This window comes from Zingiber officinale, chromosome 7B (genome assembly GCF_018446385.1).
Source record: "Zingiber officinale cultivar Zhangliang chromosome 7B, Zo_v1.1, whole genome shotgun sequence".
Classification (NCBI taxonomy): Eukaryota; Viridiplantae; Streptophyta; class Magnoliopsida; order Zingiberales; family Zingiberaceae; genus Zingiber; species Zingiber officinale.
In genome coordinates this window covers 2,017,899-2,078,846 of record NC_055999.1, presented here as the reverse complement: position 1 = coordinate 2,078,846, position 60,948 = coordinate 2,017,899, and the positions used below count along the sequence as shown (strand labels likewise).

The window sequence follows — 60,948 nt, the reverse complement described above, 5'->3', positions numbered from 1 at the left end:
GTAACGTAAGATTTGTTATTTGATTTTGGATGATTTAACTATTCTTTACGTCTTTTGGGATTTTTTTTAATGCTATGTATTTTGTGTGTTTTTTGGATGATTTATTTATTGTCAATCAACTTTTAACCACACGAGACGAGAGCCGCAGGATTTCGGCATATCAGTTATAATAAAACACCGTATGCAATGACACCCGATGCGAGCCGTGACGCGAGCACTCACGTCAACTTGAGTTTTCGGAATCGTGAACCGTTTATTCATCTGCTTGACAAGTTGAGAAACGCGTTTTATAAAACATTTTCCCGGTTCGGTTCGACTTCAGTCTACAAGTTGGAGCGCGGTCTACGTAACATTCCAAGACGATTTCCCATTTCGACGGTTCACGCTCTTGCGCGTTTCTGTTCGCTGTCTATAAATACACAGGCAAGGCGAAGGCTGGTGTTTTGATCTCGCAAGGTTTTCGCAGCACGGTTTTCTCTTCGCGCGCGGCCATGGGGAGACGTAAGTCGGCTTTCTCACTAATCTTAAGCCTTTTCTTTCCTTTTGAGTTAGATTGTCATATTTTGCCTGCCTTGGCAATGGAATAAGGTCGAACGATTTTGCTGTCTATTGAACAAGATCGAAGGATTTTCAAAGTCCAGCGTTTCCTTTTTGTTGAAATGATGCATTTTCCCTAAATTACTTTTGCTACCTTCACAATTAACTTTCTGGCCACCATGATTCGGACATATGCGTTTCGTGGTCTTGTCTTCTTCGTAAAGGCATATTCTGTTGATTATTATTAATTATGCACTTATCACTACATCTTTATTGGCCATGAAAAATAAGAGATGGCTCATAGATTCCTAGTTTCTCATTCTGAAATGGATTGGCATAACCAATTTACTACTTTATAGTTTGCTTGGATTCATATAATGGAAGATGGATTACCTCGGGTAAAAGTCCAATATTGTGGTAACTGTGCAACAAATGTTCAGAGGAACAGGATTGTTTACATTATTAATATTACTGGCGCTTTAGTACATTAGTTTATCTTTATGAAGCAACTAGCGCAAGTTTAGATGGGTGCTTCAGTTCCTTGTATTCCTGAATTTTAAGAACACCGGGGTTCTTTTCTAATATCTTAACTGTTCTGAAAAAAAAATTAGTTTTTTTTTTTTTGACAAATTATGCTCTAACATGTTTGGTAGTTGATGCACTAGCATGCCTTCCTAGTGAAGATTAGAATTAAGCGTGTTTTAGGGAGGAAATTGCTTTTTTGAGTACAAATGAGCGTGTTCCCATCAATAGTTAGCGTTTGATAAGTTCGAGTAAGACTAGGTGTGCGTGGATATTGTTGCATTGAATTAGAATCTTAAATCTAATTTGCTGAATCATCAGGGAGGGGCAAAAGAATTGATCAGCTTACTAGATTCCGAGATCTAAATAGACAGGAAGTTAAATGGTTAGGGGTTTTAAACAAAATATAGAAACAATACCTAAGTAGTTATTTGCTAGCACATATCTTAACTGAACAGCTCTGAAATGAATGCATTAGTTGCTTGCTAATTGGTAGAGTTGGTAATGGTCGATCTGCCCCAAACCCGATTCAATCCAAAATATGACTGAGATAAAATCTAAAAGTGATACAACACGACTTGAATACATAATAGGTTGACACGAATTGAGCTGTTTATGAATCCAGTGCATTTCATAGAACATTAATAACTTTAGTTAATTTTATACATATTTTTTAAAATAATATATTATAATGTTTTATTGATCCAAATGACTTGATTTGTATAGAATATGATCAATATGACACTTATAAATTCTCACTCTTATTTATTGATCCAAATTCTCATTCAATGTAACAGTGCAAATGAATGAGAAGTGCCTTGTTACATGCATGATATGGTATAAATGTAGTGAATTAGCCATGGTATTGGTGTGTGAATATGTGGTCAGTTTTCAGTAGTACATGTAGATAGATCAATGTTCTCCTTATTCTAAAAGAATTTATTTTTGGGTGCTCTTGTTAAAAAAACTACACTTTCTCTTACTGAAAAATAGGAATATCTGTATGACTGATTGGATTGCTGTCCATACAGGTCCTGCAAGATGTTACCGCCAGATTAAAAATAAGCCATATCCAAAGTCAAGATTCTGCCGTGGTGTTCCAGATCCTAAGATTAGGATCTATGATGTGGGGATGAAGAAGAAAGGCGTTGATGAATTCCCTTTCTGTGTTCACTTGGTTAGCTGGGAGAAGGAGAATGTATCTAGTGAGGCACTAGAAGCCGCACGCATCGCATGCAACAAGTATATGACAAAGTTTGCAGGGAAGGATGCTTTTCATTTAAGAGTCAGAGTTCATCCCTTCCATGTTCTGCGAATCAATAAGATGCTATCCTGTGCTGGAGCTGATAGGCTCCAGACAGGGATGAGGGGTGCCTTTGGAAAACCACAGGGGACATGTGCCAGGGTGAACATTGGGCAGGTTCTTCTATCCGTTCGTTGCAAGGATGGCAATAGCCAGCATGCACAAGAAGCACTACGACGAGCTAAGTTCAAGTTCCCCGGACGCCAAAAGATAATTGTCAGTGGCAAATGGTATGCATAGAATTGAAATTAAATACTCTCCCTTATAACTAAATCTGGCACGATGATATATGGACTCAGTATGTTGTATTGACATTCTTAATTCATGTTATATCAGGGGTTTTACCAAGTTTAGCCGGGCTGATTATATGAAGTGGAAAAGTGAAAACAGAATCGTCCCAGATGGTGTCAATGCTAAGGTATTTTCTATTTCTTTACCTACACTAGTAACTATATGCAGCGTCATTGCTATCTGATGTCTCATCTGAAATAAAACTCGTCTCTTCATTGTCTGGTTGATGCAGCTACTTGGATGGCACGGTCCACTTGCTGGTCGGGAACCTGGAAAAGCTCTACTGCAGCCGTCAGCTGCTAAAGCTTCTTAGAATATATCTATTGTTCGGTATATGTCTACTATAAAAACAAAAAGTCTGATTGGGACTGTTAAATAAAATTGAAATGGCCTTGAGTTTTGATCCAATCATGTATATTGGAAGGTATAGTCTTGGGACAATATTTCTATGAGGGGAAACTATCTTAGAATTCCAGCTCCTTGTCCTTGTATTGTACAATCAATTTTAGATATACAGATATCCCTTTACGTTTCTTTACGGAACCCACAATTCTCCATGCGTATCTGGATGTGTGTACGGAAGCAGACTTTTTACCTTCTTTTTTGCCTTTTTCAAATAAAAAGTTATTATTGTCTTTGAAAATTCAACGAGCTTATTTTTGTCAGCCGTTTAAATCAATGAGAGTAGTAGTTGGTGCCAGATCCTGAGAATCCAGCCACATTTTAGTTTCAGCTCTGACCATGCTCGAAGCAAAGATTCCAGCTTTGACTCTGATGTATTGTTTAATATTTGAATGGCTGCAGAAATCGTCCTCTAGAAGATGATGGCTTTCAAATTTCAATGAATATCCAGAGTAATTATCCCGCGAGGGGAATTAATAAGGTAATTTTGATCAATTATATAATTTATTTTTATTTTTTAATATAAATTAAATCAAATCATCGTAAAAGATAAAGATTATATAAATTATTTTAAAATTTGCAATTGATTTAAGCAAATTTAATCAAATAAAAAATATTATTAGATAAGATCGATGTGGTAATCATGGCCTTCTTAATAATTACACAATGATTTTAGTTGCATCCACGGGATTAATTGAGTTGGTAAACAGTAGGTTATTATTACATGAAGTTTTGAGGTTGAATCTTAGAATTAGTGGAGCGTAATCCATAGGTTGTAATCCATGTAACCTATGTAAACTCAATTCACCCGTCACTTATTTTATCATCATGATTTATCTTCTCTGTGTTGATATATATATATATCAACACAGAGAAGATAAATCATGATGCTAAAATAAGTGACGGGTGAATTGAGTTTATATATATATATATATATATATATATATGATACGGTGATGAGATAAGAGGGAGGGGCATTTTCGTCATTTCTTATTTTGAGGGTTTGGTGATAAAAGGAGCACTGTTCATCACGAGGAAAAGGGAGGCTTCGTGTAGGGTTTTTTTCCGCCGCCGCTGAGCATAGGAGGGCAGGAGGGTTTTCCTTCGTGTGGGGGTTCTCCGCCGCCAGCAGGGGAGAAAAGGGAGGAGGTTTTTAGGGTTCAGTCGCCGCACTATCTTCCTCTCGCGGGCAAGTGCCTCCAGCCATCGCCCCCTTCTTCTCCTCCTCACGAAGCCGCCACCGGATGGATTCTGAGCCGTCGCCAAGAAGAGACCAGCAGCGTCGCCGGTCGCACACGTCGTCGCTGCCGGTCGCACACCTCCTCCATCGTCGCCGGTCGCACACGTCGCCGCTGTCGGTCGCACACCTCCTCCATCGTCACCGGTGAGCCCTTGATCCCCTCCCCTGCTCCCCTCTCCGCTACCTCCTCCTTTCTCTGACGCTGACGTCGTCGAACAACGCCGCCTCTGCCTCCAACAGCGCCACTTCCACCTCCAACAGCGCCGCCACCGCTTCCAGCGGCCGCCGACGCCTCCAGTGGACGCCTACACCGCCTCCAGTGGGTGTCGCCTCCGGCAACAGCCGCTGCCCCCTCTAGCGGTCACTGTCACCCTCCGGGCAGCCACCGTTTGAGTGCTCAGGTTTGTTTACTCCGACCTTCGAGTCGAGATGATGTTCGCCCTGCGAGCCGATGTGTTTCACTATTCGTATCGTTATTATGCTTGTCAGTTACTTATATCATCGGACTTGTGAGCCGCTATCATATCCGGCCTGCGTGTCGTGTGCCGGCCTGCGTGCTGTTATCATATCCGGCCTACGGGTCGTCTTTTTGGATCCTTGCTGCACCGAATTCCGTGTCGTCGTCCTCAAATCCAGCTCCCTAGTTGACTCACATCCATTTACTCGTCAGGGCCGCAATGACTCGATTAGCACCGCGATCAGCTCACCGATCTATCCGAGGGCGCCCCCTCGGGGCCAGGCTACGTCACTGTTTTCATTCTTTTATTCATTTCATCGTCCTACTATTCGGCTGCTTATATATTCGTGGGACTCGCCTCGAGCATCGGGGTACCAGGGATCGGGGCAACCCGGTCGCTGACTGCAGGTAACGTTGATCGGAGGTCCTCCAATGACTTGGTCAACACAGAAGATAGCTCACCATCCTGGTTATGAAGATGTGGTCAACATTTCAGACACATCACACCGGCAATTCCACCTTCTCAGATTCTCGACAGGAACATATTTGACGTCGTATATGGGAACGCACCTGATCTGGAACGTGAAGATAGACGATGCCGGAAAATTCTACCATACTCATGATCTTGACGGATTTCGACGAGTATATCATATTCTCCTCACTCCATGGGTATTCGGGAGTCAAGAAATTGAGTCAGATCCTCTGCTGGTCGGCAGGTTAGTTTTTTCGTTATATTCTCTTTCTGTCATAGAATCTATCATAGTTTTCCGAGCAAGGACTCCCGTGCCGATCAGTCGGGTTTCTATCATACTAGAGCCATAGGCTTATTGTCGAAGACTTCCGCATCGATCGACCGGGATTGTATTTACGAAGACTCCAGCGCCGATCGGCCAGGATTGTATTTACGAAGACTCTAGCGCCAATCGGCTGGGATTATATTATATTAGAATCACAAACTCATTGACGAAGACTCCCGGGCCGATCGGCCAGGTATATATTATCTGAGCACGAGTTCATTGACGAAGACTCCCGTACCGATCGCCCGGGTTTATATTTTATTAGAGTCAGGAGCTCATCGTTGAAGACTCTCGCACCGATCGACCGGGTTTGAGTTATATTAAAAGACTGACAAGCGGCGACGTTAAACCCAGAGTCGGGCGGCGACTATAAACCCATGAGAAGACCGTCGAGCAGCGACGTTAAACCCTATAGTCGAGCGGCGACTATAAACCCTAGAGTCGAGCGGCAACTATAAACCCATGTGAAGACTGACGAGCGACGACGTTAAACCCAGGTCTCCACCGACAATCGAGCGGCGACCTTAAACCCCCACCTTAGAAGACCGTCGAGCGGCGACGTTAAACCCAGGTCTCCACCGGCGGTCGAGCGGTGACCTTAAACCCGTGTCTTCACCGACCAGCTTATCAGAGCATGTATCTCCCTCGTTCGGGGTCGAGTAGTCTTCACTGGTCTCGGACCAGCTTATCAGCACATCATATTTCCTATCTCCCCCGTTCGGGGGTCGAGTGATCTTCACTGGTCTCAAACCAGCTTATCAAATATTCTATCTCCCCCGTTCGGGGTCGAGCGGTCTTCACTAGTCACGGACCAGTCTTATCGGATTTTCTATCTCCCCCGTTCGGGGTCGAGCGATCGCCACATCGAATCTTCTATCTCCCCCGTTCGGGGTCGAGCGATCGTCACCATCGGATCTTCTATCTCCCTCGTTCAGGGTCGAGTGATCGTCACAATCGGATCTTCTATCTCCCCCATTCCAGATCGACCGATCACCACATCTGATCTTCTATCCCCCCCACCCCGTTCGGGGTCGAGCGATCGTCACCATCGGATCTTCTATCTCCCCCATTCGGGGTCGAGCGATCATCATAATCGGATCATCTATCTCCCCCGTTCAGGGTCGAGCGATCGTCACCATCAGATCTCTAATCTCCCCCAGTTGGGGTCGAGCGGTCTTCACTGGTCGCGGACCAGCATATCAGATATTCTATCTCCCCCGTTCGGGGTCGAGTGATCATCACTGGTCTCAGACCAGCTCATCGGATCTCATATCTCCCCCGTTCGAGGTCGAGATGTCTTCATTGGTCATGGAGCATATCATAACAGCTTATCTCCCCCATTCGGGGTCGAGCTATCTCCAATGGCCGCGAACAAGAATATCCCCATTGGTTTCGAACCAAAATATCTCATAGGTTATGCGCCCGTTCGACTCACAACTTTCGCTTCCCTACGCCTTCGACTCACAGGCTATACTCCAGTTCAGTTCATGTGCGATGCGCCCGTTCGACTCACGACTTTCACCTCCGTGCGCATTCAATTTCATGGGCTATGCTCCCACTCAATTTTCAGGCTCCACTCCTACCCAGCGCTACTTCGCCTCTCCCTTAGTATTTGTCCAGGCGCTCGCTTGGCGTTCGCCAGATAGCTTGCCTGACAGTCGCTCGACCCTATTTTCTGTCGCTCGATCGACACTTTAGTAGCCGCCCGATCATCCACTTAGCCACGCGCGTGTTTTGCTCAACATCCTGGTGGTCATCGGGTCTGCATTTTATGGTCACCTAGTTGACATTTTTAGGTCGTCCGAGTGCATTTTACGGCAATCCAATCGGCATTTTACGATCACCTTGTCGGCATTCTCCGGGTAGCTCGTTTAGCATTCTCATAGTCATCCGATCGGTATCACTCAACCGCCCGTTCGACCATACACTTGAGCTGCTCGGTCGAACGCTCGACATTCTCTCGATGGTCTGGTCAGCATCTATTGGTCGACTGGCCGACATTTTCTCGGTCACTCGTTTGGCATCGCCCGCTCATTCGCCCGGTCAGCATCTTATGGTCACCATGTCGACATTTCGAGATCGCCCGATCACATTTTACAGTCATCCGGGCGACATTTTCTGGGGCTCGATTTCCATTCTTCCGGTCGACATCCTTCTGATCGCCCGGTCGGCATCTTCGCAGTCGCGCGCTTGGCATCGCTCGTCCGCTCGGTCTACTCATGGCCCCGCGTGTCGCTTGGTCTACTATCATTTTACTCGTCGCTTGCTTGACGTTCTACCGCTTGCTCGGTGTCGGTCCGATTGCCGACTTAGTATTATTTCTCGTAGTTCGCTCGGCATCGCTACCATCTCTCACGAGACGCTCTCTCGATTACTCGGTTCGCATTTTTTCGGTTGCCTGATCGACATCTTTTCGATCGTGCGCTCGGCTCGATCGCCAGTCTTTCTACCTGATCAGCATTATCTCCGTTGCCTGGACCGCACTGTTTCTCGTCGCTCGCTCGATACTACTTGAGTCACTTGCTCGACATCACCACAACTACTTGTTCGACGTGATAAGACGAGCCCAGCGATCTAATTTCGCGTTCAGTAGCGATTATGTTTTGGGCTTGGTCTAGTCAGTCGGACTTGCGCCTCCTTCGACTAGACTTGAAGGGGAGACTTATGATACGGTGATGAGATAAGAGGGAGGGCCATTTTTGTCATTTCCTATTTTGAGGGTTTGGTGATAAAAGGAGCACTGTTCATCACGAGGAAAAGGGGGGCTTCGTGCATGGCTTTATTCGCCGCCGCTGAGCACAGGGGGCAGGAGGGTTTTCCTTCGTGTGGGGCTTCTCCGCCGCTAGCAGGGGAGAAAAGGGAGGAGGTTTATAGGGTTCAGCCACCGCACTATCCTCCTCTCGCGGGCAAGTGCCTCCAGCCATCGCCCCCTTCTTCTCCTCCTCACGAAGCCGCCACCGGACGAATTCTGAGCCGCTGCCAAGGAGAGACCAGCAACGTCGCCGGTCGCACACATCGTCGTTGTCGGTCGCACACCTCCTCCATTGTCATCGATCGCACACGTCGCCGCTGTCGGTCGCACACCTCCTCCATCGTCGCCGGTGAGCCCTTGATCCCCTCCTCTGCTCCCCTCTCCACTACCTCCTCCTTTCTCCAACGTCGACGGCGTCGAAGAACGTCGCCTTCGCCTCCAACAGCATCACTTCCACCTCCAACAGTGCCGCCGTGGCTTCCGGCGGCCGTCGGCGCCTCCCGCCGACGCCTCCAGTGGATGTCGACACCGCCTCCAGTGGATGTCGACACCGCCTCCAGCGGGCGTCGCCTCCAGTGACAGCCGCTGCCCCCTCTAGCGGTCACCGTCACCCTCCGGGCAGCCACCGTCTGAGTGCTCAGGTTTGTCTACTCCGGCCTTCGAGCCGAGATGATGTTCGGCCTGCAAGCCGATGTGATTCCGGCCATCGAGCCGATGTGTTTCGCTATTCGTATCGTTATTATGCTTGTGAGTTACTTATATCATCCGACTTGTGAGCCGCTATCATATCCGGCCTGCGTGCTGTGTGCCGGCCCACGTGCTGTGTGCTGGCTGCGTGCCGTTATCATATCCGGCCTACGCGCCGTTATCATATCCGGCCTACGCGTCGTCTTTTTTGATCCTTGCTGCACCAGATTTCGTGTCGTCGCCCTCAAATCCAGCTCCCTAATTGACTCACATCCATCTACTCGTCAAGGCCGTGACGACTCGATCAACACCGCGATCAACTCACCGATCCATCTGAGGACACCCCCCCCGGGCGAGGGTACGCCACCATTTTCATTCTTTTCTTCATTTCATCATCCTACTATTCAGCTGCTTATATATTTGTGGGGCTCGCCTCGAGCATCGGGGTACCAGGGATCGTGGCAACCCGGTCGCTGGCTGCAAGTAACATTGACCGGAGGTCCTCCGATGACTTGGTCAACATAGAAGACAACTCATCATCCAGGTCATGAAGATACGATCAATATTCCAGACACGTCATACCGACAGTTCCACCTTCTCACAATATATATATAATTAATGAATATTCGATTAATGATTATGTAAAAGCTACTCTAAGTCTAGTTAAAACGGTCAAATTTAGTCGAAACTAAATTTAAAATAATTTTAATTAAAATTAGAATAATTTTAAGTAATTATTACTAATATAAAAAAAAATTAATCAGTTTAAAAATATTTATGACTAATATTAAATTTTGTTTTTATGAATAATATAAAATGTTTAACTTTTTAAGTTGGCAAACGATGATTATACTCCTCTCACTCATTTATCTTAGGATCAATATAAAAAAAAAAAAATTATAGATGATGATTAATCTTTAGAATAGATGTTGTGCTTCTTAGTGTTGGATTGGTAGGGATAGGGGATAATTTGATAAAAAGTGCTTTTTCCTTAAAAAATAAACCTTGGCTATGCTGAAAATTTGTAAAAAGAATATTACAATAAAGGATGCGAAATGAAAAGCTTGAGTGAAAATATGGCAACATTTTTCGTGCGCCAATGCTTCTAGAGAGTCAAATTCAACGTGCACGATAGCACGGAGAACACCAAAAAATATTGCCAAGCACGCCAAAGCTTTGACCTCGGATGATCGTCCTCAATGCGATTAGGTGCGGAGAAAACAGACGACTCACTTACCCCCCCGGCCTCTAGGCCCTCTACCACTACCACTCATCTCGTCACGACTTACACTACGATTTCGGATTGACCTGGCAAACTAACAGCAACAGCTTCTCCGCGTGACACGGCCGCCACACCGAAGCGAAACCAGACACGACTTCTAACTAGTTTCGGGACCCACATGGGCCCCACCTAGAAGCGGTCGAATTGATTAGAGTCGTTTCTGTTGCCGGTCCTCTGCAGGCGCTTGATGTTTGCGAACCCTTTTTGGCCACCACGACTGGCCGCAGGCGAACAGAGAGAGGGGGGAGCGTCTACGGAGATGGAGATGGAGGTGGTGGAGGCAGGAGGCCTGCCGTCCGATTTGGAATGTCGGGTCATGGCAGCGGTCAAGGCGGCGGAGGAGCGGGGCGACCCGCCGCTTCTGCGAGCGGTGGAGGCAGCGCGTTGCTTCCAGGAGTCCGGGCTCGGGATCCCGAGCACTGAACTGGCTCGTGTCCTCGTCTCGAATCTGTGCTTCGCTAACAACAACCCGTCGCTGTGGAAGCTCCTAGACCAGGCGATGGCTTCGCGCGTCGTCTCCCCCATCCACACCATCGCGCTGCTCATGCCCAGGCAATAATCCGATCCTTTGACTCCTGTGTGTTCTCATTCTTGGTGCATTTTAAGAATTGCGCATTGCTTTCGTTTTAGGGTGATCCCCTGCCGACGGGAACAACCGGAGGCCTACCGGCTTTACCTTGAACTCCTTACCCGCTATGCCTTTTCCACGCTCTCGTTCGAGGCTGCGACTTGTAGAGACAAGTGAGTTCTTGACACCTTTTAGCTAATTGATGTTCATGATTATTTATTTATTTATTTTTGGTTACATACATTTTACATTTTTTTTTGTGAGAACTTTTGTAAACGTCTTTTCCCACTCGTAGTTGTTTAATTTGACAAATTACCTTTGCTTGGATAGCCAGATCTTAGAGATAATCTACAGTTTCCCCTCCTTTGTTCTATTGCTTTTGCCATGTTAATAGGCGTGGTTACGTTGTTAGCATATTTCATTTAGAGTTATAAGATAAATAGTTCACTCTGGAAAAACCTCAAAGGTAAGCATATGCAAACATGGTATGATAAGGGAATTTATGTTTTGAGGTGTGTTGATCCTTTTTTTCCCTCATGATAGTTGCCACTATTTTTAGTATGCTAATACTTTCATGACAATTTCACTTCTACCATAAGCAACCAGATCGAAAGTAACTATAGAAATGCCCTTCTGAAACTGATTGTCAAATTAAATTCCCTTAAGAATAGATAATTATGTTATTTATGCCTTGGTGATTGTTTATAAACTGCAGTGGACTTATTTACCAAAAGTTTCCACCTCCAGGATTGATCTGGATAATTAGTTTATGTTTATAGCTGAATGGGTACAATGATCAAGTAAATCTAGAGCTGCTGTGGATGTTTTACATCAATGTAAATTTAATTTTCGCTCAAGAAATACAATTTATTCGTGATGTTTTATTTGTAATATGCAGTGATTCAGGATAAAGAGTTGCTATGTATGGTTTACGTCAATGAATTTAATTTTAGCTCAAGAATACAATTTATTTGTGATGTTTTATTTGTCATATGGATTCAAGCTATAAAAACTGTTACGGATGGTTTGACTTTGGAATTTGTAATAATGCCTTCTGCAGAGTGCCCATGCATGCTATAGATACATTTTGAAATGAAAAACCAACCTGATGCTCATTAAAGATTGGCAAGATTTTGCATTATTAACTTTGGGCTGGTCTTTTCCCAGGAAAAGTATTTGAGCCATGCTTATTACCTGTCTAAACCATCATTCAGGCATATTATTATCTCAATAGTTGGATGCCATTTATGCCTTCTTGCAGAGTGCTTCAGTGTATTTTGCCAGTCAATCCTGAAAAGAACCATTAAACTTATTTCTCTCTAAAGAAAGATGGTTGTGATTTCTGCACTGTTAACATTGACTTGATGTTTCCTTAAGAAGTAAAAAAAAGATAGGGTAAGAGCAGTTGATTGCTAATCTTGAATATAAAATCTTAAACTTAGACATACTGATATCTTCATCTAGAACATATGAAATCTCAAACTTAGACAACGAGACAATGATAGGTAACTAAGGCTGGCTAGATACTCACTGCTAGAAACTTACTACTGTATATACTGCTCTAATTTCATATAGTTTGCAACATTTGTCCTTTAGAGAGAACCTTTTCTAGATTACGGAGACATAGCTCTCATAGTCCTTAGTTTCCATTTACTAATTTTTCTCGTCTGGTATCCTAGGCTCATGTTGAAGTGTATATCTAGATTTTGATTGGGTAAAAGTTTCTAGCCTTCATTATAATTAATCCTTTGCAAAAATTTCACAGAATTACAAAAGCGATTGATGATGCTATGAAACTTTCAGAGACATACAAGGTTCAAGAAATGGATTTCGGCCATGCCATTGTTTTATTCTACTTTAGTATCATCTCAAGCTTGATTGATTGTTCAATCGAAGATTGTGGTTGCTTACTGGTGTCAGCAGACAAACATGGCAGTGCGTTTGTTAATGGAGGAAAACTAGCCACTGAGTTAGATGTTAAAAGTTTGAACGATAAGATAAATGAGCGCCGTGATAATTTGCGCCAGAGCAATGCTTTAATGGCTATTGAAGTGGCTGAAAAGGTTACTTCAAACAAAAAGTCCAAAGCTTTTCTGCGTCTCATAAGTATCAACATGTATGTATGATTGAAGCCCTTTGTGATTCACTCTTTTCTTTGACTGTTACATGTATGTCTATTATCATCTAGAAAATATAAAAAGATTTATTAACAACTTATTTTGGAACTAGGTAATGGTGATGAGATTTTTCATGCAAAAAGAATGAATTTATTGCTGTGAATTGTAACTTTCTTTAGTACCATTGCATAAATGTTTTAGTTTAATTGCATATTTTGTGTTATTGGCATAAGTAGAATGGAAAATGCTAGCATCATGTAGGTTGTATGATAGCATCTTTTAGAATGGCTAGTTTACTTCTTGTGTGCACGAGAGCAATTTCAGATATTGCTTCTGTTTGCTGTTAAAATAGGTTACAATTTTGTAGACCATAATAGAGAGGAGTGTAGTTTACTCCCTGGTTGCTGTCCTGTTTATGATTCTTGTGCTATGCTCAAGTGTTCATCAGTTCTATAATTTATATCAGAACTTCTTACTTCTTAAAAGTAGCTTAATTGTTAACTGTGAGTGATCTATGCTTAAGAGCATCAACTGAACCGTACCTCAGACTCTCTCATGTTTGATACACATTGATGTTTTAAAACAAATGGCTTAGAATGTCTAATATCAACCACCTAGAAATTTTAACTTAGTTTACATGAGGAACAATTTCAATTTGATTTCTTGATGTTTGATAAGCATTTTGTCGCGAGCACAGGCCTGAGCATTTTAATGATCTGCTTCGGAGACTGCAAATTATAGATGCCAATCTATCAACAACATTACCTTCTAGGCATGTTTTTGACAAATTGTCCACCAATATAAAGAAGGCAATCAGTAAGGAACTCCATTTGGACAAACATAAACTTCTTGGGGCTCTAGTTGATGCTCGGTCATGTAGCTTGAATTCCTCCAACAGTTTTGGGGCTGGTAAAGATGCTTGTTGGATTCCTATTGATGTCTTTATGGAGAATGCAATGGATGGAAAGAATCTATATGCTGTATCTGCTGTTGAGATTCTTGCAGGTACTATTACTTTCATTTTTTTTCCCATTTGGCATGCTTTCTTTATTTTCGTTTTACTCTTAGTTTAATCTGTATATACGTGGATCTTCACTTACATTCTCTGATTCTGTTTCATTAAACAGAATTGGCGAAGACCTTACAAGAAATTAACCAGGCAAGCTGGCAGGAAACATTTCAAGCTCTTTGGATTTCTGCTCTCCGACTTGTACAACGAGTTAAGAGACTTGTCTTTTTTACTTATTTATTTGTTGCTAAAGTTTCGGCATAATTTATTTGTAAATGATTGTCTTCCTACTTGTACATATCTAGGATCGTGAGCCTGTGGAAGGGCCTGTTCCGCACCTCGATGCACGATTATGCATGCTGCTTTCCATTGTCCCTTTGACAATTGCTGCAGTTGTCAAGGAAGAGGATGAAGGATCTTTTCTTTCCGGCAACAGCTTTGCCAAATTGAGTTCACATGGAAATAGACAAAATAAGATTGCATCTAGAAGCCATGGCTTGATATCATCACTCCAGATACTGGGCCAATTTTCAGTGCTTCTCTCACCTCCTCCATCAGTTGCAAATGCGGCCAATAATGCAGCTACAAAAGCAGCCATTTTTGTGTCCAACCTAAAATCTGGGAATAGCAATCATAATGGTGGGCGTACTGATTCTTCTATAAAAGCAGGTTGGTATTTTTAGATTAACTAAGTAAATAATGCAGGATTAAACTGACTTTTTAATCACTTCCTATGTCATTTACCGAGATATTGATCTGGCAGTAGAAGGTTGCATTTTTTTTTTTCTCTTTTCATTTTCATTTTTATGCATGTTCTTGAGGTTGCATTTTTTTTCTCTTTTCATCTTCATTCTTATGCATGCTCTGGAAACAGTTTAACAATTTATTTTTAAATAAATTTTCTTCATTTCAGGGATTAAGTAGAGTATAGGTCACATGCACATCAAGGTCCAATGGTGATCAAACTCCTACCTAAGGAACCGATGTCATCTTGCTCAGTTGCCCATACTATCCAACCTACAGTCTTTGATATTACTGGAAAAGGTGTTTTTCTAGATATAAAAGGAAGTTAGCTAGAATTGAACATAGACTGTATCCCAATGTTCTTTCAAGTTCAGCTTGGCCTAATGTTTCTAGTCTGATTTATAATCCCTGATCTCTATATTGTTCAGTTGAACTAGGTCAAGTTAAGGTCTGCTTCTGATGGGCTAATCAAGTTTAGCTTATCCCATACAGTTTAATGTTGGCCCACTGGCCCACTTTACCACAACCGTTTCTTGTTAATTTTCTGGCTTGAACAGATGCTGAGTCTGGTGATATGTTATTGTTTCTTCAGCCTTCTCAACAAATTTCCGTTCATTGAGATGGAAAAATGTGTCAAAGAATATGGCTTTGCTAATCTTGCTTGATGCCGATCCTCTATTCATTTGTTATTCTAATTAAGTTCAATTTGGCTTCTTGCTGCTATGAATTGATAGTCTACCACTCTGACCAATGAACTGTTTAGAGAAAGTTTGGTAATTAAATGTTTTCCCTATTCGTTGGTTATTCTAATTAAGTTCAATTTGGCTTCTTAATGCTATTTACTGATAATCTACCACTCTGACCAATGAGTTGTTCAGATAAAGCTTGGTAATGTTTTGTCAATTTTATCTTATACTATTTTGTTTTACATGCAGTTGGGAATATGCTGCACCTTATAATTGAAGCCTGTATTGCAAGAAAATTGATTGATACATCTGCTTATTTTTGGCCTGGATATATTGTCCCATCTTCTTTGCCAAAAGATTCAACTTCATTTCAAGAATCCCCTTGGTCAACCTTCCTTAAGGGAGCTCCATTGACAAGTTCTTTAAAAAACTCCCTTATGATGACCCCTGCATCAAGGTACAGGCATGGGGCACAAAGAAAAATTCTTTATTGAAAAACTTAAATTAACAATAGCAAAAGTGTCTTCCTGTTTTACTAAGTCAGAGCCATGCCCTGATTATAATGTCTGTTCTTGCTAGTAGTTTATTTTGAATTAGCCTATGATGACAAATGAAAGTTTGAAATATTTGGTTTATTTATTTCATAGTTAGATGCACATGAATATGAAGGATTATTTCATTTCAAAATAATTTTATCAATCTTCGTGATATTTATTTAGTATAATCTTTTACTTCCTAAAATAACTTTTGGCATCACATTTTTTACTTGCGGTCATGTTGAGCTGATATGGATCTCATGGAAACCTCAAACTGCTTTTTCTTGGAATGCTTATATGCCAAATGCAGTGAGTTTCTTCATTTTATTAACAACTTGATTATGATATTTGGACAAATGAATTTTGGTATACTTGACTCCATCAAACTTGTTCTTATTCTGGTCACACTAAGATCACAGGTTATACTGTTCTAAGAAAGAAACAAAGAAAATAAAGTTAGCAGAAGTATTAAGGACACCAAATGAATGGGAAGGATATGCTTCATTTTCCAATGTGTAAAATTGTCTGTTGTGTGTGTGTGTGTGTGTGTGTGTGTGGGGCATAAAGTAGCATTTAAATTTCAAATTCAACCATATTGAATTTATTTAGGGTCTATGCTCTATAGCCTGTTTGTAGTGATTTTCATTTGTCATCTTGGTTTAGTCAAATTATGTTTGGTTAATGAGATTCGTAATTTTAATATTGTTGTTCTTTAGTTTGTCAGAAGTGGATAAAATGTTCCACATTGCAGTCAATGGAACAGATGAAGAAAAGTCTGCAGCTGCAAAGATTCTTTGTGGTGCGTCTCTTGTCCGTGGCTGGAATATCCAGGTCTGTGGTGCATCCCTTTGTCCTATCCATTACCATTATATTATTATTATTATAATAATAATAATAAAGACAAAAAGAGGCAGTGTATGGTTTCCCTGTCTTAGATGTCTTGTGTTCTGTGAATGCTGTATAGCTATTTCACCTTATTCATCTAAATTTGGCTGAAGATAAGTGGAATGACTATAGAATAGTTTGTACTTATCCGCACTCATACATTTCTCTTTATTGTTGTTACAGGAACATGTTGTGCACATTGTTTTTAAATTGCTGACTCCTTCTCCTCCTGATTCATCTGCATCTGGGGCCAGGAATCATTTTATCGATCACATGCCTGTGCTAAGTGCTGTTTTGTTTGGAGTTTGTTGTGTGGATACTGTTCATATCCTTTCTCTATATGGCATGGTGAGTGAAGCTGTTCTGTTCCCTATTGCTAGTCTCATGTATATCAATTTATTTCCTTGTTAATTCTCTTGAATTCTTAATATGACTAAGAAGGTTATACAAAGGGGTCTTTTATGATATTAAATGCCATTGGCTCTTCCTCAGTTAATAAGTGACAACTGCAATCTGGAGAGAAGAATGGAGAGAATTTCTTGTGAGATTTTTTATAATAGGGCGTCAAAAGTACCCGTATGAGTTTTCTCGATGAAGATCTAGCTATGAATAACTTAAACCACACAAATATTGACCTTTTAAGTCATAGAGTTGGTGGTTCATAGTATTCGTTGGGTTGTCAATGGGCTGAGCATTGCTCGCATCAATCATGGACTATGCCTAGCCTAGACACAGGCTTGTTTAGCTGAGGCCATGCTTAGGCTGAACTATCTGATTATTAAACAAAATATTTTTTAAAAAATTTAAAACTACAATAAAAACATAAAAATAGAACTATAAAATAAAAATGTTTTTTTAAAATAAATACATGTTTTTTTTTATTTTAAACGTGAAAGAATTATTTAAAAAAAACTTTAAGAGCTTATGAGAGTGAGAGATAGAAAATAAGCTTATGGGAGAATGAGAAATGAACAGGAGATTTAAGAGCTTATAGATTTGAAAATGAGATTGTGTTTGCATGAGGGATGTGGGAGGGGGAGAATGAGAGATTAGTGAAAGTGCCTATTGATAATGAGAAATGACAGGTGAATGAAGAACTTGAGGGATTGATAAGAGAACGAGATTGGGGCGAACCATACTGCCTTGAAATATTTGTTTCTCAGTATGTGCTGGCCTCTACCCTCCCTTTCCACCCTTTTAAGTGTTAGTTTCTTTCACTGCTTGTTATATTCATTGCTCATTAGCATAATCTATGTATCTGTGGTTACATTTTTAGTCTTCTATTAATATGGATAAAATAATGTCTCCGGAGTGTATTTTTGGCTCTTTGCAAATATTGAACCATCAACTATGGAACATTGGTCAGAATCTTTCGCTTTTAGCTCATATTCTGTATAATTTAAGGGATGTACACTGTATTTTGGTTTTTGTGGTTATAAAGAGGATTGTTTTCAGAGATCATTCAAATTGCTTCTGCCTAAATGTATCTCTTATAATCTACTCCTTTCCACTGACGTAAGTTCATGATTGCTTCAGATTCCAGAGGTTGCTGCAGCTTTAATGCCTCTTTGTGAGACCTTTGGATCCTTGTCACCCCTTTCCACTCATCGATCAAGCAATTCTGATGAAATTTCTGTTTACTCTGTCTTCTCATGTGCTTTCCTTTTTCTTCTCCGCCTTTGGAAGTTCTATAAACCATCTCAGGAGTACTGTGTAGCAGGTCGTGAAGGTTCTGTGAGAATGGAATTAACTCTGGACTATCTTCTTTTGATGCGCAATAGTCGTATTGCTTTGAAAAACTCTTCTTCTACGAAAAGGGCGGATAATAATTTGGATCCCTTTAAATCATTACAAAGTCAACCAGTTTATATTGACTCATTTCCAAAACTTCGAGCTTGGTATTTTCAGAATCAGGCCTGTATAGCATCCACTCTTTCTGGCATGTGTAGTAAAAATCCTGCACATCAAGTTGCCAATATGATTTTGAACATGGTTTATGGGAAATCATCAAAAAGTGAATCAGTTTCTGGTAATTCCACACCAAACACCAGCAGCAGCATAAATGTTTCCACTATAACTACAACAGAAGAATCTTGCCAGAGGCCAATGGTTCCTGCATGGGATATCTTGGAAGCTGTTCCCTTTGTTCTTGAAGCTATTTTGACTGCATGTGCCCATGGAAGGCTTTCATCCCGAGATTTGACTACAGGTTTAATATACTTATTTGTTTTTCACCCTTTTTCTTTTCCAATTTTTTTTTTTTTTTTGCTTGCATTTCCTCTCAGTGTTCTTGGTGCTTTAGGCTATTACTATTTTTTTCATCCTGTCTAGTAGCAATAGATTGAAAGTACTGAAAAAAGAAGTTTTGACACTACCACATTTGTTCTAAAAATTTCTATATCATAGTAAATTGGTTACTAGTTTTTTTTTTTTTTTCCTTTTTGAAGTTTTCATTTCATCTTATTCCTCTACACTTACTGCAAATTTCTGTAGGTTTGAGAGACCTTGTTGATTTCCTGCCAGCTTCTCTTGCTACCATCATTAGCTACTTTTCAGCAGAGATTACTCGTGGAATTTGGAAACCAGTTCCAATGAATGGGACTGATTGGCCCAGCCCTGCTCCAACACTCCTTTCTATTGAGTCTGAGATAAAGGAAATCCTTGCATCTGCTGGGGTGCATATTAAGAGCTCTTATCCTCGTATGTGTTCTATCCTTTGTTATTTGCTCTTGATTTGTTGCTATTTCTAAATTTTATTGTTAGTTGTTATAAGAAGGGGAGCTTTGGCGCAACAGTAAAGTTGTTGCCATGTGACCGAAAGGTCACGGGTTCGAATCTTGGAAACAGCCTCTTGCAAAAAGCTGGGTAAGGCTGCGTACAATGGATCCTTCCCCGGGACCCCGCATGGCGGGAGCTTCGTGCACTGGGCTGCTCTTTTATTGTTAGTTGTTATAAGCACAGCAGCTTGCTCTACTTTTGTGTTTCTCCTTTTTCTTTGTCTATTTCCCTGGAAAGTTGTTAAGAATTGATTTCACTTGTGATAAGTTGAAACATCCTGGCAAATGCTATCATGAGATGCCCAAACGATCTCTGTCTTTCTTGGCGCACTGCATTTGTTATTTAGCAAGAGGGATTTCACAACTCTTCTTAAAGCTAGACTGGCCAGTTGTTTTCTTAGTCTTTATTTAATGCAACTCTTGTAGACTATTTATGTAATGTCCATCACAAAGGATAGTGATCCATATTCTGGGCATCACCATGCCAACCGTGTATGTTAGCAAAAGAAAATAAACCTTCGAACAGGCTGTTGAATGGGCACTGATTTGTTATCTCAAGCGGTTAGAGATACCAGATGCAATCCCCTATGTCAAGTGATTGATCACTATGTAGACATTAAAAAAAAAAAAATCATGCCTCCAACATAAAACCATAACTTAGATAAATGCGCTGTTATTGCCCTAAACTTTTTGTCTCTTCGGTTCTGTAATTTTCTCTGTTACCATTTTCATGTGAATGAGGTTCTAGGTTAGATTGGTAAATTTGTCATTGTGAATCTATAAACTTCCTTATGATTAGATTAGATTTGTTGATTGAAGATCTATTCTGCAATTGTCTGTTTTCTAATCCTAAGTTACAAACTTTATCTCACAGATGGTTTGCCACCAATGCTCCCATTACCGATGGCTGCTCTTGTGAGCTTAACAATAACTTTTAAGCTCGACAAGAGCTTGGAGTACATCAATGGAATTGCAGGCCAAGCCCTTGAGAATTGTGCAACAGCCAGCACCTGGCCAAGCATGCCAATAATAGGAGCTTTGTGGACTCAAAAGGTGCGGAGGTGGCACGACTTCATTGTCCTATCCTGCTCACGCTCTCCTTTTTCCACGGAGAAGGATGCTATTGTAGAGCTGATCAGGAGCTGCTTCTCCTCCTTCTTAGGTCCATTGGGTGCCCGAGACTCTCAATCTACCACCATGCGGGGAGTTACTGGTCTTTTGGGTCAGTTTATGGCTGACCAAGGTGTTCGACTACCAATGGCCCCAGGTTTCTTCTATCTCCGGACGTGCCGAAACTTTCATGCCCCTCACTTCTTCAATGAGGTGATTTTCAAGCTGGTCATCGAGTATGCTCACAAACTAGCAATTGAATGGGGCTCTGGTGAGCCTGCCCGCCTAAAATCAAGCAGGACATCTCTTGCTACTGCAGCATTAGGAATACAACAAGCAGCAACACTGGGGGCAAGCCTTTTGTTTATTGCAGGTGGGGTGCAGTTAGTGCAGGTAGTTTATGAGGAAACAGTGCCAACACTGCTGCTGTCTCCTGATGAAGGGGTGAAACTTGGCGGTGCTGGACCAATAGTAAATATTCTGATAGGCTATGCTCTAGCCTATATGTTGATCTTATGCGGAGCTTTGGTTTGGGGATTAGGAAACTCCTGCCCACACACATCAGTGTTCTCTGCCAGACGAGCCCGGGTTATTGGGATCCACATGGACTTGATAGCTGATGGCATGGAGGGAAATATAATGCTCGGGTGTGATCCAGCAACATGGAAGGCATACGTATTGTGCTTTGTCGGCTTGCTGGTGAATTTTGCACCCGCTTGGATTCCAGAGGTGAAGCAGGAGACCTTGCATAAGTTGGCCAGTGGTCTGAAGGGGTGGCAGGAGTGTGATCTGGCTCTATCTCTCCTTGAGTTAGGTGGTCCTTCTTCCATGACGGCAGTGGTGGAGTCTGTGCTGTGATCCTCTTTCCTTGGTTTGTTTTCGCCTACTAATCCTGTAAATAGCTAGTTTGCCTGGTCTTATTCTCATTGCAGACTGGGACACATGTTCATGGTCTCCTAACATCTGGTCTAGTTCAAGATTGTGTAAAGAACGAGTCACCAGAAGGAAACTTCACCAGATAACAAGGTCTAAAAGAAAACCTAGATCAGTTTGTGTCGGATGAAAACCCAAATCAAGATTTGCTGACGCCTTGGTTTTTGGACCTGTTCAGGTCTAAAAGAAGCAATTTATGATTATACACGTTTAATTTTTCATAAGGTCAACGATCTTATGGATATTATTTATGGAGTAGCATCCAGTCGTTGAAGTGTAGATCCTAGCCAACAGTACGTTTTGAAATTTACTGATGTGACACTATTAAAAAACATATATTGAAAGGCACTTTTGATCATGTAAACCCCAAATGTTTGTATCTGAATATGTTTGTTGTTGAAATCATTGCATTAAAAACAACGAATGCCTTGGTTAAATAGTAGACAGAAAATTCATGTTTCCATTCACCTGATGATCATCCAACACGACATGGATGCACATACTATCCATTTATTCTGACCGCTTGACGTCCTTTTTAACCTGGTCACCACTACTTCTGTACATATTGGATTGCATTATGATGTTTCTGCAACATTGTTAGAATGAAGCAAACCACAAAGCAATTTAATACAGGTTCAATGATCTCTAAGTCAGATATACCTCCTCCCCATTTGCAATGTACATACATAAACCTCGTATCAAAGGTGCAAGTAGCCTACGTCAGTTATATATCAAAGGTGCAAGTAGCCTACGTCAGTTATATATCAAAGGTGCAAGTTATTTTAATGATGTTTTCTTATTATGTGTCTATGTTATTTTCTTTGTTTTTTTTGTTATTTTAATTTTATAATTCTTTCTTTCTTTGCTTTATTTGGTATATTAATTTTTATTATTACTTTGACTAACAATTATCAAATTGAAGCGTAGATTATAATTTATTCATCCTAAATATGTTTTAAAAAAAACTTAAAGCTGTCATAGATTTTTTTTTTTTTATCGTTCCCTCCTAATTAGGAAAAAATATACGTCTATCTTTAAAAAAAAAAAATGATTTACTTTTAAATACGTGAACTTGATCTACAAAAAGTTGTTGGAAGAAATAATATCAGATATTTACGGATATTAACTAAATTTAAATTATATTGAATTAAATTTAACTTACAGTCGAGATGACCTGAATCGATAATCTCAAATTACTAGCAGGAACTAGTTTCTACTATATACCGAAAAGCGGAAGAGCAGACTGAGTCGTCAAGCGGATAGATTGGCTGAGCAGCAGGTCTGTGTTGCCGAGCGGATAGATCAGCTGAGCAGCAGATTTGTGTTGCTGAGCAAGCAGGTCGGCCAAGTAGCAGAGCGGACTGAGTCAGCCGAGAAGCAGGTTTGTGTTGCCGAGCGGGCAAATCAGCTAAGCTGCAGGTCTGTGTTGTTGAGCGAGCAGATCGACCAAGTAGCAAAGCGGACTGACAGAGAGGCTGCCCGAGCGGGTGACTGTCCGAGAAGTCTGAGCGAGAGACCAAGTGGATCGACCAGGTAGTGCAGTCGATAGAACAGAGTAGCTCGAGCAGACATAGCGGTCGAATCGGAAAGTGGTTGGTCGAGCAAACAGCAGAGCGACCGACCGACTGGACGAGCAGAAGAGCCCGAGTGGGAGAACAACCAACTGGGAAGCTCAGTTCATGAACAATGTCACCCAAGCGGGAAAAAGGACCGAGGCTTGCGAGTGTCGCAGTTTCCTTGAAACACATTCACCCCACCTCTGGTTGTGGTTCGAGACTTACTAGGGTCGTCTATTTCCCAGGATACAATGGTTGATCGTGATTCCCACCAAGCACTGGTGGTCACGGCAAATTAAGCGGTACCCGATTGCTATCACGGGCACTCTGCCAAGTAGGAGTTGCACGACAGAGGAGGGGAATGAAGGTGGAGAGCTTTTGCTTGTGTGTGTCTGCGTGTGTCCTCTGCCTGTGATCACAACCTCCTTATATAGGAGCTCAGACCAATGGGCAGCGTTAATGATCTTAATGATCATTATTCACCAAGCAGTGAAACACCCATCGTTTCACTCGACCGTTTTGATTCTGCATTAATCTCGAATTTAATGTATCCGTTACACAACAGCAAAAGATTTACGTGGTAAAATGTTGATTGTGCCACTTGGGCGAATTTTGCCTTGACCGGTTCAGCATTTGGCGCGCGCAGGTCATGCCCGCACACGAGTCAACATGGTTCAGTGCAATCTAGACCCTAGATTTGCACCCCCTGCATACCCACGCCTGAGAGAGAGCATCTCCCCATGCATTTGTTCACATCATCAAAGCATGTGAATCAATATAAATCGACTAATATGCCAAGAAACTCCCAATGTCAGACTAAAATCTTATTCACAATGGAGCTTCTATTAATATAAACTCACCAATATACCAAGAAACTCCCAATGTTGGTTGTTCCACTTGGGCAAATTTTGCCTCGACCGGTCTGCCATTCGTCGCGCACAGGTCGTGCCCGCACACGAGTCAACATGGTTCAATACAATCCGAGCACTAGATTTGCACCCCCTCTGCGCACCCATGCATGAGAGAGAGCATCTCCCCATGCATTTGTTTATATAATCAAAGCATGTGAATCAATATAAAACAACCAATATGTCAAGAAACTCCCAATGTGGAACTAAAGTCTCATTCACAATGAAACTTATATCCTCTTTCACCTCTTCTCCATTCATACATATTCAACAATCCCCCACATGAATGGAGATAGAGTATGTGATAGTATTCAGCAGTTGAGTCAAGTATAGGATAGGTAGGTTTTACCCTTTGAACCTTCCCTTGTGAAGATCTAGTGGCTTATTGGCTGATAGTAGACATGATGTCCTTGAATTATACTGTCGTCTATATAAGTAGTGACAAATCACACTAAGACTCTCTATGATACAATTCAGTTCTCATGAATGTGTTTATTCTTGGCCATGAACACGCCTGGTTCTGTGAGAAGCTCTAAGAATTGTGCCTCCAATTCTCTTCGAAGCGGCTTCACTTCTTTCTCATATAGGTGATCTCTCAAGAGTTATCATCTACTCTTCTTGATTATTAAAAGCTCATTATCTTACCTTGGTGTAGTCACTGTTTGATTGGTTATCCCCTACAGTGTATCTAGTCAGTGCAGATTAGTTGTCCCTTTGAACCTAATTCTTGGGATCTCTAGTCAGCATAGATTGGGTGTCCTCTGCATTTATCATTGACAACGACATCAAGTCCATTCCTCATGATAAGCTTGCAACTGACTCTCGATTTAACCCTTTGGTTAGCAGATCCACTAGGTTATCCTTTGACTTCACATAGTCAACCATGATAACTCCCGTTGACAATAGTTGTCTAATGGTATTATGTATACAATGTATATGCCTAGACTTACCGTTATACAGATGGCTCTATGCCCGACCGATTGTTGATTGACTATCCAATGTATGCAAATTACCAGCACAGGTTTCAGTCATTTAGGAATATCTTTTAAGAATTGTTGTAGTCATTTATCATCTTCACCACATTTGTCAAGAGATACAAACTCAGATTCCATCGTGGATCTGGTTATTACGGTTTGTTTAGAAGATTTTCAGGAAATGACTGCACCTGCTATAGTGAATACATATCCACTCGTAGGCTTAGAGTCTTTTATATCAGATATCCAAGTCGCATCGCTGTATCCTTCGATCATATCAGGATATCTCATATAGTGCAGTCTATATTCACGAGTATACCTCAAGTACCTCAGTACTCTTGTTATTATTTTCCAGTGCGCAACATCGAGATTACTCATGTATCTACTCAGTTTATTTACTGCGTAGGTCAAATCTGGTCGTGTATAACTCATTAGGTACATCATACTTCTAATCACTTGAGAATACTCTATCTGCGAGATATTTTCACATCGATTTTTCGATAGATGTTGACTTGTATCTATCGGTGTTCGTGCCAATGCAGTATCACCCTTGATAAATTTCTCAAGAATATTGTCCACGTAATGGAACTGACTAAGAACAAGTCCTTCTATCGTTCTAAGAATTTTGATTCTCAAAATCACATTAGCTAGGCTCATGTCTTTCATGTCAAATCTTGAGTTTAACATATTTTTATTGGATTTAATTATCTTATCATTACTCTCTGATCCGGCAGTAGACCAAGGGTAGGCTGATTAAGCGAGCCGAGCATCTGGGTATGTCCGAGCGGAGCTAGAGATAACCCATTCATGGGTTCAAGTTTCCGACGCCAGGGCAAGGAGATTGAAGAGCCGAGCGGGAGTACGCTCGGTAGAAATATGGGCGAGGGTGAAAAGGTGGCCGATCGGCTCATGCGCTCGGCCCAGGATCTGGGATATTAGTAGGAGCATGTCTGGTGATTAGGCCGTACACAAAATCGCGAGATGGAGGATCTTAACGTCACATCAACGTCACATCAGGGGGAGGTGGGCGCAGTAGCAGTATGGTCTCAGGACGTTTCCCTGACAGATCCATATTCGGGCATGGTCCTTCTGATAAACTCATACTTGAACATGGTCAAAGGTATGTGGTTGATTTGACCGGAGCATTCAGGTCTCCTCCAGAGGTCTATATAAGGCCTCCATTTCTTCACCGGAGGTATGCGAAATCTTAATTGGAAAACCACCTCTTTGTTATCCCTCGCCTAACTTGAGCGTCGGAGGGCCGTCGCCGGGACACCCCTCCCGGCTCGGTTCTGTTGCAGGTTCACCGGAGCATTCGAGGATTCCGCAGGAAGCACCACGTGCCCAGCGTCCCTTGACTCCTGATTCGGACAGGATCAAATTGGATCATGGGCAGCAGTTCGGCTCGATCAATTTGCAACTGGTCGGACAAATCCGGCTGGCCACCTCACTGGGAGAAGAACCGCTCCGGAGAACCAGGACAATAAACTTCGTGGTGGTCGACTCTCCATCATCCTACAATGTCATTCTGGGACGACCGGCGCTCGGCGAATTCCGAGCGGTTGTTTCAACCTTCCACCAGAAGATAAAATTCCCCGTGGAAGACAAAGTAGGAGAAGTGCGTGGAGATCAGCTAGCAGCTCGGCGATGCTATATAGAGATGATCCGAGCAGAAGCTTCTTCCGCTCGGAAGGCCCCCCGAATCGAGGTACACGCCATAACAGAGGAACCTCCCGCTTTAATTTATGACGAAAAGGAGGAAGTTCAGATCCATCCGACCCGATCGGAGGCCACCACTTTCATCGCCTCGGATCTGGAGGAAAAACAGAAGGAGAGGCTGATCCGATGCCTCCAGCAAAATCATGATGTCTTTGTCTGGTCGACGCATGAGTTGCCCGGAATTTCGCCAAGCCTGTCAGATGAATTGCATGTCCGACCGGACGCTCGGCCATGAAGCAGAAAAAGGGACTTCAGGCCGAGCATACCATTATCCGGGCGGAAGTAGAAACGAGGTGCAGTACCCGAGCTGGCTGGCCAACGTAGTCTTGGTCTCCAAGCCGGGCGGCAAGTGGAGGGTCTGCATCGACTTTCGAGACCTGAACAAAGCATGCCCCAAGGATTTTTATCCTCTGCCCCGGATAGATCGGTTGGTGGACTCTACGGCTGCGGATGACACCTATTGCTACAATGTAATGTCGTTCGACTTAAAGAACGCCGGGGCCACGTACCAACGGCTCATGAACAAAGTCTTCCAGAAGCAGATTGGACGGAATATGGAGGTATACGTTGATAGCGTACTTATTAAATCCCTCCAAGCTACTGACCTCTATGCAGACATCAAAGAAACCTCCCGAACACTCCGAGTGTATGGGATCAAGCTAAACTTAGGCAAGTGTCTGTTCGACATGAAGAGCAGGAAATTTTTGGGCTATATAGTTACCGAGTAGGGTATCGAGGCGAACCCTAGCAAAGTAAAAGCACTGCAAGATATGCCACCTCCAAGGAATTTGAAGGAAGTTCAGCGCCTCACCGGTCAGATAACGGCCTTATCCCGATTCATCTCTAAGACAGTCGACCGGAGTCTACCTTTCTTCAAGATCTTGCGCCGAGCCATCAAGTTCCAGTGGGATGAGGAGTGCGATCAAGTGTTCGAAGAGCTCAAAGCCTATCTCAATTCACTACCGGTACTAGCCAAGACAGTCGTCGGAGAGTCTCTCAGGATCTATCTGTCTTCGACCGAGCATGCATTCGGCTCGGCCCTTGTATGGTCGAACGGTGAGGAGCAGTCGGTGTATTTCTAGAGCCATATTTTGAAAGATGTCAAATCTAGCTATACTGGTCTCAAGAAACTTGCTTTCGCACTGGTACTCACCGCTAGGAGGCTTCGCATGAACTTCTTAGCCCACACAATCAGTCCACTCGGAAGAGTTTTGTTGAATCCGGAAGCGTCCGGACGGCTTATCAAGTGGACAACAGAGTTAAGCGAATTTGATATCCAGTACCAGCCCCGCCCGGCGATTAAAGCCCAATCCTTGGCTGATTTTGTGACCGAGGTACAGAGGCCAGAATTGGAAGCTCTATGGAGGATATATGTGGATGGGTCTTCCACTCGGCTCGGAAGTGGGATTGGGATATTGCTCATCTCACCGCAAGAAGAAAAGATGCACCTATCAGTCCGGCTGGACTACAAGGCCACCAACAATGAAGCAGAGTACGAGGCCATTATAGCCGGATTACAGGCAGCACGGCATGTGGGAGCCGGTCGGGTGATTCTCTATTCTGATTCACAGTTGGCCGCTCAACAACTTTCTGGCACCTTTGAAATCAATAGCGTTCGGCTTAAGCTCTACGCTGAAGCCTTTGAAAAACTCAAAGCTACTTTCCGAGAAGTGCTTATTCAGAAGATTCCCCGAACGGAGAACCAGGCGGCCGATGAATTAGCCAAACTTGCGAGCTCAATAACGCCGATCGCCATTCAACAGCCAATTGAAAAAACGCTGCTGGTGGCGCACGTCGATCGGATGGAAGGGCTCTCATTTCCAGACGACTGGAGGACATCCATCATAGAGTTCCTCCGCTCGGGAAAAACACCTGCCGATCGGGATGAAGCCCAGCTTTTCAGGAGGAGGGCCGGTCGGTTTACACTCATCGGAGATCAACTGTACAAGAAAGCTTTCTCGCGCCCTTTGTTGAAATGTGTGAGCTCAGAAGACTCGGCGTACATCCTTCAGGAAGTACACCAAGGATCATGCGGCGGTCATCCGGGCGGCGCTCGTTAGCCAAGAAGATCCTCTTGGCCGGGTACTTTTGGCCAACATTACAAGCAGACGCCGCTCGGACAGTATCTACCTGCCTTTCATGCCAGAAGTATCACAACTTCTCCCACCGACCGGCAGAGGAGATGAAGGCATCAACCATCTCATGTCCGTTCGATCAGTGGGGAATGGATATTGTAGGTCCATTGCCGATGGCGACCGGGCAGAGGAAATTCTTACTAGTGGCGGTAGATTACTTCTCCAAGTGGGTGGAGGCCGAGCCGCTCGCAAAGATTACGGAACAAATGGTGAAAAAATTCATCTGGCAACACATCATTTGTCGGTTCGGCATCCCTCGCCGACTAGTGTCTGACAACGGGCGGCAGTTCACAGGGAAAATGTTAGAAGATTGGTGCAATAGCTACGGCATTGAGCAACATTTCACATCCGTGGCCTATCCTCAGAGCAATGGTCAAGCTGAAGTCGCCAACCGGGAAATCCTTCGTATTCTGCGCGCTCGGCTCGATCATTTGGGAGGAAGTTGGCCAGATGAAGTGCCGAGCGTCTTGTGGGCCATCCGGACGACGCCAAAAGAAGGGACGGGAGTCACACCGTTCCATCTGGTATATGGCGGTGAGGCCGTCATCCCGGTTGAAGTCGGCGTTGAATCCGCTCGGATCCAATGCTATGATGAGGGCAACGCCGAGCGGAGAAACATGGAGCTGGATTTGGTCGAAGAGGAAAGGGTAAAGGCGTCAGTTTGGTTGATGGCATATCGTCAGCGGATGAAACAAAACTACAACCGACGCGTCATTCCCAGATCATTCCAAGTCGGCGATCTTGTCTGGAAAAAGGTCAAGCCGGTCGGCGACGTCGGTAAGCTGGAGGCTCCATGGGCAGGACCTTTCAAAATCATCGAAAAGCTCCGCTCAGGCGCGTATTATCTGGAGGATGAGGGCGGTCGACAACTAGATAGGCCGTGGAGCGCGAACCACCTCCAGCCTTACCGGGCGGGGTGAAAGGGGTATCACTGTAAACCACCACGTGTACATTTTTCGACTGATTATTGAAAATGCAGAAATGAAAAGTCAGAGCAAAAATAAGACCAGATCATCAAGACTCGAAGACCCCGAGCCGTTTGGCCGGGCTGCGTATGGGAGACGAGCTACACGCTTGAAATCTGAGACCTCAACCATTCGGTTAGGCCGAGATTATCGTAAATATCCTCGAGCCGTTCGGCCGGGGAGGGTATCTCGAAGACCCCGAGCCGTTTGGCCGGGCTGCGTATGGGAGACGAGCTACACGCTTGAAATCTGAGACCTCAACCATTCGGTTAGGCCGAGATTATCGTAAATATCCTCGAGCCGTTCGGCCGGGGAGGGTATCTCGAAGACCCCGAGCCGTTTGGCCGGGCTGCGTATGGGAGACGAGCTACACGCTTGAAATCTGAGACCTCAACCATTCGGTTAGGCCGAGATTATCGTAAATATCCTCGAGCCGTTCGGCCGGGGAGGGTATCACGAAGACCCCGAGCCGTTCGGACGGGCTGCATACTATTATGGCAGGATGAGAAACCAAAACCCTGCGCTGTTCAGGATGATAGAGGGAGGTTATTGCCTAAGAGCAAAGGCCTGAGCCGCTCGGCCAGGTACATTACAGCCGAGACTACCTCGGGGAGGATTATATCTGAGCCCAGCGCTCGATGTGAAGGCCCGAGCCGTTCGGCCGGGTATATGGTATCCGAGCCCAGCGCTCGATGTGAAGGCCCGAGCCGTTCGGCTCGATGTGAAGGCCCGAGCCGTTCGGCCGGGTATATGGTATCCGAGCCCAGCGCTCGATGTGAAGGCCCAAGCCGTTCGGCCGGGTATATATCTCACTTGGAGACCGACGAGCACCGTCGTTAAAAATCGAGAGTCGGACCGGCGACTATAAACCTCCGGGCGATCGACCAAGAGTCGGGACGCAGTCGGACCGGCGACTATAAACCTCCGGGCGATCGACCAAGAGTCGAGACGCAGTCGGACCGGCGACTATAAACCTCCGGGCGATCGACCAAGAGTCGGGACGCAGTCGGACCGGCGACTATAAACCTCCCGAGCTGAAGATCTCTGCACGGACAAACATAATATGTCCTATCTCCCCCGTTCGGGGTCGAGTTATCACCAAAAGCCCCCGAGCCGATCGGCCGGGTTTGAATTAGTCCTCAGGGTCGTCTAGCCCAGACGTTAAACCGTAGAGTCGAACCAGCGACAATAAAAACTCCAGCTGGAAGATCGTCTAGCCCAGACGTTAAACCGCCGAGCCGCGCCGAACGGCTATAAAAACCGCGCCGACGAGCACCGTCGTTAAAAATCGAGAGCCGCGCCGACCGGCTAAAAAAACCGAGCTGACGATGGGAAGGCCCCGTGCCGCTCGGCCGGGAGTATGTGGACCGAGCCAAACGCTCGATGGGAAGACCCCGTGCCGTCGGGAGTGTAGTCTCACTTGAGACCGACAAACTGTCGTTAAACATCGAGAGCCTCTCCGACCGGCCATCAGTTTGCCAACACTTGGCATTCGCTGAATGCGAGCAGTATGAATCCTCTAAGCGATTTAAACGAGTAGAGCTTAACTGATTCTACGAACAAGCACCAAAAATACAAAGGCAATAAAGGGTAAACAATTTTAACAAAGGCAGTTGCGCCGAGCGGCAATTACAAAAATTTTACATCCGCCAAGCGGATGAAATACAAAGAGTGCTTGAATGAAGCACATCACTCCGGATCCTCAAAATTAAAGAAAGCATCGGGGATATCATCAAGCATGGCCGTCAGGTCGGAGGCGGGAATATGCATGCCTTCAGGAAGGTGGCCGCTCTTCTTCAAATACGCCACGGTGACCTTGACCGCCTCGGCAAAAGTAGAAGAGACGTGGCCACCAAACTTTACGCCAAACCTCTCCGACTGAAGGTATTCTTGGCACGCTGCAGCCAAGCGACTCGGTTCTTCCTCCTTATATTTTTTGAGGACCGCCCGGGAGCCAGTTAAAGAATCTTGGAGGGCCTTCAAGTTTGCCTCAGCCTTTGTGCGTTCGGCCGAACGGACCTCCTGTTCGGCGTTCAGCTGGGCCTCCAGATCCTTGGATTGCTGACCTAGCGCACGGACATCCACTTTCATTTTGTCCAGGTCAGCGATCGCCTGCCTCTTCCGGCTACCAGCGCGCTTCACCTCTTTGTCGCGCTTCTTCACCAAGGCCTCTAGCCTGGCCACCTCATTAGCCAGGTCGGCAGCCTTTTTCTGTTCGGCCTCGAGGATTTGTTTCTCCCGCTCGGCCGTGGAACCTTCCGACACTTGAAGTTTTTCCAGAAGGCCCTCTAACTCGGCTAGCCGACGGCTAGTGGCAATTTGTTCAGCCCAGCGCTGTAAGGGAAATAATAATATCAGGAATCAAACAATAGCATGACACGGGAATGAAGATGGGTTTACCTGAGTCGCCTGCTGCATATTATTATCGCCGAGCTGCTTGGGCGTCATGAGGGCCGCCTGAATCTGGGCGTCCTCGAAGAGCTTGGCGAGCGGACCCGTCAAGGTTATTTCGTGGACAGGGCTCGACGGCCGATCGGCGGATAGCAAATATTCCTCCGATGGGAATCGGAGGGTGGTCTTGATGGTTGGATGGCCGGACGCCGCTTCTGCAGCTGCAGTAGCCTGGCCTGAAGACTCCCCTATAGTGGAAGTTTCGCCGAACCGTCGCAGGCGACGACGAGTCCGGGGAGGAGAACCGGAAAGCTGTGCCGATGGCGAAGCCATAGGGGTCCCGATCTGCGATGGAGTCCGGTCAGGCGAAGTAACGCCGATCGGCGCCTGTGGTTCTTCCTCTCGGGTCGGCGGAGGGTTCGGGTCTCGTCGGCGTTTTCGCCGAACCTCCAATGGGGGATCCTCGACATGCGGAACGCCTAGCTCGGCGGGAGCCGAGGAAACAGGATCAATTTCCATTTCAACTTCCGTTGAAGCGGATGGGTCAGCTTCTGTTTCAGGAGCGGACTGTGCCCCCCCCCTCTCCAGTATCTGCCGGGCGGCTATGGATGAGACCCCGCTCGGCGAGCTCCTTTTTGGTGGCCGCTTCAATCTCATTGGACTTCAGTTTCAAATGAGCAGTAGCCTTAGAGCGCCACATGACTTCAGCTGCAGGGGAAAAAATTAAAATCAGTTAGACAAAAAAGGCGAAGGGAATGAAGAATCCTTACCCATGCGGTATGGGAGATTGGCCCGAACGGGAGACAACCCAAAAATGTACAAGACCCCTTTGAGCAGCAGCTGGTCGATTTTGTACCGTTGACCAGATAACCAGTTGGCCGCATGAAGGTAGGCCGGGTTGCTTCTGAATTTGCCGAGCTCTGGCTGGGTCGGCACAGCAGTTTGCCATTTGGTTCGGAATGCTGGCCGCTCGGGAAGTCGAATATAAAAGAAAACTCCTTCCAATTGTTTGGGGTAGAAGAAGAAATGGAATATCTTAGGGTCGAGAGGAATACTGTGCAACTTAAAGAGGACGACCATCCCGCTCAGCAACCTAAAAGAATTCGGCACAAGCTGGCCGAGCGGGATGCGGAAGTAGTTGCAAACTTCCAAAATGAAGGAATGAGTGGGAAATCTGAGGCCGCCCTGGAATTGGTCTAAAAAGAAACAAATAGAGCCGGTCGGCGGGTCATGTGGCCGATCGGTCGGGTCGGCTATGATTATTTCGTGGTCATCAGGAAGCTCATATGTCCGAACGAGGCGCCGGGCGTGCTCCTCATCAAATCGGCTCTCCATGGTCAAGTACCAAGGGCCCAGAACTCTACCAGCGGGTTCGGAGGAGCTTGCCATCTCAGAAAGGCGAAAGAATGGCGAGAAATTGAAGAAAGGGGAAGGAAAGGGGCGAAAAGAGCAGGAAAAACCTAATAAGTGAAGGTAGAGGACTCACGGGGAAGGAAAGAGGTCGGAAGAATCGCCGATGAGGGGATCGCCGCCTAAACCCGGACACTAGATCGCCGGAGGTCGCAGCAAGGGAATGGAACAGGAGGCAACACGCGAGCCAGCGTGCGACAAAGGAAGGAGAAGGAGGCTTTATACTGCCGAGGCAAGTCAGCCTCCACCGTCCGATCCAGGTCACGAGAAACGGGGACGCCATCGGGCCGTCCATTTCAAACGGGCGCATCCCATCGTGAGTGACGTCGCCGCCACACAAGGATCGACACGTGGCGCTCTGTCACCAAGTGCAATTAATGCGCGTCATACCGCGCATGCTGTGGCTTAATGAGAAAGATTTGCGCGATTTTCGGGAGATTCAGGCGAATAGACATTTATCTGGAACGACAAAGCATCTCAATTGAATAGCCGAACGGCCTAACCTGGCACAAGGACCGAACGGCTCAAAGAATATTATAGGCGACGACCGCCCGCTCGGACATGCAGTCCAGTCAGTCGGACTTACTGCCTCCTTCGACTAGACTTGAAGGGAAGGCAAGTGATCCGGCAGTAGACCAAGGGTAGGCTGATTAAGCGAGCCGAGCATCTGGGTATGTCCGAGCGGAGCTAGAGATAACTCATTCATGGGTTCAAGTTTCCGACGCCAGGGCAAGGAGATTGAAGAGCCGAGCGGGAGTACGCTCGGCAGAAATATGGGCGAGGGTGAAAAGGTGGCCGATCGGCTCATGCGCTCGGCCCAGGATCTGGGATATTAGCAGGAGCATGTCTGGTGATTAGGCCGTACACAAAATCGCGAGATGGAGGATCTTAACGTCACATCAGGGGGAGGTGGGCGCAGTAGCAGTATGGTCTCAGGACGTTTCCCTGACAGATCCATATTCGGGCATGGTCCTTCTGATAAACCCATACTTGAACATGGTCAAAGGTATGTGGTTGATTTGACCGGAGCATTCAGGTCTCCTCCAGAGGTCTATATAAGGCCTCCATTTCTTCACCGGAGGTATGCGAAATCTTAATTGGAAAACCACCTCTTTGTTATCCCTCGCCTAACTTGAGCGTCGGAGGGCCGTCGCCGGGACACCCCTCCCGGCTCGGTTCTGTTGCAGGTTCACCGGAGCATTCGAGGATTCCGCAGGAAGCACCACGTGCCCAGCGTCCCTTGACTCCTGATTCGGACAGGATCACTCTCAATGATAAGTATGTCATCTACATATACACACAAGATAACGTAGTCATTCTCTGTGGCTTTCATGTAGACACATTTATTACATTCATTAATATTGAATCCACATTCCTTCATGGCATTGTCAAATTTCTCATGTCACTACTTTGGTGCTTGTTTTAAGCCGTATAATGACTTCACCAATCTACAAACCTTGTTTTCCTATCCTGGTACAAAAAACTCTTCAGGTTGTTCCATGTAGATTTCCTTTTATAAATCCCCGTTTAGAAAGACTGTCTTTACATCCATCTGATGTATCTCCAACTTTCATAGAGCTACAATAACCAACAACATTCTAATGTAAGTTATTCTCGACACTAGAGAATATATATCGAAGTAATCAAAGTTTCTCATTGTTGGTATCCTTTGACTACCAAGTTGACCTTGTACTTATCAATTGTGCTATCTGACTTCATTTTCTTCTTGAAAATCCACTTGCACCATAGTAGTTTACTTCCCGGAGGAAGATCCACAAGTTTCCAAGTGTTATTTTGCAAGATAGACTCTATCTTAGATGTCATTGCCTCTTTCCAATGAGGTCCATCATAAGAGCTTACTGCTTTTGAGTAACTTCGGGGCTCACTTTCCAACATAAAAGTGATAAAATCTTATCCGTAGAATTTTTTTACCCGATCTCTTTTGCTCCGTCTAAGCTCAACCTTGATTGATTCATCATCATCTTCTTCGTCTTATGTTTTATATGTCCGTTTTGAGAAGCTAGCATTCTCTCGGGCCTTATACGGAAACATATACTCGAAAAACGAGATATTTCTCGATTCTATTATTGAGTTATTGTGTATATTCGGTATTTGTGACTCGTACAAAAAAAATCGATATGCACTGCTATTTTGTGCATATCCAATAAATATGCAATCAATAGTCTTTGGTTCTATCTTAATCCTTTTCGGATTAGGCACTAATACTTTGACAAGACACCCCCACATTCGTAAATATTTATAGGACGGTTGTCTTCCATTCCACAACTCATAAGGGCTCTTATCTATTTTCTTTCGGGACATCTTATTTAAAAGGTAATTAGCTGTTAATACAATTTCTCCCCATATGAACTCTGGCAGACCATAGCTTAATAGAAGAACATTCATCATCTCCTTTAGAGTTTGATTCTTATGCTTAGCAACACCATTTTACTGAGTATAAGGAGCTATTATTTCGTGTCTGATTCTATATTCAGTACACAACTCAGCGAACGGTGATACATATTCACCATCTCGGTTACTTCGAACCACCTTAATTTTTCTATTAAGTTGGTTTTCAACCTCATTTTTATAGAGAGCAAATTTCTCTATAGCTTCATCTTTACTTTTGAGAAGATACACATAATAATATTTTGTATTATCATCTACAAAAGTGAAAAGGTATTTATTACCACCATGTGTTGGCGGTCCTTTTAGGTTGCACACGTTAGTGTGGATTAGATCAAATGGTTCGTTACTTTTTTCAATATGTTGAAAGGATGACCTTATCATTTTAGCTTCAACACAAATCTCATACTTATATTTTGGATCAAGGTAGAATGTAAGTATGCTTTAAATATTTATTAATCTATGCAACACATCGTAGTTAACATGTTTTAATCTACCATGACACAAACATGAAGACTCAAGCATATAAGTAGAAGAACTTTTATTTTTATTTATCTTAGACCTAATAACCATTACATTAAGATTGAACGACCCATCAGATACATAGTCTCTTCCTACAAACATTCTATTCTTAGATAGTACAACTCTGTATGACTAAAAAATAATGTGAAAGTCATGCTTGCTTAACAGTGATCCGGATACTAGATTCTTCCGAATCTTCGAAACATACATAACATTGTTTAAAGTAAGGTCCTTGCCTGAGGTCATCTTCAACACCACCTTTCCTTGGCCCATGATGTCCGAAGTTGTCGAGTTCCCCATGAACAGCTTGTCTCCAGTAACTTTTTTAAAGTTGTGGAGCAGCACCTTATTGCAATAGACATGTCTGGTGGCTCCAGTGTCGATCCACCATTGTTGCTGGTTTGAACCCACCAGGTTCAACTCAGAGACCACAACATAGAGGTCATCTATTTTTGGTCCCTCGTTCAAGTTGGCATCTTGCTTCTTCTTCAGCTTTTTGCATTCCAAAGATTTATGACCAGCTCGACCATAGTCGAAGCACTTCCCAGAGAAATTCTTTTTGTTGATGCCTCTTCTGGGTCCCATCTTGGAAGACTTAGGGTTCTTCCGTTTCGAGCTTTGATCGTGTTTGACCACGTTGGCTTTCATAGTAGCATGAGAGAACAACTTCTCTCTGAACTCTTGTTGTCTTCTTCGATGTGAAGTCGAACAATGAGTTCCTCCATATTCATCTTCTTTCGCTTGTGCTTCAGGTAGTTCTTAAAGTCCTTCTAGTCGGGGGCGGGGCAGCTTCTCAATAATAGCAGCCACCTGGAAGGTTTCACTCAGAACATCCCTTCTGAGTAGATCTTGTGCAAGATCACCTAAAACTCCTGGACTTGGCTAATCATCGTCTTAGAGTCAACTATCTTGTAGTCCAGGAATCAACTCACTATGAACTTCTTGGCCGCTGCATTCTCCGTCTTGTACTTCTTGTCCAGGGACTCTCACAGCTCCTTAACCGTTCTCTTCATACTATACACAGTGTACAATGAGTCGACAAGGCAGTTGAGGATGTAGTTTCAGTAAAGGAACTCAAAATGAGTCCATGCCTCCACTGCACTGATGGTTTGCGCATCAGCATCCTCAGCATGCTTTGGGGGGTTCTTGGTCAAGAATCGAGCCAAGTTGAGTGTAGTCAAGTAGAAGAGCATCTTCTGCTGCCATCTCTTGAAGCTCAGTCCACTGAACTTCTCTGGCTTTTCCCCATGATTGATTAGCGTAGTTTCAATCAGGGCGGAGGGAACCTTCAGGTGTTGAGTTTGTTGCACCTCAATATTCTGTTCTGTGGCCATCTCAATAGAACCGAGTCTGTTTCAAGATTGTTGGAAGAAACAATCTGTTGCCGGAGATTTACGGGGTATTAGCTGAATTTAAACTATACTGAATTAAATTCAACTTACAGTTAAGATGACCTGAGCAGATAATCTCAGGCTGCCAACAGGGGTTGATTTATGCTACGTGCCGAAGAGCGGCAGAGCAGATTGAGTCGCCGAGCGGGCAGATCGGCTAAGCAACAGGTCTGTGTTACCGAGCGGGAAGATTGACTGAGCAACATGTCTGTGTTGTAAAGTGGGCAGATCAGCCAAGCAGTAGAGCGGACTGAGTCAGCCGAGCAGCAGGTCTGTGTTGCCGAGCGGACAGATCGGCTGAGCTACAAGTCTGTGTTACTGAGTGGGCAGATCGGCCAAGCGGCAGAGCGACTGACAAAGAGGCTACCCAAGCGGGTGACTGTCTGAGAAGTTCGAGCGAGACCGAGTAGACCGACCAGGTAGTGCAGTCGATCGGATAGAGCAGCTCGAGCAGGCGTAGTGGTCAAATCGAAAAATGGCTGGTCGAGCAAACAGCAGAGCAACCGAGCGGCTGGACGAGCAGAAGAGCCCGAGCGGGAGAACAACCATCTGGGAAACTCAGTTCATGAACAGTGTCGCCTGAGAGGGAAAAAGGACCGAGGTCTGCGAGAGTCACAGTTTCCTTGAAATATATTCGCCTCACCTCCGGCTGTGCTTTAAGGCTTACTAGGGTAGTCTGTTTCCTAGGATACAACAATTGACCGTGATTCCCACCAAGTACTGGTGGTTATGGCGAATTGAGTGACACTTGCTTGCTATCACGGACACTTTGCCGAGCAGGAGTTGTACGATAGAGGAGGAGGAGAATGAAGGTGGAGAGCTTTTGCTTGTGTGTGTCTGCGTGTGTCCTCTTTTTGTGATCGCAGTCTCCTTATATAGGAGCTCAGACCAATGGGCAGCATTAATGATCTTAATGATCATTATTCGTTGGTTGTTCCACTTGGATAAATTTTACTCCGACCGGTCCAGTATTCGGCGCGCACAGGTCGTGCCCGTACACAAGTCAACATTGTTCAGTGCAATCCAGGCCTTGGATTTACACCCCCTCTACGCATCCACACGTGAGAGAGAGAGTCTCTCCCTATGTATTTGTTCACATCATCAAAGCATGCGAATCAATATAAATTAACCAATATATCAAGACTCTCCCAATATGAAAGATTGAAAGTAAAGTCTCGTTAACAATGAAACTTTTATCCTTTTTCACCTTTTCTCTATTCACACATATTTAATAAAAATTTAATTAAACAATTAATTTGAATAAGAATTTGCATTATTATTTACAAATTAAGATATACAAATAGTATATGTTGAATTAATTTTGAAAACGTAGCAACAACTTCATATGCATTAATGAGACTCATCAACTTTATGTGCATACATTAAATAATCCAATAAAATTAATTAATGATATTGTGAACATTTTCTCAGATGTTAATTGTCACAGATTATTTATATATTTCAACAAAAATAAAATAAATATATAATTATATTTTATTCAAACATGATTCGTGATAGAAATAATTAGAAAGAGAATTTTAAACTTAATTTTGCCTCAAAGTGAATTAATAAAATCTCGACCGCCCAGAGCGCCCATTCAAATTACCTGTCAGACTTTTTCGCCATTTTAAAACTTGATTTTAAAATATAATTAAGTATTTTTATTAAATTATATATAAATGATTTATGTATAATATTTTGATTAAGTTAAATTTTAAAAAATAATTTATATACTATTTTTTTAAAAAAAATACTTTTTCTTTAACAAAAATAAAAATTAGGGAAGTTCTTTTAATTTTTACCCATTTTCCGTATTTTATTAATTTACCCAGACGAACGGACAAACAGATCTGGGGTCCGGTTTCCTCTTACGACGAGGGAGCCGGTTGGGTTTTTTTGGACTGGTTCATGTTTTTGCGTTCCCAATCCCACATTTCTTTCGCCGCGGATTGGAGGTCTCACTCTCACCGCTTCTTCTCTTCTCTGGCGTTCGACAGACCAGACCTTGCTCAGTTCCTTGAATTCCTTCGGTACTGTTCTCTCCCTATCCATGCCCATGTCTATGCTTGTCGTGTTGCTTGCGGTAACTTGTTTCTTCTGGCGGATTAATCTCGGTTTAGGGTTTCGATCTGAAGTCGTACGGTTGGTGTCATTTCGTTTCGGGAATGCCATGAACACGGGTTGCTCCTCGATCGGCTGTGATTGCTGCTCTTTTTATCCATCTCAGAGACGTAGAATCTGGGATGGTTGTTTTTATTTTTGTTATTTTTTTTTCCTAAAGAAAACTGATTTCATTTTCCAAACCAGCGATGCCAACTCCAACAAAACATACAGTGTCTCTGGACCTATGAATAAGCGTTTCACTAGTGAATGATGATTTTGATCTGGTTGGAACTGGCCGTCCTGCTTTTAATCCTTCTGTTTCCAATCATCTCTGTCCCTCAATTTCTCTTTCATATAGGTCGGCGAGGATTCCTCACCTATTATAGATTCCTGACTCATTTCTTGTTTGAGGTTGTAGTAGGTCTTGCTGTCAAGTTATTTGTGAAAAAAAATGGCCGTAAACTAAAATTTTGTGAGGCACCCCTGTTGAATGATGAAGTATTATGTGCCTGAAATCAGACTTATGGAATGTTACAGTGCAGATTATGTAAGGAAAGTTTAAAACCTTCAGCTGCTAATGAAATCTTTTGGTTTGCTTAATTTGATACGAGCATATCTGTTTTTACTTGGGAATTTGCTTTCCGTACTTTGGCTCCTTTTTATTTTTTCGGGACAAAAATGAAACTTTTGATTATGTGGTCACCGAGCCATAATGCTTCCTTGTAACAAATGTATCTTGTAGTCTGGGTTTACTTGGATAGATAACAAGAAGGAAGCTGGAAGGAGGTAAAGCAACTTGTAAATGTGCAGAGGTGTTCCATGATCCACGTGCATTTTTATGACATTTTCCCTCTCCCTCCTAGTCTCCTACCTATCTACCTGAGTAAAAGCAGCCCTGCGCTGAAGTCATTTCATTTGAACTTTAATTACTTGCACTACATAATATCTAATAGTACTAGAAACAAGTTATACACACTCACATAATTATTGTTTTACTTAGTTACTTTAAATCAATCAATATTATTTATTTGCAAATTTCCTAAAACATTTTCTTTATTTTTTTTTTTCTGATCTCAGGTTACACATAGTAGCCCATTGGGAAATCCAGAGAATTTTTATTCATTGTTTGTCATAATGAAGGGGCTCTAATTTGGAACTGATTCCTTGACCTCTTGATACAAATTCTATGATGTCTGGGCTTCTAAATGTAACTCCATTCTTTGGTTTTACAAAATATGTCACATGCTTTTTCTATAAATCCATATACTTTTAATATTGGTATTGAATGCTGCTACCAATCTCTTCTTTCTATTATACTTCCGATGGAGTATCTGTATGGCATTTATCGTTTTGTTTCATTTCATTTTTGACTGTAATACTCTTGCTTCTATCAGGATCTAGTCATTTAAAAACTTTGATTATAATTCACAGGTTTATTTAATGGTTTAAGTAATCTACATTGTCAACAGCTGCTTGATAATGAAATTACTGATGGTTTCTTAGACCTAGTTATTTCTTATTTATTGCACTACCTCTGCCTTTTTTCATCCACTCAACTGTCGTTGGTCTCTAGTTTCATAATTAATTTTGTTATATTTGCTTAACCTTTGCTTAGTTATAATGCAAGTTAATGGACAATGGGTTCTTCTTTGTTGGCATCCTCTATACCTATGTTAATGGGGTAATCGTTATTTATATGTATATCCACCAAATGAGAAAACTTGAGTTTTATGTGAGAATTGATAAGTATTCAGTGGTGCCTTATTTTCTCCATGTATAATTAGCTATGTTGTTTTATGAGCACACATCACAAACGTTACCAGAACTTAAACTTTGGAACTTGAGGAGATGTACATGTATTTAGTGTCATATGCATTAGTCTTACTGTGTGTGTCAAATTATCTGCTGTTTGCAACCGTGCAAAATTTTACCAGCCTCTCAAACTTATCTTCAAGCTTTGATATATCATTGTACTCTTGGAGTCCAAATTGCAGAATGATCAGTTTCTTTTGAGTTGTTTTATTAGACTATGTAATATCTGTGTTAATTCTATAGTAATCATTGTGATTGCCTATTTTATGGATTTTACATGGTTTCAGGAACTTAATATGTACCATGATTGAATGAGCTAGTTTGTACTGACAAATGATATCTAATTTAGGTTTTCTATCAAAATCCTTGCATTCATTGTTTTGTTTGAATACTATTCTTCCTAGTTAGTTAAGAAATTTTCACCAATTTCCGGAACACTTCCTGATCATGGTTGTCAAAATCTCTCACTCTAGATGGATCAACATTGACCTTTACTGACTGGATATATTTTAAGAAATAAGGCATACAGAGAGATGCCTTTAAGATATATTGAATACCATAGGAAAACAACACCCACAGCTTAGAACTCAAATATTGACTGAAATCAAGTGAGTATTGGATTAATTAATTGATTTCTTGCACAATAAGTCAAGGCTTTGCCAACATTTTTTGCTTGATTCAATGATTCCGACTTAGGTACCAATTTTAAAAAATTAGAACACAAAAATGGAAAAGGGAAAGTAATCAGACATGAAAGGGAGAAAGGGTAGAGAGAGCTTACCATTTAACGATGAGAAAGAATAACACATTGGGTTTATACATGGGAGGAGCACACGCTTCTATGCGAGGGAGTGTTTTTGCATGCATAATGTAAGAATGGTGGAGTGTGGAGATTATTGATTTTGTGAGTTGAAAGCATGAGACAGTTGACAGTGAACTATGAGGTGAGAACATGCAGCTTAATATATTAACATTAATCATGATATGCAATTAATTTAATAATGTGATACCATCAATGCATTTAATAACCCCTCTCACTCCCTAGCCAACTTGGCGGTTGGCTATAAGCTGACCCCGTAATTTATCTCCTTTCACATAACCTGAGGACAGGTTGTAAGGGGGCGCCTGGGGTGAGCATAATCACCTTTTGCTACAATTGAACATTTTTGTTATCTCATAAGGGTAGCTCAGCGCACGAAGCTCCCGCTATGCAGGGTTCCGGGAAAGGATTCATTGTACGCAACCTTATCTTGCTTTTTTTTCACAAGAGGCTTGTTTCCAGGATTCGAACGCGTGACCTTTTGGTCACAAAGCAACAACTTTACCGTTGCGCCAATGCTCCCCTTCATTTTTTTTTATTATCTTATACTTTAAATAGTTTTATTTCATTTTATCTTTGTTTTTTGAATCTTTTCATTTGATTCCTTTTAAAGTGATAAGATCAAAACTTTATTTTTTTGACCGTTTGTACATATATGAATACAAACCTTACAATCATGGTTCTCATTATATTATTGCTACATAAATTCTGTCCCTTATTTATTTATGCTTCAACTCACTTCCTAGAAATGGAGAAACATCATCTTTATTGTGGAAAAAATATGATACAGTTGGAGATGATTGCACTTGTTGGAACTAAATATTTTTTGGTAATTGCAAATGTTCAGATAAAGCATTATTATACGATAACATGACATGGTCTTGCCTTTTCCCATACCTAGTTAAAACCTGGCTTATGATAGTGTTTTGATTTGTCTTATTTTTCTTGATAAAAATGCTGAACCTTTTGGTGACAGTCAACGCTTAATGGTTCAACATCAAATCTTGACTCCTCAGGCAGACCCTATGCTACATCATTTTCTGGCCAGGCTGCTACAACGCCTGGATTTCATCCTTCTGGTTAGACATTCTCACTTTAAACTTTGTTGAACGTATACCTGTGGATTTTTCTTAACTGTTTGCACAAAAATAGGTGCTCTGCAGGGATTGCATAACATTCATGGAAGCTACAATCTACCAAACATGCCTGGTTCACTTGCATCAAGAAATGCAGCTATGGGTGGTGTCCCTTCAGGAGGTGTTCAACAACCAGGGGGAAACATTCCTAGTGGGCGGTTTGCATCAAACAATATTTTGGTTGCATTGACTCAGGTTTGATCCCAGTTTAATTGCACATCAGTTCACTGGATCAGATGGTCTTTTGAACATATTCAGGCGTTAATATCTGCTTAGCTATGTGTTTTTTTGTCACATCATGTTTTGGAAGAAGCTTGTGCAGTATGAGCATTTTTTTTACTGGTTAGAAATCACAGTTGGTAAAGGGTGGGCAATTAGCTAGAGCAGTAAGTGATGTTTAATCCCACATGGCCTCAGCTGCATCATATGATTTGTATGTTCTCTTGAATGTGTGATGTGGCATTGGTTCCTGTTTAGCTGTGTTTGGTTCTTATAGTTAAATATTAAAATATGACTCTCTGGGCTATTGTCTTTTGCATTAATTGTTTTCTGGAATTTGAGTTTTTTCTTGTTCTTATTTTTTTTTTCATGCAGATGACTCATGGCTCTGGTGTTACAAATAGAGGGGGTATTAATGTTGGAAATCATTCTTTTGGTAATAGTAATATGAATGGAGTTGGGTCTATTTCTGGCATTTCTCCAAATTCGGCTACTGTCAACCGTAGTTCTGTTCCAGGTTTGGGTGTATCTCCCGTTTTGGGTAATGTTGGCCCAAGACTTGCAAGTTCTATGGGGAACATCATTGGTGGTGGTAACATGGGAAGAAACATTAGCTCTGGAGGACTATCAGTTCCTGGTTTAGCCTCGCGTGTAAACTTATCTACGAATAGCGGATCAGGAAGTCTCAATGTACAAGGACCCAACAGACTAATCAGTGGCATGCTCCAACAGGGTAGCTTTCTTTATTTTTTTTTTTTTAAGATCTCCTATTTGCATAATCTAGAAACTTTATTTGGCACACGTTCTATTTATATGCTTCTGTGCAAATTTGTTTGCAATTAGGCTTATTGCTCCCTGTGTGATGTTTTGTACCAAGAACACTAAACTTGCAAAATTAGGCTTTTTGCATACAAATTTTAGCCAATATGAAATTTACTGTAACTACAATCGATATATTCTAGTTTCCTGTATCTATCATATGTAAATTTTGGTACTCTAGTTCAAATTCTACATTTCAGCTATACTCCTGCAGATGCAATCATTTTGACTGGAATCTCAAATTCTATTTGATTTGTATGTGTACATGTATTTGTGCTTCTGTCTTATGGAGGCATCTATTCATTTCTATTGAAGTTATTTATTAAGAAAATAAACTGAGATTGTTCCACTTAAATGGTTAGCTAATCCACAAATGATTGGCATGCTTGGCAACTCATATCCTACATCTGGAGGATCACTATCTCAGAATCAAGGTGGGAACAATCCATTAAGCTCTATGGGAATGTTGAATGATGTTAATGCTGCTGATAGTTCTCCTTTTGATATGAATGATTTCCCTCAATTATCTGCAAGGCCAAGCTCAGCTGGAAGTCAACAAGGGCAACTGGGTATTTGGATATGACTTGTTTACTTAATTGTTTTTCTCAAATTTTCTTTAAATGCAACATCAACCATTTGTGAATGCTTAGGTGCAACACGTAAGCAAGGAGTTGGTGTTAACTCCATTGTCCAGCAAAATCAAGAATTTAGCATACAAAATGAAGATTTCCCAGCTTTACCAGGATATAAAGGTATTTTTTTTCCTACACAAGCCTTCATGTTTTCTTGAAAATGAAACTGTGTATCTGTGCTGTTTGAGTTGTTGCATGTTTATATGTTTCCTCTGGAAGCCAATTTACTGCTTTATTGTTATTCTCATGTTCTCAGTTCAACTTTCAGTAAGTTTGTTGTTACTTTTTCAAAAATCTTTTGTATTTATTTACATGGTTGGATGAGCCACTTAAGTCTTAGGTTGGGTTGCCTAAATGGATGTTTTTTGAACATTGGAAGCTTTTATGAAATTCTTTAATTAAATCAAGGGAAATTCAAACATGGTTTCATTGTTTCTAATGAAGTCTTTTTTTGGTCTTTGGCTCCAAGCCTCTGGCCATTTATCATATTAAATTCACTTTTTTGCAACCCTATTATCCAATATATGTCACTTTTAAATATTTTCATACCATTCAAGGTGAATAATCTTTTGCTCTGCATCCTCTACTGGATGAAATTGTCCCTTTTATGAGATGGATATGCTGCTCTTGTTAAACTAACATCGTCAAGCTGTTCTTGTCTCAATTATTTAGGGTTCAACTGTATGATTTTGAATTGACTCGTGTTTTCTTCGATTAAAAGTAATGAATCATATTTTATTATATTGACTTGTGTTTTCTATGGTCTCCCTCTACCCCTCACACCTTTAATTGTAACAGATTTAAATTATATGAGTTGATATTTACCAAACTGAGAGTGAATCTATGTAAATGCTCTCTCTCAATCAACAATCACACACATACTATACATTTTATTTGTATGCATATTTACCTAGCTAGTAATGCGGTCTCTGATACAAATTTCGTTGTAAGCATTCTTGTGTCAGGGTAATAATGATTTGAAACAGGTTGTCACTATCTGTTGGGACCTTTGACACCGGCTAGACGATCACTCTCTATGTTTGCTTCCTACAACAGCGGAAATACAAAATAACACGTATAAAATGAAAGCTAACCTTAGAAGACAATAAACAAGAAGAACAAAACCTAATGGCATGTTTCGTTTAACGTGGTTCAGAGATGATGCTCTATTCTATGGTAGTCTGTAAGGTGGACGGTCCCTATTCGTCGGTGGATGATTCCTCGACAAATTCCGGCTAGCACAATCCTCGTTCTCAATGGAGAAACCTCACTACAAACTCGATCACACTTGGATTGCACTTGAGGCTTGGGAGACTTTAATTAGGGGTTAACCATCTCTAATTTCGTAAATCTGAGCTACTCATCCCGAACTCTCTTGAATAAAACTCGGGAGGAACAACTTGTTATTCTTGTCGTTATTAGTTGACTGGTCACACCACCAGTCAACTGATCCTCTGTGGAATTCAACCGTTATAACCCAACGATTCGATACTAGTTGACTGGTGCCAGGAATAGTCGACCGGTTCACTTCGGTTGAGAGAATAGAAGCATTCTGTTTTCTCCCAGTCCAACTACCGGTCGACTGATACATACATTAGTCGACTGATAAATCCTAAACCTAGGATTTTACCCCGAGACAATCTCTCAGTACTTGTTCTCGCCCGCATAACCTTGACTTTGCCTTCTAGTCTCCTCTATCAGCCTCACGCCCCTTGGATGCCTCCCCATCCTTCACACCTTGTCTTCTGGAGCTTCTATCGGTATTGTCCTTGTTGTCGGGTCTTCCATTGCCAAAAGACTCCTCACCTCCGGGATTTCAACCTTGCCAAGTCACACTTAGACTTACGTTGCCAAGACTACGACTTACATCGCTAAGACTCAACTTAGACTTTCACCATTGCTAAGATCCCACTTAAACTTTTCTATACCTACACACTCAAAGGCACATTAAATACAAAAATAAACCTGACTTAAACATTTGCCCAAACATCAAAACCTAGGGCACATAGATTGCTCCAACAATTTTCCCCTTTTGATGCTTGCCAACCCATTTAAGTTAGGGAAATATAAATGCAATAACAATGCAAATAGACATGTAATCTACACATGCATGAGTCATGAAACCTAACCCTAGACTCCCCCTTCACCTAAGCTCCCCTTGAGCTAGGATTCCCCCCCCCCTTTGCCAATAAATGAGCAATCAATCCTCCTTCACCTAAGCTTCCTCTTGAGCTAGGATTTCTTGCAATGTGTGTAGGTTTCCCACTTAAACCTAACACTTCTCCCCCTTTGCCAATTATCAAAAGAGCTCCAACAATATCCCAATTACTGGACTCTTAACCTCTAAAGATCATAATTATCATGTATTAATCCCCTATAAGATTAAATATCAAATTGTTGAAAAATAATTTCAGCCTGTATCAATTGACTGCCATATTCCCCAGTTGACTGATCTCATCAAAATAACCTCACAGAACCATTCTGTGCTTTAAAAACACTGTTATCAGTTGGCTGGTATCTGAGCAGACACCCTATTTCAGCCCCAAATAACATTCTGAACTCATTTTCAGAAATGCATAAAAAATTTCATAGATCTCCAAAAATTTTCAAATTTTGTGGAGAGGTATGTTTTATCAGTGTTTAAAAAGGAAAAATACATTTAAAAATGTACATATCTCTGAACCTAAGATTGATACAAAACTCAAAAGTAACTAAATTGTTAAATTGAATATTGACCTAAAATCTTAGTTTTGGCTTCCTCTTGGTGTATCTGCCCATACTAAACTATATTGCATCCTTAGCATTAATTTCTATGGTATCTATACATCAAAAATCAATTTTCATGCAATATGAACCCAATTCATATTTTCATGCATGAAACTTAATTCAATTGTGTCAATTCCTTGGATTTGAGACTCAAGTCCATTTCCAAACCCTTTGGCACATTCAATGACTTGTCTATAATCCCAAGCACGGTCCACCTGAAATCCATCGACCATGGGTCTTGAAAAGACTTTGAGTTTCCCCTATAGCTCTTAACCTTAACCACTTCTCTAGGTGACTCATCCACTATGGCTAGGTCACATCGGTGCACCTCGGGTAACACTTGGCTTACAAACCTAACATTTTTAACCTTGTCCTTGGTTAATTTCTCCTTATCTTTAAATGACTTTTCCTTGTCATTTCTTGACCTCTCCTTGTTATAATCATATGCCACCCTAGCATATGACTTCCTCTAGCCTTGGAGGATTCTCCCTTGCCACTTGCACTATTTGGCCTTAGGGGACTCTACTATGTCATACCTGTCAAAGTGCTCCATAGGTAACTTCCCCTTACCCTTGCTTGATGAAGACCGGTATCCCAAACCGGATCTATCACTATTGGGTCTTTGACTACCCAATATCCTATCAAGCCCTTTAGATCCATTAATGAATCTACCTAGGATTTTTTCTACCCTATCAAGTTTCTCCCTCAGCTTGATTTTCCAATTCTATGTTTCTAACCCTAGAATCCACTTGTCCACCTTGGACACTTCTAGATCTACCCACCTTTCTAGGCATGTGTCTCCCGTATTGGGATTATTGCCTAGATCCTTCACTACCTTCCTCTCCTTAGACATGGTAGTTTGATTCTTATTAGGTCTAACCTTTAGTTTCGACTTCCTAGAGTTATCAATCATGTTAACTCTATTCCTATTATTATACCAAAATCCATAATTATGCATGGGTAAATAATCTATATTTTTTCTAGCATGCATATTCCTAGAACTTGAATTAATATCCGAATTAAAGTTTAAGTTAGGGTATACCTTCCTACCTACCATTGGAGCTCCCCCTTGACATGAGCATCCACATGATTTTATCCTCCTCCATTGCTTCAATTGCTCCATTTTCATGAGTTTTCCCTTCCTTGGGCATTTTGTATGGTAGTGTCTCCACTTACCACATGTAAAGCATTGAATGCGCCTCTTCTCCTTGGCACTATCTCTACAACCCACGTTAGTTTTCAAAAAAACTTTACTAGGTTTAGGGTTTACCCCCTTTACCTTCTTGAGCGAAGTGTCCCATCTCTTCGCACTCAAAACATTTGATGTGGGCTTTAGTGCTCTTCTCGGTAGAGGTTGAGGGTTGAATTTGAGCTTCCAAGATATCCTCTCTCGGATTGCTCTTCTACTTCACTTGAAGATGTGGACGGTTCCACTTTTTCTTCCTCTTCGGATGTTGAGCTTGTCTCCACATCTGATTGGTCATTCTCCTTTTGGACCAATGAGCCCTTCTTCTTGGGCTCTACTTCTCGTTCTTGTGTAGGGTTTTCATGAAGAGCAATCACTTTGCTCCATAGCTCATGAGCACCACTTGTACTCACGTACATGCGACACAATATTAGAAGGTAATCAATTCAACACGATTCTAGCTATCTCCTTATCCGTCTTCGATTGCTCCCTTTGCTTCTTGGTCCAATACCGAGGTCGGAAATCCTTCCCCTTCTTGTCCCTTGGAAGTTCGAAAGGAGCTTCCAACGCGGTCCAATGGTCCCAATCCATTTGGAACCACGTCTCCAACCGTTTCCTCCAATACTTGAAATCATCTCAATCGTATGGAGGTGGGATTCGGATATCCCATCCTAGTGGTCCTTCGGACTCCATCTTCTTCCTCTAGCACTTGCTCCTTCCGGCGATTAGTTCTTCAAGAGCGCTTCTTGTTCTGATACTAATTGTTAGGACCTTTGACATCAGCTTGAGGGGGTGAATAGACGGTCACCCTCTACTTTCGCTTCCTACATTTGCTAGAGCAGCGGAAATACAAAATAACAAGTATAAAATGAAAACTAATCCTAGAAGGCAATAAACAAGAAGGACAAAACTAATGACATGTTTCGTTTAACGTGGTTCGGAGATGATGCTTCTACTCCACGGCTGTCCGTAAGGTAGACGATCCTTATCCGTCGGTGGATGATTCCCCGGTAAATTTCGGCTTGCATAATCCTCCTCGGTGGAGAAACCTCGCTATAAACTTGATCACATTTGGATTGCACTTGAGGGCTTGGGAGACTCTAATTAGGGTTAATCACTTCTAATTTTGTCAACCTGAGCTACTCACCCTGAACTCTCTTAAATAAAGCTCGGGAGGAACAGCTTGTTGTTCCTGCGTTACCAGCCGACTGGTCAAGTGTGATCAGTCGACTGGTCCTATGTGAAATTCGACCGTTACAATCCAACGGCTCGATACCAATCGACAGGTGCCAGGACTAGTTGACTGATCCACTTCGATTCAAGAATAGAAGCATTCTGTTCTCTCCTAGTCCAACCACCAGTCGGCTGCTAAATCCTAAACCTAGGGTTTTACCCCGAGCACAATCTCTCAACACTCGTCCTCGCCCACACAACCTTGACCTTCTAGCCTCCTCCATTGTCAACATCCCACTTGAACTTTCTTGTACCTGCACACTCAAAGGCACATCAAATACAATAATAAACTTAACTTAAACCTTTGTCCAAATATCAAAACTTAGGGCATTTAGATTGCTTCAACACTATCTACTACAGTAATGACTATCATTACTGTGACTTATTTACTAGTGTTTCTTCCTTTGGTTTGTAAATGAGCTAGTATGTATGGGCTCCTTGATATGCAAGGGAAAAAATAGATTGTATCAACAATGTGTATTTGGAATTTCATGTATATTACATATTTCATTTTTGAATATGCATAAGTTTTGTAGGCTTGTCTAAATTTCAATTGGTATTTAGATGTATGTAATGGATGAACATAATTTGAATTTTTGGATTTAATTGTGAACTCTCTTTTGTGATTATAATAACATGCTTGTCTTGTGTCTTGCTGAGATAAATCTCATGTAATGTTTGTTATTTGCACTTTAACAATCACCAATCATCATCATGATCGAGCCATTGTAGTCTTAGATATTTGGGGTTGCTACTTATATCTTTTTCCTCCATTCAACTTGTGCAAAGGTATAGATTACATTGTAATATTCAAACTAAATCATATGTAATTATGCGAAGTAGAGATTACATTGGCTTCCTACTCATTATACTTGCAATTATATTCAATTTCTCTGTGTTGTGTACTGGTTATTTTTGAACATGTCCATACCATCTTAACCTATTTTGTTTAATTTTATTATCTATCAGAGCTATTGTGGATTTGCTATCAAGTGCTTGTGGATGCCATTGCATTACCTATTTTTTACTTTCCTGTTTAGGTGGTAGCTCAGATTTTTCTGTGGATTTGCATCAGAAGGAACAACTTCATGAAAGTATTTCTACCTTGCAGTCACAACATTTACCTGTCAGTTGAACTTGCTGAATTTGTTTGAGTATCCTGTTTTTTATCATAATTTACTTCACTTATCTCATAATTTGATCATCAAGTAGATGACAAGATCTACTGGATTTAGCATAGGAGGGAGTTTCCAACCAAACCGTCAACAACAGCAGTTGCATTCTACTGCAGCCAGTGGTGGTGGGCTTCCTTTTATGCCCGGAAACAATCAAGATCTACGATTACATGGCTCTGATTTCTTTCCTTCTTCTCATGTGAATTATCATTCACAGGTAACTTATCCCATCTAATGTTTTTTTCTCTTTGAGAAAGACTAATTTTAAATCATTGTATATATGCTATTAATTATATGGTTTCACCCTTGATCTTGTACAGATACAAAACAGTGGAGCCCCTAGTATTGGAATCAGACAATTGAACTCTCCTACACCCGGTTCTGGTATGAGTGCATATGAGCAGCTGATGCAGCAATATCAACAACTGCAAGGCCAATCTCAATTTCGACTACAGCAAATGCCTGATGTTAGTCAATCCTATAGAGATCAGAATGTAAAGTCATCTCAGGGATCACAAATACCTCCTGATCCATTTGGTTTACTAGGCTTGTTGAGTGTTATTAGGACGAACGATCCAGACCTATCATCTCTTGCATTGGGAATTGATTTGACTACACTAGGACTGAACTTGAACTCTACTGAGAATATTCATAAAACATTTGGTTCTCCATGGTCTGATGAACCTGCAAAGGGGGAGCCAGAGTATTGCATTCCCACGTGTTATTATTCCAAACCTTCTCCACCCCTTCATGTAAAGCTTGTGCATTTTTTTTTTTTTGTTTTAATGTACATCCTGAGTAAATGATTTAATAAATCTCATTTGTGGTTGCAGCAAGTATATTTCTCGAAATTTCAGATATCAACCCTGTTTTACATTTTCTATAGGTATTTTATACCATTCTTTTATTTTGATGCTTCTCTTACAAGTGTTATTCCTTTAATTTTTTTTTCTTGTTTGTTATCTTGTTTTTTGCAGCATGCCTAAAGATGAAGCTCAACTTTATGCGGCTTATGAACTGTAATTTCTCCACTTTAGCCTTATTTGTGTGCTCCAGTTTTTTTGTGTTTTATGGTTTTCAATTTGGGTTCCACTACCTAAACTAGTATGTTTGTGTTGACATTCTTAAAATAGAACTCTTTGTTTTTCAATACCAGTTTTCATTTTCATTTACTGAATAATTTGGTCACTGTTCATCATAGACACAGGAAATAGTGCATTGTTTTGGTTATCTCTGTCAGTGAAAAAGAACATTTTTATTTAAATTTTTAATCAAACAAATCGAGTGGCGTTAAACTTTCAGTTTCTTGTCCAATGAATATTAGAGCTCGAGTTTGGTATCATGTAATTTGCATCAGCGTCCTAACAATCGTCCTGCATTAGAGTTTGTCTGCATCATAGCCTTCCAACTGTCTTATCAGAAGCTTTTGCAGGTATTCCCGAGGATGGTTCTACCACAAAGATCCACAGTTTTGGTTTACAAGAGTTCCAAACTCAGAGCCTCTTGTGAAGACACATGCATATGAAAGAGGATCATACCTATGTTTTGATCCCAACACATGGAGCACAATTTTGAAGGTTTGGCACGAGACAATTGCTGCATTGTTATTCTTCATTTTCACTTGATGTTCCTGCTTGTTGGAATGCAGGATCACTTTGTTTTGCAATACGAAGCCGTGGAAAAGAAACCAATACTCCCTTCCGATCGTCTTTAGGTTTGACCAAAAAAGTCCTTGTAAAACAGGTAGTCATTTTTGAATAAAGAATTCCATTCTAATTCTTTGTTTTCCCCAGTTGAGTGTTTTATGTAGTCTTTCACCTTGGTTGGCTTGTCCTTGCAGACTCGCATTTATTTCACTGTAGCGTAGCATTAAACTCACTTTTCTTAAGGGGGAAAGTTCCTCTACAAGTGACAGAGCTTTAGACCCATTAATACGGTAATATTTGCAACTTTGATATCATTACAGTAATCATAGATAGCAAAAGGTTAAGAGTTGATACTCTATTTTTGATTGTCTTTGTCTGAATTGCGCTTCACACAGAGTCGTCTACATTTCCAAACGGACTGGAGCTTCTCTCTCTTGGATATTGTTGAATTGGCTATAACAACTTTCAGAGGATATATAGCATGGTCAGTTCCCCCAGTATCCTAATTTACCTTATTTTGCAGCTAAGATTTGTATGACAATTCATTATCTTGTACTATAATTTCAATGTCAGAATTGGCTTTGCATTGACATGTCATGTAACCATCTTTCAATTTGTTAGTAGAAAATAGAGAATATCTTTTCTGGTCAGACTGATAATCTGTTCCATGTTTGTAAAACAAAGAGTTAAAAAAAAAAAATCTGATTTGTTCCAAATGGGGGCACCACAAAGCAGCTGTATTGAGCACTGTGTTGACATCTCCTAGGTCAGCATGGACCGGATTAAGCGGTCCCATTCCGAGCATGAGTTGTAGTCTAGGGCTGGCTCATGCCGGAAGTTAATAATAAAAATTAAAAAATATCATAAAAATTGTCTGAATCGTTCAGATGACGTTCGATAAACCATTCTAAACAATATAAAATTTTAAAATTATTTTTAGAGACCGAACGTGGTACTGCACTGAATTTTTTTCCAAATAAAATTTTCAACAAAAGAATATTGGATTTTGAGCCATCTCGTGCAAGTACTTTTGCAATTTATTTTAATAGTCGATTTTAATATTAGATGAAAAATTTTAATGGGACCGGCGATCATTCTAACACCTGGTTCATCATTATTTTTAGGCTCTATGTATGATAAACTAAGATTGAGTTGATTAGGATAGGATAAATAATCTCTCTTGAGATTAAGGGATTATGAATCCTATTCCTAATCATACATAATCCTATTCTTAATCAACTCTATCAAACATATGATTAATTTTTTTTTGAAAATATAATTCTATTCTATCGTATATCAAACGGAGCCTTAAGACAGAAAATCAATATAAAATTATATGAAAGTATAAAAATGGAAGATCAATATAAAATTGTATGAAATTACAAAAATGGACAGCCAGGCTAAGTCTGTGGGTTGGTTTCGAAGGTTGTCTTCAGCTGGGCCTAAGGCCTAGAGGCTTCGGCTGTACGTTTTAGCCTTGCTGCTTTGTGAGTGATCTTTCTTAATATTTGATTTTTTTTTAAAAAAACATATTGTGCTAAAAATTAGCTTACAAATTAGTCTGTATTTGAGTTTTTAGAGAGAATTTGAAAATCAAATATAATTTATAATAACATGGTCGGAGGTTGGCATGTTCCTCTAAAATTGCAAAAAAAAAAAAAACAAAAACAAATAGGGAATCCATGATTGATCAACAAGTCTAAAACGAAGGCCTAGAAGTTGATTAGACTAATCTACGACATTCAAAATTAATTTATATCGTAGACCTCTGGCAAATGATTTAACGTAGAAAGTAGATAAATAAAAATTTTATTTTTATTTAAAGCATAAGAACATAGAACATCTTTTAAGTAATTGATTGATGAAAGTAAAAAAAGAAAAACTTTATTTGTTTATACCTTCGTTTTTTTTCTTCAAACTGCATTAAATCTTTTTTCGGTTCCACACTAATTAAATTAGGGTTCTGATGCAGTCAAGCTGGAGGAATCATAGATGTACTTTTGCCAAGTTTGATTAACAAATAAACATGGAAATTCAATGTGAATAAGATCTTCAATGATTATTAGATTGCTATCAACGATATTCAATTTCTCCCCAATTAATTACAAAATCCTTTTAATAAAAGTTTAGACAGGTTAGCTGCATGTTTCTTACCTTGTTGTGGCCTGCAAGAACAATTGACTAAAAACAACGTAATCTGATAATCAATTCATTATACTAACTTGCAAATAAAATTTAATTAAACTATTATAATACTCATACCTTATGATTCTATATACAAATGAGATCATCCCTCGCTTTAAATTTCCGACAAGTTGACATTACTCCAAATGGGTTGCCAGGTTTGGCTGGTGGGTTGATAATTAATAAGAAACCCCATGCATATATATCATATTTCATCACATTAATTGTACAACAACTTGCATTATCATATTTCATCTATTATATCCTAGTGTCTAGATTCATGTTGAAATCGGATAAAAGTAAAAGAAAAATAAAACGAAGTTTAATTCTCTCGACACTGTTATTACATATATTAGTAATTGTACATATTGATAATTTATTTTTTAATGTTAGAAGTTGCATGGAGAAGAAAATTTGATCTAGAACTTGAAGTACTTAGTTCATCATTAATGCGCAAGCACAACCAAATTGGAATGGTAATTAAGTGAACCTTCAATTATTTTTTTAAGCTCAGAGAGAGTCGCTATCCGAAAAGAAAACATTTAATGCTGATATAATGTAGTCACTCAGATTGAGAGCATGTCCACTCCACTATCACTAAAATCACTGTGTTTCGTAATTTACCTCCTTTCAAGGACCTTTGCTATGATAGAAAAATTTAAAAAAAAAATGAAGATAAATCTAAATACCTTCCAATTTGAACTGAAATAGGAATCCAGGAACGCAGACATCACTGGTTACAGCAAGCAAGGAAGAGAAACTATTTGTTTTAAACTCTTTTTGTGAACAATTCTGTCTATTTTGAAGTCAGCTACAATATTGGATCAACAAAAGAAACCAAAAGTAAAAGACCGGAGTGGAGGAACAAGAGAAGAGACCACTGCAGAACATCACATGCATGCATGTACAACATCCAGCTCTATCTTGACCCTCGATGGCTCTCTTCACCTTCAGTGGTCCTTCCCCTCTCCTGTATCATTTCTTTTTAGAACTTAGTGCGGCTTTCTGTCACCTTGTCTAGAGTTTCCTGTACCTGGTGTGGAAGATTGTTGTATCTTGGTGGGTAATGATATAGCTAACAGCAATGGCGGCAACTACAGTAATTGTATCTTGGTGGTGAATTGGAAGAGCAAATGGTAGACTTGCTTGGCTGCCTATGAAGCTTACAATTGAAAACTACTCGAAAAGGAAAGGGAGAAGCAATACACAGGAACCATTTGCAACTTTTCTTTGGCTATATTCCACTATCTTCTTTGCTTACTAGGATATTACTACAATCAAGTGAAAGTTGAGTGAATAAAGAAGAGGGGGTCACAATCCACTAATGGAGACTGAGGCTTACAATGATGGGGAGAGCTCACTTACTCCGCTTGGCGACTTCACATGCCGATAGCTCCGTGGCCAGAGGACAACCTGATGACGACTCCAATTTTATTGTTGCACCATAGCAGCATTCTGAGTAGACTCGGAAGTATGCAAGCTAATTAGAATAGACTAGTCGTTTTACCTTGGCATGTGGAGGAAGCATGAACTCAGAGAGGGCTTATCAGGGGAAGAAGCGATTGGCTGTAATGTGGAGGGGGCTTTTAGATGGCTGTGAGTGTTGCTAGTATTCACAATGTTCGTAGTCGTACGGTCTTCGTTGTTAGAGAGTGAATCGAGCATGAATGAATCGGTAGGGGAGGCAAATGGGCTATCGGGCAAGTTATGATCGCCGCTGCAGGAATCGAAGAGCAAGTTACAGCAATATTTCTTTCTTGCTTGAGAATAAAAGAGACAGTAATGTTTAGTGCTTGGGAGTAACCTTTCTAGCAATTCGCCATCTTCTTTGAGGTTCGCCTCGCCGGTAGATTCATTCTTATCATAGCCATTTGATTTCTCTTCTGTTTCAGCAACACAGATGCTCTTATCTGCACAAAAGACGACGATCATCAGAACTAAGAAGAACTGGCATTATGAAGAAAAAACAACTACAAGCATTACCCTCATTCGGTGAGTCTTCCTGGCTACTGCTGCTGCAGAAATTGGTGCCATTGATGCTGCTGCTATCCACGCTGCCAATCGGTTGGGCGGCAGTAATAGAAGGAGAGTTGATGGATGCTGGAGAAGATGAGAAGCTTATGTTGTTTAGGTTGAGCCGGAGGCCGGTGAATCGCCTAGCTTGCAGCTCAATTGCTCGCTGCAGCTCTGCTGCTTGTTGCTGCTCTTCTAGCTTTCTTCTCAGGAGTAGCTCCTGGTTGAAACTTCCATTATTGAACATCATCCGCGCTCCCGCTACAAACATTTACATGGAATTTGAGTAACAAAGGAAAGAAAAGTAAATTTAGTATTTGACGAGAGAAGAGATTGGTTGCAAGAACTAACCAAGCTGTTGAAGATCAAAGGTCTCAGCCTGCTGCTGCTGCTTCCTGAGGAAGGACAAGAGCATTGACACATGCCAAGAACAATGTTGTAAATCCATTGCAAGGGAAGGGAAAGAAAAAGGGCATGCCTGAATTTTTCAGGGATTTTCCCCTTCTCCTTGTAAGGTTTGACGAGAACCCTGGAGTCGCAGACAAAGTGAGGATTCCCCTTGGCCAGGATCAATTTCACGGTCTCCGGGTAGACGAAGGTCACGAAGCCGAACATTCTCTTCTGTTGGAATGGGATCCTCACGTCTTGCACCGGCCCGTAGATGCTATAACCAAAGAGGAAATGTTCAAAGAATGGATTTTTGCGCACAGGGAAGGAGGACCAACCTGAAGTAATTGGAGACATCCTCTTCACTGAATGTGCTGTCAGCTGGGAAGGTCAAGTAGATCTGTCTTGAGCCAGGATTCGCCATGAAATCATTTCTTTCCATTCTTGATCTACCTATGAACTTATGGGAATCGTCACCAGCCAGCATCAATGCCGCAGCGGCCGCAGCCGCAGTCGCCGCCCTGTAGTAATTGCAGATTGTTGGTTGAGAGAGAGAGAGAGAGAGAGAGAGAGAGAGCTACCTTTGGCTTTCATTTTGCTGCTGTTGAAGCCAGAAGTTGAGGCATTTGCTCGAGGAAGACGAAGGTGACGGCGGCACCGAACCAGTGGGAGAGAACGGGAAGGCAGACGCCAAAAGTTGAGAAGCATCGCCCATCCTCTGGCTTTTCGACCTTAGCAGAAGTTCCTGGCACTGCTGCTCCACCGCCGCGTCCATCTTGGCCGCCACGCCGTCCTCCGGGAGCCCGTGTAGGAATCGGCAGGCGCTTCCGTTCTTGCAGTAGCCTCTCGCGAAGTAGAGACACGGCTTCCATCCGAACCCCGCGGCCGGGTCGCCGAGGCAGAGGTCCGCGGCCGAGCTGCTCCGGCGGTGGTGGTAGCCGTTGACCCCCCAGCCTATCCTACCGGGGAACATCGCGCCGTCGCCGTTGCCGCTAGGACTTCGGCACTCGATGTCCAGGTTGAACGCATCGCTGCCTCCACCGGCGTTCGCAGCAACAGAAAGCAGGTGGTTGGAATTGGGGGCCGCGCCGTGTTCGCCAAGGAAAGCCAGCTGATCCGGCAGGTGGAAATCATCAATGAGCTCAGCAGCGCCATAGAAGGGCGAGAGGCCGAGATTACTAGGGCTAACCAGCTCCTCCGAGCTCTGGTGCTCATCCACCGACGCGCTCAAACCATTCCCGCCCACGCCGCTGTTGGAGCGGGAGAAAACCGGGGGCGGAGCCCACGACGACGGCGAGGAAACGGCGAGGAGCCGCGAGGCGGAGTTCTGACGGAGGAGCAACGGCGAGGCGGCGCCGGCAGGGGTTCCGGGAGCGGAGGCCGGCGCGAAACCCAGCTCCTTTAGGGCTTTCAAAACCACGGAGTGGAGCATCGTCTCCGGGGCGAAGGCCAAGCGAATCATCTCCTGCTCGCCGTGCTCCTGCAGCAAGAGCAGCCCCATGATCCTGTGAGCGTTCTCCGGCTCCAGGCTTTGGATCCTCGACAGCACCACTCTCGTTGCCTCGTAGGCGTCCATAGCTCGAAGCAAATCGATGCAAGAAGCCGCACTTCCCTCTCTCCTCTTCCCCTGTTATAGCAAACCTACCATGAACAACAACAGAGCAGAGGGAGACAGAGCATTAAAGGCTGGTGCTAACTCTATTCAGCCCTGCTGCCATTAAAAGCCATCAGAAAAGAAAGAAAGAAACAAGTAAAGCGCAAACACAAATAAAAATAAAAAAGCAGATGAAACTCGTACCAACACACTCCTCTCTCCCTCCCTCCCTCACACCTTCTCCAGCGACTCCATTTCCGAAGATAACAAGCAACTCCTCTTCCTCTTCCTTCTTCGTCTTTCTAACTCGAGCCCGAGGTTTCTTCGGCTGCAACGCTATTCTCTTTTGCTGCCATAGCTTTAGCTACCCCCTACCGCTTTCCTCTCCGCGCGCGCTTTGGTCACAGAGGAGGGATAGATCTTAGATCTCAAAGAGCTCTCTCTCTCTCTCTAGCTAGCTCTCTGTAAGTACTTTTTTTTTTTTTTTCCTTAGACAAATCCAAATGGCGTTGGAATGGTCAGACGACCCCTCCACTCCATCTCTCCTCCCCTTTGTCATTGTTCTTTTGTTGTCGTTGTTGCCAACTTTTTACTGATGGGTTTTAATGAATCCCGTAGGCAGGCTACCACAAAACAACTCTGTAATATGATATTAGTTCCATAATCTCGACTCCAGGAGCTGTCTGGGGAGGTATATACAATGAAAAAAATGAAATGATGATGATGACCGGAGAGTGAGTTTCAAATCGAATTGGCCTGGGTCTCAGGCTTTGTGACGGATGGGTTTGTCTTCTACTCGGGCTCAGAGGAAGCAGCAGCAGCATGCAGCAGCATGCATGGCATGCAGAGTCGAGCCTGCAGCTTTTTTGCTTTTTTTTCTTTTCTGTTTTTTCTTTCCTCCTCTTCTTCTTTTCATCTTTACTGTTGTCCTCGGCGTTTAATCACCGCACAGTGAAACGCACGGGGCCACGTGACTTGGCTTCTTCATCTTCTTCCTCCTTTCCTCTCCTCTGCTCTACTGGAATTGAATAAAGATGCTGCGCCTCACAGTCGCAGTGCCATTTTATCTATTAATCTGGCCATGGCATTTCCATTTCTCAGCGTGTTTTCGAGACATGAAGTGAGGAGAAGGGAGGGAGGGAGGGAGCATCGATGAGCAAGATCATGATCTAATATCTTTCCATTTTTAACCGATCCAGTGGAATCTATGT

At 42.2% G+C, this 60,948-nt stretch overlaps 4 protein-coding genes and 1 non-coding gene across 12 annotated transcripts; 3 read left to right on the top strand and 2 right to left on the bottom strand.

Annotated features, from left to right (window-relative positions):
* Window positions 1–352: 352 nt before the first annotated feature.
* LOC122005003 (60S ribosomal protein L10) lies at window positions 353–3,191 on the top strand. Its single transcript, XM_042559897.1, has 4 exons — window positions 353–501; window positions 2,091–2,592; window positions 2,699–2,780; window positions 2,886–3,191. Exons 1-4 carry the CDS (start codon window positions 492–494, stop codon window positions 2,964–2,966), a joined length of 675 nt encoding a protein of 224 aa, XP_042415831.1. The 5' UTR covers window positions 353–491; the 3' UTR covers window positions 2,967–3,191.
* A 7,259-nt stretch (window positions 3,192–10,450) lies between these two features.
* LOC122005002 (mediator of RNA polymerase II transcription subunit 33A-like) lies at window positions 10,451–22,055 on the top strand. Its single transcript, XM_042559896.1, has 12 exons — window positions 10,451–10,822; window positions 10,901–11,011; window positions 12,604–12,954; window positions 13,653–13,960; window positions 14,083–14,174; window positions 14,270–14,633; window positions 15,644–15,851; window positions 16,647–16,761; window positions 16,999–17,163; window positions 18,352–19,024; window positions 19,309–19,515; window positions 20,467–22,055. Exons 1-12 carry the CDS (start codon window positions 10,458–10,460, stop codon window positions 21,558–21,560), a joined length of 4,053 nt encoding a protein of 1,350 aa, XP_042415830.1. The 5' UTR covers window positions 10,451–10,457; the 3' UTR covers window positions 21,561–22,055.
* Window positions 22,056–39,902: 17,847 nt separating this feature from the next.
* LOC122005001 (probable NOT transcription complex subunit VIP2) lies at window positions 39,903–54,209 on the top strand. Of its 5 annotated transcripts, none has more exons than XM_042559894.1 (17): window positions 39,903–40,042; window positions 41,193–41,322; window positions 43,724–43,826; window positions 43,900–44,078; window positions 44,478–44,538; window positions 44,620–44,835; window positions 45,284–45,490; window positions 45,572–45,673; window positions 51,779–51,864; window positions 51,951–52,130; window positions 52,234–52,665; window positions 52,747–52,799; window positions 52,891–52,932; window positions 53,346–53,490; window positions 53,562–53,656; window positions 53,754–53,849; window positions 53,955–54,209. In XM_042559894.1, the coding sequence occupies exons 2-15, from the start codon at window positions 41,302–41,304 to the stop codon at window positions 53,625–53,627; spliced, it is 1,893 nt and encodes a 630-aa protein (XP_042415828.1). In that variant the 5' UTR covers window positions 39,903–40,042; window positions 41,193–41,301; the 3' UTR covers window positions 53,628–53,656; window positions 53,754–53,849; window positions 53,955–54,209. The 5 variants fall into 5 exon arrangements, with proteins under 5 accessions (XP_042415828.1, XP_042415825.1, XP_042415829.1 ...); XM_042559892.1 differs by adding an exon at window positions 40,133–40,192 and having other exon boundaries at window positions 39,939–40,042; window positions 44,478–44,835; XM_042559891.1 differs by having other exon boundaries at window positions 44,478–44,835.
* Window positions 43,749–43,826, bottom strand: LOC122007646. The gene has a single exon (XR_006119095.1). It is a non-coding gene; the product is annotated as a small nucleolar RNA snoR35 (small nucleolar RNA).
* Window positions 54,210–56,480: 2,271 nt separating the features above from the next.
* Window positions 56,481–60,445, bottom strand: LOC122005000 (zinc finger CCCH domain-containing protein 53-like). Of its 4 annotated transcripts, none has more exons than XM_042559889.1 (9): window positions 59,942–60,445; window positions 58,725–59,784; window positions 58,482–58,664; window positions 58,235–58,420; window positions 58,108–58,151; window positions 57,727–58,017; window positions 57,548–57,653; window positions 57,251–57,460; window positions 56,481–57,156 (listed from the first exon to the last, which is right to left on the bottom strand). In XM_042559889.1, the coding sequence occupies exons 2-9, from the start codon at window positions 59,717–59,719 to the stop codon at window positions 57,123–57,125; spliced, it is 2,049 nt and encodes a 682-aa protein (XP_042415823.1). In that variant the 5' UTR covers window positions 59,720–59,784; window positions 59,942–60,445; the 3' UTR covers window positions 56,481–57,122. The 4 variants fall into 4 exon arrangements, with proteins under 4 accessions (XP_042415823.1, XP_042415821.1, XP_042415820.1 ...); XM_042559887.1 differs by having other exon boundaries at window positions 58,725–59,854; window positions 59,942–60,444; XM_042559886.1 differs by having other exon boundaries at window positions 58,725–59,851; window positions 59,942–60,444.
* Window positions 60,446–60,948: the final 503 nt, after the last annotated feature.

Coding starts and splice junctions, on each gene's coding strand:
- LOC122005003 (XM_042559897.1), top strand. Junction 2,593..2,698: donor ATAATTGTCAGTGGCAAATG/GTATGCATAGAA, acceptor ATGTTATATCAG/GGGTTTTACCAAGTTTAGCC. Junction 2,781..2,885: donor CAGATGGTGTCAATGCTAAG/GTATTTTCTATT, acceptor TGGTTGATGCAG/CTACTTGGATGGCACGGTCC.
- LOC122005002 (XM_042559896.1), top strand. CDS start 10,458: ATGTTTGCGAACCCTTTTTGGCCACCACGACTGGCCGCAGGCGAACAG. Junction 11,012..12,603: donor GCTGCGACTTGTAGAGACAA/GTGAGTTCTTGA, acceptor AAAATTTCACAG/AATTACAAAAGCGATTGATG. Junction 12,955..13,652: donor CGTCTCATAAGTATCAACAT/GTATGTATGATT, acceptor TCGCGAGCACAG/GCCTGAGCATTTTAATGATC.
- LOC122005001 (XM_042559891.1), top strand. CDS start 41,302: ATGATGTCTGGGCTTCTAAAT. Junction 43,827..43,899: donor GCCTGGATTTCATCCTTCTG/GTTAGACATTCT, acceptor GCACAAAAATAG/GTGCTCTGCAGGGATTGCAT. Junction 51,865..51,950: donor TGCAGTCACAACATTTACCT/GTCAGTTGAACT, acceptor ATCATCAAGTAG/ATGACAAGATCTACTGGATT.
- LOC122005000 (XM_042559889.1), bottom strand. CDS start 59,719: ATGGACGCCTACGAGGCAACGAGAGTGGTGCTGTCGAGGATCCAAAGC. Junction 58,665..58,724: donor CAGCAAAATGAAAGCCAAAG/GTAGCTCTCTCT, acceptor CAATTACTACAG/GGCGGCGACTGCGGCTGCGG. Junction 57,654..57,726: donor GGAAGACTCACCGAATGAGG/GTAATGCTTGTA, acceptor TCTTTTGTGCAG/ATAAGAGCATCTGTGTTGCT.